Source organism: Pinus tabuliformis, chromosome 8, assembly GCF_031772625.1.
Source record: "Pinus tabuliformis cultivar Carrire ecotype Pingquan chromosome 8, CPIR1, whole genome shotgun sequence".
Taxonomy (NCBI): Eukaryota; Viridiplantae; Streptophyta; class Pinopsida; order Pinales; family Pinaceae; genus Pinus; species Pinus tabuliformis.
In genome coordinates, this window is record NC_142294.1 from 1649144126 (window position 1) to 1649216214 (window position 72089).

Consider the following 72089-nt stretch of genomic DNA (forward strand, 5'->3'; position numbering starts at 1 on the left):
TTGAGCCGGTAACTGAGGATCGTATCCTTTGTGGTCGAAGGATACAAGATTGGAATCCTTTGGGTCAATCCCATCAATCGCCGATAACAAAGCCTGCCTTTGGGATGGGCAATTTTGTAGTACTTCAAGAGTCGACATAGCGGATGGCGATTGGGCCAAATATTCCACTATGTTATAATGCTGTGCCGCTCTAGCGCAGGGATTAAATGTCGACTTGTGTACTACTCCCTTCGGTGGTTTTATTGTCAGTTCAGGAATGGTGGGTGGTACAACTTCTGTCGAAGTTGTTGTCGAACTACTTGGTTGATCTTTATCCTTGTTGTTCGACAGCTGCGGATTCCCGTAATCTTTGTTCCTTGTCGAAATCAAAGCATCATTCTGCTGTTTCGAAATCGACAACATTAGCACTTGAGACGGGGAAGCATTTCCACTTTCAACCAGATTTGCTCCTAGATTTGGGAACGGATCAGTTAGCACTGCTGAGGTTTTCAAACTTTTAAAGAATTTCTTAAGCTCAGCTCTGTGTGGACAATCTGCGGTCCAATGATCCTCATCGCATATATAGCATGGATTTTTTGGTTTCCTACTTCCAGGAGGGTTTGAAGAAGATTTTTCAGGTGATGCTTCATCCTGTTTCTTCTTCTTCCCTTTGCCTTTCTTCTTGCTTCCTGGTTGTTTGGTTTCATTGCCCTTATCTGTCGATACGACATTTACTTCCGAAGCAAGAAGTTCGTCTTTTGCATTTTGATCTGAAATCTTACAGGCCTTCTTGGATGTAGCCTTTGTCGATTTCGTGTCTGTTGTGCCAATCACGCCATCGGCGGCGTGAGAGTCATTGTTCAATTTAGGAGGAGGAGGAATTGAGAATTCCGGTCTAGGGGCGTCAGGTATTTTGTCGTAGAGCGTGCCGGACTGAGTATAGATCAAGTCTAGATATTGCGCACGAGCGATAACTTGCTTTTCAGTTACGACTCCCCCCTTTGCCACATCTTCTATAATGGAAGGTAGTAATGACTTGATAAACCATTCAGCTAATAGCTGATCGGGAACGTACGTTTTCACCATCCTACGACGACGTCGCCACTCATGTATATGATTAGATATGTGAGTGGCTGTTGTCTGTTTGAAGTTGGTAAGGAGTTCTGTTCCCGTTTCATACCTTATCGGTAATTGAAAATGGGTTAAAAAGGTTGTGGCTAAGGTACTGAAGTTGTCGAACGAAGCTCTAGGCAATTCAATATACCATTTTGCCGCTGGACCCGTTAATGTCCTCTGAAAGAGGCGAAGCCTTATCGAATCATCATTTAGGGTGTTTGATGAACACCATAGATGAAATGTCATCACGTGATTCGATGGGTCTTCACCCGGATTTCCATTAAATTTAGGAATATCTGATGGAAGTTTATGCGGAATTGCTGGCCACCAAGGGGCGTAAGCAATTGGATCGTTTGTTAAACGGTTTAAATCAGGTAACTCTAAAGTTGCCACGAATGGTAACTGTTGATTCAGATTAGGTGAAGCATACCCAGGGTAAGATGGGATTGCCTGAGCAGTTGGTCTTTGCATGCCAACATAATGCATTTGATGCTGGTATGACTGATACGGTTGGTGGACATGACCATTGTAAAATGGTTGATTTTGACCGTTTTGAATGTACGGCTGTCCACTGTTCGCAAAGATTTGCTGCTCAGAACCTTGGTATACTTGTTGGAATTGTGGTTGTTGGTATTGCACCAGCCATGGTTGAGAGGCCATGTGTTGTTGCGCTATACTAACCGTTGGACCAAGGTGTGGGGTAATTGTACCCGTCTGGACCTGTGTCGCCCCACCAGTTGGCGATTGCGGTTGAGTCACAGGGTCAAGGGGATGTTGCATTACAACCTGAGAAATCTGAGGTTGACATACAACAGGCAGCATTTGAACTTGTGACACTGTCACAATAGCTGGTTTAGTCGGGATATTCGACATAGGTACACATTGTTGCATTGAATACACAACCCTTGGTCGTTGAGGTAGTATAGGTACCCAACCACTTGAGGTGATTCCAGTATAACCTGAATATTGCTGTGAACTCCCATATGGATATCCTCTCGGAGGGGATAATGATAGGGCATACTGCCCCCCATATGGTGGTAATCCAGAACTCAAGGGGATTGTTTGCCCTTGGGGACCAGACTGCCCAAATTGACCTCCAAATGGATCAATTTGTTGAGACTCAACACAAGAGTTTCCGGATATTATTCCGGATGAACAAACAAGAATGGACCAGACTGTCGAAATAGCCCCTGAGTGGGCTCCTTCTAGCGGTTGAGAGCTAGTTGGGGCAGATGGTATGCCGGCGAACATTGTCGGAGTGACGGCAGGGAGTTCTGCTGTCGCTGTGTCAGACAACACAGTCCTAGATGTTGACGGTTGTTCAGACATTTGGAGTCTATCCAAAAGATTACCTAGCGATTCTACAGGAACTTCCATTGGCGGTAGACCAACTTCTGATGAAGAAGGAAATAGAGTGACCCCGACTCCAAAGTGCGTTGGAGTACTTGTTTGAGGATCTTCTACAATTTCTTCAATCGCAATCAAACCAGGTGGAAGGGGAAGACCGTCAGGTCCATAAAATATTTCTGGTGCCGAAGAAGGGGTGGAATCGACAGCGACACATGTTTGAAGAGCAAGACTCTCCGAACCGGTTATAGATGGAACTGGTTCGGTAACACAAGTGTTTACTCTCAGACTAGGATCAGTATCACTGTCCCTCTGTGGCTGTTGAACTTCTTCTGTAGAGGCGGGGATCCCATAAATGTTTGGAGTAACCGGAATCTCTGATGTCGTTGGAACACTTGTTCTAACTTTAATAGGAGATTTGGAACCGGTTAAACGAGTTCGCTTTGTCCTTACTAGTTTCGATTCCGGAGACAAAGACGGTTGACTCGTAAGTCTCCGCGAACGACGGGGTTTCAATTGGCTTTCTTCCACGATAGCGGATTACTCGATCAACTAAAATACAAAAGGGGAAGTATGTTTCCGAATTAAATGAATTTTAGACGCTTTAGACACAACTTGTTTTTTCAGTTTTTAAGAGTCGAGAAAAAAAAAGATGACTGTAGTCTCCTTCGATTTTTAATGAGCCTGAAGTGACAAGTGCTCAGATGGACCTTTTCCGTTAAGGAGTCTGAAAAGGAATGAAAGGGACTGATCTAGAGATCTAGGTAGAGGGAGTACCAAACCAATCACAAAACTGCAGAATATGTTTTACGGTATGACAGTCAATCTTCCCGAATGCTGTGTTCGGTGCATTGCGATCAGTAGGGCGGCCGACATGGCTTCCTATGGATAAAAGGTTTTAAGCCTATAGGGGTCTCCCAATATATACTCGACGGTACATGGGAGCACAAGCCCGTACTGGCACTTATCGTCTCACAGTGGAGGAATCACCCAACCATCAGTGAGGACAACAGTTACCAGGTTTTACGACGCCGGAACACGTCTCTAGCCTAGACCTCTATGTTGTGCGTTAAGTTCCAAAGCGTTGTTAGATTCATTCAATTTATTTTAAGTTGATCTTTCTTAGAAGTTTGCCTTTTGGGATCACCACGAGATGTAGATGTAATTCCTAAAATTCAATCTAAAGATGATAAGCAAGCTTTTATCTCTTTTCAGCAATGAAAATCCTAGCTACAAGGGGAAAAGAAGACACAATCTTTTCTCAAAGAGCAAAGAGCACACTGTAAATGCACTTTTCCTAAATCAAGCCAAACAAGCTATCAATATGCAAATGCACATATGCATGTATTTGTTTTCACTTTCTTAATATTGATGCCTAAAAAGAAAGTTGATGTACAAATCTGAATTTGCTTTCAAGTGAAAAACACAAACAAGCTTCTTTTCGAAATCAAAAGGTAGATAAGATTACGACACTTTATGATTTTGAAATAAACACTCGTTTCGACACTAGAAAGTCACAAATTCAAACCAAAGGTAAAAGTAAAAGCATAATCGACTGTCAACAGCAAATAAACTTTCTCCTAAGATCAAAATCGACAGTTACGACAGATCTAAATCAGAGGACGACAGTATGACTATTTCACTTTTGCAATGGAAAACTGTAAATGATGCCACAAACACACAAAAACACCTACAGTCTTTTTGTACAAAGGAGGCGGAATTAAGGCAAAGAAAAGGAGTTTTCAGACAGGTACACACACTGATCACAGGCTGCAAAAATCAGAGACAAAACTGGACAAAATGAAGCAAAGAACCTCAGCTGCACAGGGCAAGGCTGATCAGCGCACCTGTTGCACAGAGAAACTGAATTGCAGCGCAGGTAGCCCTCTCGGGAACTGCGTTGAAATGCAGAGTCTCTTCACAGTGCTTGCGCTGGGGCAGAAACGAGACTTCTATCTGGGTTCTGGGTCATGGTTTGCAGTTTAATATATGGATTTTGGCCAAGTAAAAGCAATCAGTAATGCACAATCAGAGGGTGGATTTAAAGGAGGTCTAAGAGCTATCACAAAGGGTAATCAGATCATTTGTGAATCAGCTGTTCAAATCATAAACAAATCTATTGAGTGGATTGAAGTAGCAGGTGTCTACTTTGCATTTGATAATGGCAAATGCAGTTCGATTGCTACTTTTGTGTTTATGAAACAAACAACAAGAGAAACACAAACAAACTAACTAGACACGCTCCCCAGCGGAGTCACCATTTTGTTGTTTGGAAAAGTGTCTACTTAGAACGCCCCTATCCCACTAAGGTGTGACAGTGCCTTAGCAACAAACAAGGAAAACTACTTTCGTATTCTTCTTTATGAACAGTAAACGAAGAGGAATAGGATGAACCAACCTGTGTCTTTCGCTAGTCCTTTGATCCAATCTCTCTCCTCTTTGACAGCTTCTAGCTACCTGCTCCCTTACTTGTCCAGCTTCACCAAGTTCCTGCAAGATCACAGAAGAGGAAAACTACACAAAGACATAGATTTACATTCATAAATAGCTTAGGATCAGATTTAAGCTAAACATGCAAATATAACAAAACATCATTGATACACAAGCATGTAGGAGAAACTCAAATAGTTTTATTGATATAACAAGAAGGTCCAGGAGGAGTTACAACCGATGATTCCTAATCTAGCACCAACTCCCCAGCAAAGGAATCCCCTCTTCACCTCCAACAAAGCATAAATCACCCAATGCACTGATCTCTATCTCAAAACCAACAACAATTCTCTGCAAAGTACAAAATTCCAGCCTCTGGATCTCTGGGATGAGGGATCCATATATAGATGTATGCAAAGAGGATGAGTCAGCTTATGATTTGACTTGTGGCCTCTCTCTGTCAGTTCTTGCTTCCACTTGGAGATTGAGAGCCTCTTACTCATCCTTGGTCAAACTCAGTGAGGCAAGTGTCATTGGGGAAGATTCTGGAAGCTTCCATTGTCTGTCCACCTCGCGGAATGACACTGCCATTTGTCATTTCCCGCTCAGCGCACCCTGGTAGTGCATTTAGGTGCGTTGCAACGCACCTAGCTAGTGTACTGGGGTGTTATGCAACGCAGCTAGCTAGTGGAGCAGCTGAAATGATCCTGATTTGACTGGTTCTGAGCAGTTTCTGGTGGAGAACTTCTGGGAGAAGCTGTAATTTGTTGACCTTGTTCCTCTAGGGGTCAGAACAACACTTTTAGGGACTTAGGATCCCTTGGTTTATGGACATTTCATGCTTAGAGCTGTAAGGCACAAAAATCTCTATAACAACATCCGGGCATAGGTCTTTGTCGAACATTTCATAGAACAACTTTGTAGCCTCCTCCAACTTTCTTCCCTTACGGAAACCATCAATAAGTATGTAACGACATTTGGGCATATGTTTCTATTGGGAATTTAATAGAAGAGCTTCGTAGCCTCCTCCAACTTTCCTTTCTTACAAAAATTGTTAGGGTCCCACCCTAACCCCCTTATTTATGTAGTGGGATCGAGTCATAATAAAGAGTCAATAAAGCCCATATTAATAATTGTAAGTGGTTAACCCGCAATTAATGACGGGACCACAGTTAGTTGCAAATGGGCCATGGTATTAGATAGATGGTATTAATAAAACCCATGGTATTGATCCATGGTATTGCATGTATCAGTCATATATAAAGGATAGAGACTCCCTACGAGGAGCATCGTGTCTTATTTCTGTATTGAGCTCTGCTCTATTGGAGGTTTCCCCCTCGAAGAGGCTAGTGAACATTGCTTTCTGAATAATAAAATATTTGCTGTTGTCTCTCACTATTCTATGTTCTAGGAATATTTTTTCACATATTCTATATTTTGGTCTCTTTTGCAGGTTAAGAACATAACAAGTGGTATCAGAGCACTTTCCAGGGCCAGTGGGATCTCCATTTCTTAGCAATTTTTTTTTTGGCTAGAGACGTGTTCTGGCATCTTTAAACCACGGGATCTATCGTTGAGCGCATAAAACTGCGGATTTGGGGAGGCATGCATGCAAGAAATACAAGAGGTGGTCACGCTTGTTGGACTCCCTTGTAACCCCTGTGGGTACCCCTTCGAGTAGTAGCGCATTAGATAGAACTGCGTACGGATTGTCTTCCAAGTACCTTCTGGTATATCGGAAGCCCCTTAGCTCCTCTACAACCTCGCCATAGATAAACCGTTGGCCGTCTTGCTGCTACAGTACACCGATAACAACACTCAGAGAGATTACTCGCCCGTACGATATGGTAGTCGGGTTGTACAGCTAAGGGTACGGTTGATCCTCCTTAGTTAGAGCCTTGAAACATTGGGCCAAGTACTACTGTCAGACCCTTATGTATATTGTGATCTGTAGCACCTGACACTCCTCGAGACCATAGTTCCCTTTTCTATCTGAGGATCACGCATCATCTCTGCCAGATCCACTCGTGCAAAGGGGTGCAGTAGGAGCAGACATCAATCCTGCAGTTCCGAGTTAGCAGACTAGCCATTCCGATCTATTAGATCCATCAGATCCACAGCATCAATCTGTTCCACCGCTCAGATCTATCCGATCCGCCATTCAGATCTCTCAGATCCACCTGATCTGAGTAGTTGTGTGGGGTTCCTATACCGGGGCATGATTTTTGCAGGACTTTTGGTAGCATTGACATTTTGAGGATTCGGCTACTGCAGTATTCACGGTGATCTATCCCATCAGAATCAGGACGACAAGCTGAGCACGGTGGTACCATTCAATTCTTAGTGAATTTTTTTTATTTTTTTTTTGGCAGTCCCAATTTTCAAGAACATCAGGTCGGTGCATGGTAGAAACTAGAGCTCAAGCTATGGCCAATGAGAGGATGGACAAACTTGAAGAATCCTTGCACTCCCTTCAAATTCAACTTGACCGACTAACTAGCATGATCCCGAGCATAATCCCAACGGGCAAGGAGGAAGCCCATGAGGAGGCGTATATTGGCAATGGACACAATGAGGGTGAGTCTAGTAACTCTCTTCACCTCGGGGGCCCCCACCAACAATCCCGTCCGCGACCTCCCAAGTTGGATATGCATAAATTTGATGGTTCTCACCCGTTGTTTCTCTACACCAAGAGAACTTCTCAGAGCTCACAGATCTTGTCAATGCATCTACAGTATTCTTCAAAGTGTCCAAATTTACCAGTAACACCTTTTTGTCTTCACCATATCCCTCACAAAGTGATACTGAACATAAATGTGCTTTGTCTTTGAATGATATGCAGGGTTCTTTACCAAGAAAATTGCACTTTGGCTGTCACAGTCTATCCTTATAGCTCCCTGTACTAACCCTATACTTGAACACAATCTCTGCAACCAAACTGCGTCCTTGCTTGCATGAGTGGCTGCCATGTATTCTGCCTCTGTAGTTGATAGTGCCACTTCATATTATTTCTTACTCATCCAACTAACTACACCTCCAAATAGGTTAAACACATACCCACTTGTAGATCTTCTCTGATCCAGATCTCCAGCCTAGTCTGCATCAACGAAGCCACGGATATCCAACACTCTGTCCAATCCTAGTTTTCCTTGGTAGCACAAACCATAATCACTAGTGCCACACAAATACCTGAAAACCCGCTTCACTACTATCTAGTGATCCTTCCCTAGTTTTGACATAAACTTGCTCAATACTCCCACTGCATGTGCAATGTCTGGTCTAGTACAGACCATCGAATACATCAGGCTACTGAATACACTTGCATATGGAACACAGGACATGTCCTCTTCCTCTTCTTGTATCTTGGGACACTGTTCGACTGATAACTTTACACCTACAAGAATAAGAACCTTCATCGGTTTACTATCCTGTATATTAAACCTTTGCAATATTGTCTCGACATACTTCCTTTGGTTTAACCAGAGCTTCCTCTTTGTCTGATCTCTTTTAATTTCCATGCCCAAAATATAGTTTGCAGCACCAATATCTTTCATGTCGAATTTGGAGGAAAAATGGGTCTTCAAATCCTGGATAATTTCTTTTTCATTTCCAACCAGCAACATATCATCCACATACAAGACTAGATAAATAACACGATCACCAATTAATTTAAAATACACACAATGATCTGCTTTGCTTTTGGTGAAGCCAAGTCCCCGTATAAATGTATCAAATTTTTGATACCACATCCTTGGTGACTATTTTAAGCCATATAGAGACTTCTTTAACTTGAATACTAGTTCTTTCTTACCCTTCACTGCAAAGCCTTCAGGTTGCTTCATGTAGATCTCCTCTTCCAGATTCCTGTGAAGAAATGTTGTCTTCACATCCATCTGTTCTACCTCAAAATCAAAAGCAACAACAACAGTTAAAAGTAATCTAATAGAAGTTACCTTGGAAATAGGAGAAAAAATATCACCAAAATCAATTCCCAACACCTGGGAATAACCTTTTGCTACCAACCGAGCTTTGTATTTCTCCACCTTTCCTTCTGCATTTGTCTTCTTCTTGAACACCCATTTGCTTCTAATGGGTTTCCTTCCAGTCGACAACTCCACCAGATCCCAAGCCTCATTTTTGTGCAAAGATGTCATTTCATCAACCATGGCCTCTTTCTAGAGTTTTCCATCCTCTGAATCTACCACTTCCTTCACAGTTTTGGGATCATCATCAGTAATAGATAAAGAAAAATTTTAACAGAAATCAGATGGACTATACCTTTCTGGCTGCCTTCTTTCTCGAACTGATCTTCTCACACCCGGAGTTTGTGGCTCTTCATCTTCTGATTCCTCCTCTAGTGTAGAGTCTGATTCTTCCTCCTTTAGCTCAAACTCTATCTTCTCAGATTCCTTTGATTGGAATTCATGTTTAATAACATCTTTCACCTCTTTGAACACCACATCTCGGTTGTACGCAACCTTCCTTGTTACTAGGTTCCAAAGCTTATAACCCTTTAAACCATCCTTATACCCATTAAAGATGCACTTTTCAGATTTACTATCCAACTTGGTTCGTTTCTCCTTTGGAACATGTACATATGCATTGTTAGAGCCTAGATTTGTCTCAGGCTGAAAAGACAAGGTTATAGGTCCACATCAAACCACGCTCAGCCTCTTAGCTAGCCCTACGAGGACAGGAGAGGGCTCTCTCTAGGTCAATCTCAGTGAAAGATACTCAATGGGGCTGGAGATGACTGATTTAGCAACTAATTTTAGGCTAGGTATTAAGTGCAAAGGATTTGATTTGAGTTTTTTAGGGTTTAGTTGAAAAGATGGGAAAGGCAAATTTGGGCTCGGGGATGAGGCACAATTTCTGCAGAGGTTTGATTGGGGCAAGGAAGGCGATCATTTTGATGCTTTAAAGTGAGTGAGATGGATAGATCAGACTGGTGATTAGATAAGGAGAGCAAGAGAGTCTCAATAATTCTCCTTAAACTGATGAAAACATGAAAATTTAAACAAATTCAAAGGCAGAGCATAACAGTTATGGATTCTACCTTAATCACTCATTTGTTCAAATTCAGAAGAAGAAGCATGAAAATGATACACATAACACTAGATAAACTTACAATTACTCATGGAAGCACACCATCAAAACATAAAGCCACATGGATCCAAAACAGTGCTGCAAAACCCTGGTCTTTCCTTAGCCAAAAATGCTGAAAGTGAATGTACAATAGAGTGCCAAACTTTTCCCAAGAGTCCAACCATGAAAATGACTTAGAAATTACATAATATATACAGGCCAAACCTATTCCCTTGCCTCTAGGGGTCGAGATCATCATTCTAGGAGTATTTTGAACCAATTCTAAACAAGGAACTGAAAACTAGGTAGTCAAACAACTTACCCCTATATGTTAGGAAACTGATTCATTCACTCACATTTCAGCTTTTGGTGAATGAATCTTCTAGAACAAGTGAAAATGTGCCAATATTACATCATGGTTTTCAAATTAAATCATGAAAAGTCAATAATAACTTCAAGAAGCAAAACTGGTCAAAACTGGGCGAATTGCTGAGCTGAACAGTGAAAAACAAGCCAAAATCCTCTGTGCGTTGCGCCAATTTCTGTGTGCATCGCGCCACTTTGAGGCTGAGTTTGAGGCACTTCCTGAAGTCCAAATTGAGCCCAAGTGTGCTTGTTAGAAAGCCCTACCTATCTAATTTCCAACCCAAGTGGAATTTTTGAATTTGGATGTCATTTTCCCCTCCAAAACTTTAATCTCCCAAGACTTCTTTCTGTGTGTGAAATTAGGGGCAGAGAGGTCATTTTTAGGGTGTTTTTGACCTCCCGAGGACTCAAAACTTGCCCAAAACTCTTGGCCATGCACCAGAAGTCATGATTTTTCATGAAAAATCCAAAAATATGATTTTTTTTCAGTTGGAGCTTCCAATCATAAGCATGTGCCACGTGGCGCGACGCACAGGGAGAAAACCCTGTTTTTTAGTGCAAAAATTCCAAAATGTCAAAAATTGCTCCAAATTTCTTGAAATTTGGACTGAAGGTTATTCATAAAGGGCAATGGTGGGCCAAGAATTCCTCAGCCAATATCTGGAGTCCTTCATCCACTTTTTTCCTCCTTGATGCTCTCTTTACCTTTGCTTTCAAACTCCCGATTCTCGCTTTGTACACCAAGTTCCGGGACAAGTAATGATATGTCTGCCACCTCTATGAAGCCTCATGGGTGAATGTCCTTCCAAGGGTGAGTCACTTTGGGTTTCCACTTCATAATCGGATGAATGACCGGATGACATAACTGTTGTTGCACCACTGCCTTGGAGAAATAGATGGTGAAAGAACTGTGTTGACCTGCTCTTTTGTAGTGTGATTGAATTCTGCCACCAAAGGGACAAATGCAACAAGGGACTGTTAGGAAGAGGGGAATTAGTAGGGGTTTAGGGACTATTGGGACAAATTTGTTTAGGAGGGTTTGGGAATTTTGTATAGGGTAGGGTTTGGGGTTTTACATTTGGAAATGTATGGAAGGGAATTGGGGATAGGGATTTAGTGAATTTTTGGAGATGGGGAAGAATTAAATTAGGAAGAAATGGAATAAGGGAGAAGGGAATGATGGAAAGAAAGGAGAAATGGGATGGAAGAGTGACTTTGGTAGCAAAACACTGATTTTGGAACCCACAGAAATTTTTCCTTTGAGGTACTTTAGAAGTAGGGTTTAAGATTTTTGTTCAATTGTTATCATCCACCAACCACCATAACATATCACAAAATTGGATGAAAAGCCGAGATAACAACCCTACCTGGAAAATCCACGCAAGCTATGGGAAATTTAAAGAAATTTCAAGAAAATTCAGGCTTTCAGGTGTATGCGCCGCGCCGCATACCTAGTATGCCGCACGCTCCCAGTGCGCTGTGCCCGTTCAGAATAACACTGGGCAAAAACTCCCAGTGCACTGTGCGCTTCCAGTGCGCCGCACCACCTGCTCTGTGCATTGCACTTTTTCCGGAAGACTTTTGGAGGCTTTCCCGATGTCCAAATTGGGTGCGAGATAGCTCGTTGGAAATGTCTTTGAGTTTACCTTCCAACCCAACTGGAATGTTTTAATTTGGAATTCATTTTATCTGTGAAAAATCAAATCTCCCAAGACTAGTCAAAATGTGCCAAATGAGGCTGCCTAAAGGTAGAGCGCTGTTACAGTCAACTTTTGAATGCCTTCCTCAACTCAAAATTGAGCTCATGATAGCTCATTAGAAATATCATTGTGTCTAGTTATCATTTGAGTCATCAAGTAAGTAATTTGGCCAACAAAGCAAGGAAAAAACTTGATTTTCCCAAGGTCACTTCAGAGGTGCATCAATTCTCCCGAGGCGATTGTATTTTTGACATTTCTCTAAAACCATGACACCTGTGTAAAAAATGAAGAAGGTTTTTCTTCATTGGCCTATTTTGGATAGAAACCTCTCTCAGTTTTCCCAAATTCATCTTTTATTGCTCAGAAACATCATTTTAGTAAAACCTACCCCGATGTGTGGAACAAGGGATTTGTCGAAATGAAGCGAAACAAAGGGGATAAGGGGCTTCTAAATTCTTGAGAAAATTTTGGGAAGTAGGGAGGGATGTTAAGAAGTAGGGGAAAGTGGAGTCTCAGAAATTGAGTGAGGGGAAGGGGTCCAAAAGGGCGAAACACAGGTCTAGCCTAGAAAATTGCCAAGTTGTAGCAAGAAACTAGGATTTGTGCGAAAATGAGGAATTTGGGGGATCTCAGTGATGAGAAGTGTTTAATAAGGTACATTAAGGATAGGGGAAGGTGTATGAACATCAGGATACAAGTTTTGCCAATTATTTGACCATCCAAGAGAAATTACCTCCAAAACCCTAGGAGAGGGAAATGAACCTTACCTAGGTGCAACTGAAGCATGAGAAAGGTGTAAAATGACCCATTGGACCCTGACATGATGATGACAAACCTCTGAATGATGGTAGAATCAGCTGAATAGTGACATAGACCGACATTTGGACAACTTTGACAGGAGTAAAAACAAACCCTAGACCTAATGCCTAGTGACCAAATTTTGCTTGAAGACTCACTAAAATGATAAAATTTGACCTTGAAACCTTAAAATCACTTTGTAAGAGCAAGTTTGATCACGGGAGGAAGGTTGTAAAGACTGACACTAACATGCATCACATCCAAATACCCTCAGATGTGAAAGAGAGGGTTTCTTACCAGTCCATACCTCTTGTGGAGTTTTATCCTCCAACGCTGATGAAGGTGATCTGTTGATCAAGTAACATGTTATCTCCACTGCCTCTGCCCAGAATTCCTGTCCTAACCCGACACCACTGAGCATGCTTCTTGCCCTTTCCATCAACGTCTTGTTCATTCTTTCTGCAGCTCCATTTTGCTGAGGTGTATATGGAGTAGTCTTCTACCTTGTTATACCACACTTCTTATAGAATTCTTCAAACTCCTTACTACAAAACTCTCCATCGTTATCTATCCTCAACACCTTTATCTTCTTCTCTGTCTGGTTTTCCACCAGAGCCTTAAATTCTTTAAACCTGTCAAAGACTTCAGATTTCTTCTTAAGGAAATATATAGTGCACAGACTTACCCAGTGATGGAACCTTCACAGGTCCAAACACATCACTGTGCACAAGCTCTACTATATGTTTCGCCCTCCTACCACCAAAGGGGAAACTCACCTGATTTTGCTTCCCGTATACACAATTTTCATAGAAATCAAAATCCATAGAGCTATTACTCATACCTTCTACCATACCTTTACCATGAAGTATCCGAAAGCCCTTCTCTCCAATATGTCCAAGACTTTGATGCCACAACATGGTCTTCTCTCTAGAGACCACTAGATTTTCTTCTCCACTTTCAGGAACCACGGAACTATTGCACCCATCAACAACAGTGCTACTTTGCATATTGTACAGAGTTCCAATTCGAACTCCCCGCATCAATACCAGTGCCCCCCGAACCATCTTGCAGGTATCCTTCTCGAACACTGTTTTTACACCTGCATCATCCAACTTGCTTACAGAAATCAGATTTTTGGCCAATGCAGGAATATGTAGAACACCCGGAAGTTTTCTAACCCTTCCACCTTGCAACTTCAACTTTACTTTTCCGCGACCAACGATTCTAGCCTTCCTATCATCCCCTAAGAAGGCATCACCACCATCGTATTTGTCATACTTGTAGAACCACTCTTTATGGGGAGTGAAGTGAAAGGATGCACCTGAGTCAATCAACCATGCCTCATGATCTACATGTGTACTTGAAGAAGCCAAGTACACATCCCCACCTTCATCTAAGGTGGTTTTCACCTCTGCAGAAGGAGCATCATCAAATCCCTTTCCTTTATCAGGAGCTTTAGATTTATAGTCCCTTTCGTAGTGCCCTCCTTTTCGCATTTCCAACACACCACCTTTACAGGTTTTCTTGTAGATTTAGATCTCCCTCTAGATTTAATCTCCCACTCGATGACTTATTGTTGTTTCTATTCTAGGACCATCCTTGTACAGACAAGGAATCACCATTCTGGCTCTCCATATTTTTCCATTTCATCTCCTATGTCAGCAAGGATGAGACTATTTCATCAAACTGCAAGGCAGTTGCATTGCTACCTATTGCAATAACCAGACTATCCCACGAATCTGGTAGAGAACACAACAAACTGATGCACTTATCTTCATTTTGAAATTTTAATATCAATCGAAGCTAACTGACTTACCATAGTATTAAATGCGTTCAGATGCTCTGTCACCGAGTCTCCATCTTTCATCCTCAGGTTATACATCTTTTTCTGTAGGAACAGTTTATTCACCAGTGACTTAGATCAGTACAAAGTCCCTAAATTGTCTCACAAAGCCTTTGTTGTAGCTTCCCCTGATACATTCAACAATACTAAATCTGAGATACACAATCGTATTGTGCTCTTTGCCTTCCGATCCAAATTCTTCCATTATTCATCGGACACTCCCGTTGGTTTAGTACCCGGATCTACCGCAATCCAATGATCTTTATCCACCAACAGATCCTCCATATTGAGTTTCCACAACTCAAAACTCTGACCATTAAATTTCTCGATATCTATCTTTCCACTGCTCGCCATCCTCTTTCACCACTAGAATCGATCCCACATATCTCCCACTGAACAGGGTCTACGACAGGCCTGAGCGAAACCCCTCAGCAACAAAGGCGTCCCCTTGAAGCCAAAACAATTATGATACCAAATGTAGGTTTTAACCCCATATAGAAATTACCTACCTACAAATTCTAAAACACAGAAAATAAACAATGCGAGAGAATAACACATAAAACACATATACACAAAGATTTTCCCCTGGAATCGAAAACTGGGGCTACCAGCTTGATTTTTCATTATGTTCCTTTCAATGTTATAATACATATTTATACATGCTGAAGCATCCAATACCATGGACCGAAAAACATTGCATCCAAAACCATGGACCAAAAACCATTGCTTCCAAAAACATGTATGAAAATCATGCACAAAACAATAGGTGGGTCCGCCCAACCTAACATAGGTTCCAAATCCAAAATTTTCTGGGGCGTTGCCCCAAACCCCATAGAGTGGGGTTACCTACACCCATAAAACCACCTGTGACCCCTTCGCTATGCAATTGACGCAACGAACGGGGGGCTCTGCCCCACTTCTAACCCCCCGGTTAACTACATGGGCTAGTCGTGGAAATAATATAACACAACCCAACAGAAAAAACCGCTCTAGTAATTCTTGACAGAGCTCAACATTTAGGAGGCATTGCATGTGAAAAATTCAAATGGGATTAGTAATGATACTAATCCATAGAAAATACATTAAGGGAAATCTATTCAATTAGTTAGGGTTCAAAGTATATTTGTGAAGGGTGAAGGAGGGACGCCACATTCTTGTAGATAAACTAAGAAAAGATAGTTTTACTCAAAGCCATATTAGGAATGAAAGAAAAAAACTAAGGAACGCAAATGTAAAATGTAGAATCATATAATAACATTGTACCTCAAATGGTCTACCATAGTAGCCCTCTTTATGAATTGGGGTGAAATCCAAGCTATGGAATAATCAATACCATGATAGAGGAAAAAACTTATATCAAAATTTGTAATCCTTGTCAAGAAAAACAAACAGATAATGATAAAAGAGTCTCCTTAGGATAATACATGAATACTGGAAATAAATAAAGTAAAAAATCAATGGAGAGAATGAGATTTCTCCATGAAAATTACCTAGTGAGCAACTAGAGACATACCACCATAGTGTGAAATTACCTAAGCAAACCCACTATCAAACTTGCAAGAATTCTCCCAAGTAAACTGAAATAATACATATTGAAAATGCAACAAGAAAATCCTAATTTAATTTTGTCCTTGAATTAAATTGGGAATAAAATTGTGATTCCACATCACATAACAACTTGCATTAGTTAACTAAGTTAATTTGACTTAGTTGGCTTAGCTAATTCAAGTTGAGGGTCTAAATTGAGTAATGTAGAGTTTCTCCTACTTTATAGGAGTCTTGGTTGAGTTTATTTTGAGTTGTAATTAATTAATTCAGCTTAACTGAGTTAAATTTAGTTAAACTAGTTCCAATTGTTAGAGGTCTAGTAGTGTGGTTGTTGGGTGTGTGTTATATTCTTTCCACAACTAGTCGCACACGTGGGGGGCGATAGGTTCCCATGTTTGTTGTGTCAGGAACAATTGGGGGGTCACAAGGGGAGTGGAAGCCCCCACTATTGAGGGATTTACAAGGGGGTGGTAGCCCCTCTGCACGGGGTCTGGGGCAATGCCCTGGATTTTTTTATAGGACCTTATAATAGGCGGGCCGACCTACCTATGGTTTTGTGCATGGGTTTTGCACATATTTTTGGGCATGATGGTTTCATTCACATTGTATTTTCTAGATATGGTTAAGGGAACTACGATTGTGTTCTAATCCAGGGCTAATGGATTGGGGTTTATGAATGCTTTGACATGTATATATATGTATTGTAACATTGAAAGGAATATAATGAAAAATCAATCTGGTAGTCTGAGTTTTGGGATCGAGGGGAATATATCTGTGTATTTGTTTTATGTTCTCTCCATTGTATATTTTTCTATTTTAAGAATTCGTTTGCACGTAATTGTTGTATAGGGTTAAATATTACAGTGGTGTTGCCTGTAGTGAACAACCAGTTAACTGATGATTCACTCATACTAATAACTCATGCATGTGAGATATGAGAGTTACCTAGTTGAGATTGGAGTTCAGGGACAATGTACTATCAATGGTATAATCATCCGAATTGTATAGGTGGTGCATTGTGATGTAGGTAAATTCTAAGTGCGGACATGAACAATTCCTCTAGCTCGAGAGAGTGGGTCTAGTTACAAACAGACAATCTATGGAAGATTTCCTTAGGCCAGAATCAATTAAGAGAGCCTCCCTCTTACAACGATATTCCGCTTGGTGATTATCCCACTTCTTTGCTACAACTATCTTTCGTTTCCTTCCTTCGCACACCTGAAACAAGCAAACAACAACAAACAACAAATGTAATAGCATACAATATTGTATCCAACCTACTTAACAGGTAAAGGAACATTAAGCCATAAATATGTAAAATGACACTTCATGTAGGAAAGTAATCAATAGTTGCATTTATATAAATCAAAAAGAGATTACAATCGGTGCCTTGACATTGCTAGTATCCTTTGACATATCTAGGTTCCAAAACTTCTGCTAGAACTTCATGGAAAACCCCAAAAATAGAGGTTTTAAGGCCTCTTTCTCTCTAGTTTCAAATCACACACAAGCACACTATTCTCGCTCAAACATACACTAGAAAAATTCAGACTATAGATGTCTTGCTGATTATTCTAACTCCCAACTAAAAACTAGCTTTTGCTTGGGAAAAGAGAGAGGTTTTTATAGCTTCGATGGATGGGAGATGGTTCCTCTTCTCATGGGATAAGGACTTATATCTTGGATTAGTTCCATCCTAATAGGGGAAAGGAGCCCAAACTAACCTCCTTGACTCCATCCGGCCTAACCATTTACCAGGCTTCCATTATGAAGATTCTAGAGCTAGAAGCTTCGGCTCCATATTTAAAAAACTTTCCAAAAGAGGATCAACGCAACTGAGAAAGGGCTCAGTCGATATTCAAGGGATATTTATGACTCCCATGGTGATTTGATTGATATTCAAGGGATTTTTCTAGGTCAAATAACTAATAACATCATTGAGTATAGCACAATTATCAATTTGTTGTCAGAAGCTATCACTCTTGGCATCCAGGATTTGGTTGTCAACCTTGATTCACAGCTTGTCGTTCTTCAACTCAATGGGCAATATTTCGTCATAAACCCTCATATATTGAGAATTTATCTACATATTCACCTATTGGAGAGAAATTTTGATTACATTACATATCATCATATTCATAGACATATGAATACATTGATAGATGCATTAGCTAATTATGTGTTGCATAGACATTTGTGAAACATGTAAAAATAAAAAACAAATCATTTATATCATATTAAGCAGGAAAATATAGCATATATATGTGTGTGTGTGTGTGTGTGTGTGTGAATAATGTTTGGCATACATCAAAGCCTCAAAAAATAATATGTGTGTTCGAAATACATCAGTGGCTCGCAGGCCTAAAAAAATATGGAATGTTATACCTATGCACTAAACAACATGATGTTTATGATAGCATGTAACTGCTCGGACTACGCGAGTCAACAGTCAGCGAATCTGATCTGACACCCCCACTGTATGCCTCTAGTATTGGTGTGGGACATCACCCATCCGAGCATACTCTGGGATCCCATGGGTCAAACCCTCAAGATTTCATGCAATCTCCTCCTCGTTGTCACTCCCCTCCTGATAAGGAGTGACATCAAATTGTCAAGCGATGCGCCTGGAAATTAGGGACATCCCATCAAGGCGTTCTGGTCCAACATTTGCATTCATGAAATCAAAGTGTCATGAACACATATATTTCAAAAACAGTAAGAACATCAAAAAAATAAAAAAATTGTTTGTTTTTACCTCCATCATCAAAATCCTCCCCTTCTAGGAGCGACATATCTGAATCTCTGCGGAAGTCGGTACCACTGTAAGGCCAATCCTCCACTATGATCAGTTGTCATCGTAGCCATGAGAAGAAGGCAGGCTTGTAGGACATCTGTTGGCCCCCCGTAACCCTGGGCATCAACTCGCTCCAACAGACCATCCGTGGGTCTCGTGGCATTGACAAATCCACCTCAGTCAGCTAGTATTGGAACAGTGGAACCCGCTCCAGGAAGAAGGTCACTAGCACAGACCCAAAGAAAAACTACTTCAGGTTTCCCGCCTTAGCTTTTGATAGTTGGCACTTCATGTTGATTTTCATAGATTCCGCCCAGTTAAAAATAGTGGGCATTGTGCACTCGATAACATACAGGAACTTTGACTTGTTAGTCTCATGCGGTGCTTGGGACCCAACCACTCTGTTGATGGTCAACAATAACACTCTCAACACAAGATCTCGAACATTCGTGATCTCAATCTTTCCACTTTTGGATTTGAGAGCTTCTAGGCAATGTTTGGCAAGTAACATGGACACGCTTGCCGCAATCAACCTCGACCCATATAGGTTGACTCGTTCCACTCTCTGGGACAGTCCTGTGATGAAATAAATATCTGAAGTCTCCAACTCCAGCTCTTGGTCACTGATGATAAAAATTCCACGTTTTATGTCCCAAATACTAATCAGGTACCTAGCAGCTTAGGTTGAGCCCGCATCCCTAGTGAGAGAAAGAACTTGAGGAGCCCACAGTTCCTCATAGCCTCCAAACAATTTGGATCAACTATTTCTTGAGTATCGATATCCTCATGCTCTCGTTCTTTCCAATCCACCATTTTCAATGATTTTCTTCCTACAAAAACAATTAATCAAATCAATGATCATATTTTGACAGAGAAATTTGGATTTAAGTGGTCAAATTGAGCAAAAAACATGTTTTTTTTCTCACGGCGCTGACGCGACTGTTTTAAAAATTGTGGCGTCGACAACACAATTGGTGGTTTTCTTAACCCACGGTCGATGCGGATCCGTGCCTAGAAGTCGCGCCGACCAAGGGCGAATTTTTTCTCCAAATCCTTCCCATGAAATCAAAAAAATGGATAAAAATAGGTAAAAATAGTATGAAAATGGAGCTTAAGGTCTTGGCTCTTACCTGCAGCCAATGGCTCGACAGATGACCTCCCAGATCCCCCGCAATTTGCTCCAGAAAAATTAGGACACAAAAGGGTAAAAAGCTCTTCACACAAAGGTAAAATGGTAAATGGTAAAAAATTATTACTTTTTCCCCTTTTTATTCATTTTTATGAAAATATTAGGGTTTTTAAAGTGTTTTTTTATCTATTTTTCCTCAGAACTACATAATGAATTTACCTTTCATGTGTAGTGATAGGTGACAGATTGTTGACAATGATACTCGAGTCCCATTTAAGCTCTTTTCTTGGTTCTTAAAACTCAAATAAAAGATTGCTGAGTATTTTTCCCTTTTGACTCATTAAAGAAAATAAAATCGGAAGGTCTTCTTTTAGCTCTTTTTTGAGCTTTTAAACACAAAACGATTGCTGAGCTCTTGTCATTTTGAACTTGTTAAAGGATGCGAAACATTATTTTCCCAGTATACGTTTACCCCTTTTTCAGGCTGGGATAAACTATTTATGAAAAGGTACTCCTTGACTGAAATGGTCAAGCAGTTCTCTCGAGTACCATTTTCTACCTTTTCGGGCTCAAGAGACACAAATGTATGAAAAGGGACCATGTGGAGTTTTCTTTTCCGTGTCTTTCTCAAACTCTCTAAACATGAAAAAGCTAATGATTTATACCTTTGTCGAACTCGTTAAAACATTAAACGACATCGGATTCATCACCATGACGAACATGAGCTTCTCCTTCCTAGGGCTCATTAAACTTACTAGGTCAGATTCGTCCAAAGGATGAATTTACAGTGCAAGCATATGCTATCCCTTTCAAGCTTGCAATAAAAAATAATTGGGGTATCTACCAACAATGGTATTTGGAAATACGATCAGTTGTGTCGACATCTCACTCTTGAACATGACACTATCTGTTTCGTGTCGGGTTGGGGTATCATCCTTTCATCATTGACCTTCCTGGGTTGGTCCATTCATTTTTTCTTTCCATTTGATCTCTGCCACTTCATCGTGACCATCGATACCATGGATCCAAAAGCTACCAAACTCTGGAATTGTGTCACCGATATGTTCAAGAGTTAGTCCCTCTGCAGTTACACTTACTCCTGACTCTCTAGACCATCTAAAATTATTTGCATCCCTTTTTCTCGTGTCGATGATTTGGGATACATCATGGCCCTCCTTTGACACAATCACTTCCTATCAACTTCAGCTCAATATCCAGGAAGCTGGCTGAGAGACTCCCTTCCAGTACCTTAGAGCTTGCATGCCCTAATGGAAAGTTCTTCGCACTCAACGACAAGTTCAAGTCATTGGATTTCGATTGGGTGATTTCACGAGTGTTCAACATCAGTTCCTTTATTCACATTCCATGAACTGTGTTGCCAGTACTTTGAAATCCATTGTCATTATTGGTCGTTTCTCTCACGCTTGTTAACGGTTCATGTCATTGACCGATAATCAGGTTACTTCTTAGCATGTTTGACTTTAACACATTCATTCATATGTTAGGATTTGTACTTTGATCGGGTCGTTTGGAGCACAAGACCATGGGCTAAGATTACATAAGTCCAGGTTACAAGGCAATGTGACATGATCATGTTAATATACATGTCTCTTTCAGATGGATGGCTTCAACCATACCATGAGTTTTTATATGTGATCCTTCTCATTATTGGATGGCTGTGACCATACCTTGGTTTCATTATGATCCTTTCTGCTGGATGGCTGCACCCACGCCTTGGATCCATTTACATGATCATTCTTTGGATGGTTGCATCCATACCATGATTCATGTATTATTGTTCAGAGTTTTCAGTGATGTAGATGTATCTATGCTTGCTTGTAGGTTCTCTGACGACAGACTTCGGTTCCCTGCACACACTTGTAATGCATTTCGTTCGTCACTATCATTTGGCCTTCATGCTTTAGGGGGCATCTATTACACAACATTTTGTCACTGTTCCTGTACTCCCTGTTCCATGATCCTGGAGGACCTCTACAATGAACTCTACATGCTTTCCCATCATGAAGAAACTCCCATTGTGTCCCTCTTCATGAGCAGAATCGGGGCTAATGACCTATGTAAATTCAAAATATTCTTCGTAGAGACTTCCAGACAAATGTGCTTCTAAGATTTTTATTTTTATTCATGATTCGATAAACCAAATTATTGAGTTGTAATCTTTTTTCAATTAAATTTTATTACTTAAATTTTTATTTTCTAAACATTACATGTATATAGTGGTAAAAAAATCCTTGATTGAAAGCCTACTCACCTCATTTCCGGAACACCTTATATCTCTGTAGATACAAAGATATTATTATATACTTAAAAATAAAACAACTAAGAACTACGATAATGATATAATCCTCGTGCTGATATGCAAGGATTACAACTGTCCCTAGCGCCAATCAGATCGACTAAGCCCTTTCTCAGTCACGTCGATCCTCTTTTGGAAAGTTTTTTAAATATGGAGCCGAAGCTTCCAGCTCTAGAAGCTTCGTAACGGAAGTCTGGTAAATGGTTAGGCCAGATGGAGTCAAGGAGGTCAGTTTGGGCTCCTTTCCCCTATTAGGATGGAACTAATCCAAGAGATAAGGCCTTCTCCCATGAGAAGAGGAACCATCTCCCATCCATCCAAGCTATAAAAACCTCTCTTTTTCCCAAGCAAAAGCTAGTTTTTAGTTGGGAGTTAGAATAATCAGCAAGACATCTATAGTCTGAAGTTTTCTAGTGTATGTTTGAGGGAGAATAGTGTACTTGGGTGTGATTTGAGACTAGAGGGAAGGCCTTAAAACCTCTATTTTTGGGGTTGTCCATGAAGTGCTAGCAGAAGTGTGGGAACTTGGATACATCAGAGGAAACCAGAAACGTCAAAGCACTAGTCATAATCTCCTTTTGATTTATATAAATGCAATTATCGATTGATTTCCTACATGAAGTGTGATTTTACATCTTTATGGCTTAATGTTCCTTAACCTGTTAAGTAGGCTGAATACAATATTGTATGCTATTACGTTTGTTGTTTATTGTTGTTTGCTTGTTTGAGGTGTGTGAAGGAAGGAAACGAAATATAGGTGGAGTGAAGAAGCATGATCATAACCAAGCGGAATAAAATTCTAAGAGGTAGGCCCTCTCAATTGATTCTAGCCTAAGGAAATCTTCCATAGATTGTCTGTTTGTGACTAGACCCACTCTCTCGGGTTAGAGGAATTGTTTGATGTCACTCCTTATCAGGATGGGAGCAACAACAAGGATGAGATTGCATGGAATCTCGATGGTTTGACCCATGGGATCCTAGAGTACACTCGGATTGGTGATGTCCCACGCCACTACTAGAGGCATATGGTGGGGGTGTTAGATTGGATCTGCGGACTATTGACTCACATAGTCCAAGAACTTACATGCTATCATGAGCATCATGCTTTTTAGTGCATAGGTCTAGCATTCCATTTTTTTTAGGCTTGTGAGCCACAAATGTATAAGGCCTATGAGCCACAGATGTATAAGGCCTATGAGCCACCAATGTATTTCGAACACACATATTATTTTTTGAGTCTTTGACATATGAAAAACATTATTGACACACACACATATATATATGCTATATTTTCCTTCTTACTATGATACAAATGATTTGTTTTTTCTTTTTACATGTTTCCCAAATGTCTATCCAACACATAATTAGCTAGTGCATTTGTTAATGTATTCATATGTCTAGGAATATGATGATATGTAATGTAATCAAAATTTCTCTCAAATAGATGAATACATAGATACGTTCTCACTATTTGAGGGTTTCTGATAGAATATTGCCCATTGAGTTGAAGAACGACAAGCTGTAAATCAAGGTTGACAACCAAATCCCGGATGCCAAGAGCGATAGCTTCTGTCAACGATTAGATAATTGTGCTATACTCAGTGATGTTATTAGTTGTTTGACCTAGACAAATCCCTTGAAGATCAATCAACTCACCATGGGGGTCATAAATGGCCCATGCTATGGATGATAGGTTCCGAGTACTTCAGAAAGCACCATCAAGGAAACCGATGTGAGGAGACACTGACATCTACAAAGTAGGCAAAAACATAATAAGCAAGATAGCTTCTTGCAAAACAACACACCAAACCACACTGCACAAAATTGAATGACACACTTATTGTACAAAAGTTACCATGCAAGATGACCTAAGAATAGTAATTTTTGAGATAAATCCCATTACGGGGTTTGTCTAAGGGATTTCCCTCATAGTCAATAAGCTCATAGGATTCTTTGTGTAACACATGTTTAACAATGTAGGGCACAAGCCACATGGGTTCGAACTTGCCTACCCCCAGCTTATCATTAGCCTGATCGTACAAAAGGACCAAATTGCCTTCGGAAAAAGCTCGAGGAGAAATAGACTGATCAAAATGTTATTTGACTTGTTTTTTCTATGCTTCGATAACCAAAGTAGCAAGATGGAGGGTCTTGTCCAGTCTTTCTAAATACAAGAGATGCTCTTCCTGAGGTGAGGTCTCGGGGAGAAGTTTGACAACTAGCTTGAGGGATGGAATTTTGCATTCAATCGATAAAGTTGTTTTCAGACTGTAGACTAGCTGGAATGGTGTAAATCTAGTTGCATCCTTGGTAGAGGTTTGGTAAGCCCACAAATCTAAAAAGATCATGAGATGCCAATTTTACTTGTGCATCCCAATGGTGTGCTGAAGCATTGTAACCAAGACTTTGTTCACATCTTCAACTTGGCCATTGGCCTGAGGGTAATACGGGGTTGATCCATCGTGGCATAAACCCAACGTAGAAGTCAGCTCAGCCATCATGTAATCTCGGAAGTAGGAGCCATGGTCAGTGACAATGGCCTGAGGCACTCCAAACCTAGAAATATCATTATTGAATATAAATTGAGCCACCGTTTTACCGTTTGTAGAGTATGTAGGCATCGCTTTGGCCCATTTGGTGAAATAATCCACAACAACGATAATATAGCCATGCCCCTCGCCCAAAAAAGGGTTACATGTCATATAGTTAATTCCCCATTTGGCAAAAGGACCAACGGTAATAATGGGGTGTAGGTGAGCGGGCAAGGCTCGCATTTTTTGCTGGTAAATTTGGAACTCATGGCATTTGCGCACAAGAAGGATGCAATCCTTGAAGATGGAGGGCATTGTTTGGGTAATGTTACCCATGTTCCCTTTCGACCAAACTTCATGAGTCGTGATCGGTGTTTGAAGTGGTAGGGAAGGGAACCAAGAAGAGAACTCCTCGAGACAAGTAGATAGGACCGCCGGGCTAGGCAAGAACGAGGAACGATGATGAGTATCATTCCAAGGTACTTCTTCTAGAGACATTACTTCCATGATACTCTCGTTAGAAATAAATGTCTCAGCTAAGGGATTGAAAGACTCCGAAGCACCAAGCCACAGGGATTGAGAATATGCATCAAGAGAGGTTTTCGAAACAAGATAATCAGAGGACATTAGAGGTAAATATGAAATAATTTCCACATAATTAATTTCGACGAGACTTAACAACATTACCTCGCCCCATGTGTCAACAAGATCTGGAGAGGGAATGACCCAAGGATCAGACTTGACCAAAATCATGTTAACAAAGGCAACATGAGGAGGTGGGAGTGGAAAGATACCCATCAGAGCAGGATCTTTAAAGAGTCCTGCCCCCACACTCTCATAAGGAGCACCAATGTGCTTGACATATGGAACATTGCCATCCGAGGAGGAAGAGGCAAAGAAGGACATTTGGTCAACTGTGACTATTTTCCCTTGATGGGAAAAGCAAATCACACGTAACAAGGAGGAGGCTACAGCATGCACAACATGGGTCCAACTTCGTCCGAGTAGAATATTATAATTGAGATTAGCGTCAATGATCTATACCTCGACATGCACTGTATTTCCCCCCAAAGTAATGGCAAGGATGGGTAAGACATCGAATGGTCACGAATTGCGTACGTTAAAAGCTTCCAAAGTGTTAGGGGACTGGTTCAGAGTAGGAGAACCAATTGCCTTCCAATAAGAAATAGACATGATGCAGGTGGAAGCACCTTCATCAATGACGGTTTTGTGAATGGTTTTCTCATTGATGATGACCTGAATGAGAAAGGCAATCTAATGAGGAAGATGAAAAATATGGTTTTCTAGATCAAAACATATAAGACTCGAATCAACAAGATCAATCCCCCCAATAGTCGACAATAATGATTTTCGTTGAGATGGACAACTTTGAAGTACCTCGGGGGCAGACATAGATGATGGAGCTTGAGCCTATCCTCAACAATATTACAGTGCTGAGCGGCACAAGTGTTGGGAGTGTACGAGGACTTTCGTAGCACACCTCGAGAAGTTGGTCGAATAGCAGAATCAGTGTTAGGTCGCTCTATATGAAGAGGACTAGAACTTGATGAGGCAGAAGAAGAAGGGGCAACTTCTTTTTCTTTCCCTGCTATTTGGGTAGGAGTTTGATAATCTTTTGATCTAGTAGCCACATTAATGGGCGTACTCATCATGAACACTTGTGAACCTGAGGAAGCAGACGATTGAGGCTGGTCTACCATTTGGGTTTGCTGGGACAGAAATGGATCTTTTAGGACAGTTGGGGTCCCTTTGAGAAAACAACTAACTTCGGATCGTCTGGGACAATCCTTAGTATAGTGGTCCTCTTCACAAATGAGGCACAAACACTTAGGCTTTTGTTGGGAAGCATCACCAGCAAACAAATTAGGAGGACCTTGTTTTGGGGCATTAACTTTACCTTTGTTGTTGCCTTTCTTCTTGCCTTTCGAGGATTTGTACACTGTGGTAGACTAAATAGTGTGGACCTTTGAGGTTTTACCAGAGTCAGGTGGATTCTGAGGGGGACTATTGGAAGTAGTGTTTGAGGCCGACTTCTGTTTGGAAGAAGATTTGGCAGGGGCCTGGGACATTGAACCAATTACTCCATCAATAGGAGGCATAGCGTGTGACTTCGATGTCGTTGGATCAGATGATGGCCTTAGAGCATCGAGTAATAACTCATATAAAGTGTCAGGCTGAGAGTAAATGAGATCTAAGTATTGTGCATGATCAATGGCTTGCTCCTCCATGACGCACCCACCCATAGCAATATCACGAGAAATTGGAGTGACGAATGAGGAAGAGGAAGAGGACATGTCATCTTCCTATTCCTGTAGGTGTAAAGTTATCTGCTGAACAATGTCCCAAGACACAAGAAGAGGAAGAGGACATGTCCGTTGTTCCATATGCAAGTGCAGTCGGTAGCCTGATGTATGTGATGGTTTGTACTAGACCAGACATTACACATGAGCAGATTTATGTCAAAACCAGGGGAGGAGAATTGGACAACAGTGAAGCAAGTTTCCAGGTATTTGCATGGCACTAATGATTATGGTTTGTGCTACCAAGTAAGACCAGGATTGGACAGAGTTTTGGATATTTGTGGCTTTGTTGATGTAGAATGGGCTAGAAATCTGGATCAGAGAAGATCTACAAGTGGGTATGTGTTTAATGTATTTAGAGGTGCAATCAGTTGGATGAGTAAGAAACAATATATAGTGGCATTATCAAATACAGAGTCAAAATACATGGCAACCACTCATGCAAGCAAGGAAGCAGTTTAGCTACAGAGATTATGTTCAAGTATGGGGTTAGTACAGGGAGTTATAAGGATAGACTGTGACAACAAAAGTGCAATTTTCTTGGCAAAGAACCCTTCTTATCATTCAAATACAAAGCACATTGATGTCCAGTATCACTTTGTGAGGGATGTGATAGAAGACAAAAAGGTGTTGCTAGTAAAGGTGGACACTTTGAAGAATACTGCAGATGCATTGACAAAATATGTGAGCTCTGAGAAGTTCTCTTGGTGTAGAGAAACAACGGGTGTTGCAGGGCTAGATAAATGACTAAGCTCTCTTGTGGCCCCCTATGGAAAGAAAACAAAAAGTGGGAGAATGTTGGGTTGTGTCATATTCTTTCCACTACTAGCTCCCCTAGTTAACTAGGGGGTTAGGGGGGGGGGGGGGGGCAGAGCCCCCCCTTCATTGTGTCGATTGCACAGCGGGGGGGTCATAGGGGGCGTGGCAGCCCCCCTATCCAAGGGGTTTGAGGGCGGTGGGTAGCCCCCCTCTACGGGGTCTGGGGCAGTAGCATGAGGAAATTAATTTCAGACCCTATATTAGGTTGGGTGGACCTACCTATGGTTTTGTGCATGGTTTTCACACTTGGTTTTGGATGCGATGGTTTTTTGGTCCATGGTATTGGATGCTTCGACATGTATATATATGTATTGTAACATTGAAAGGAACATAATGAAACATCAATCTGGTAGTCCTAGTTTTGGGATCTAGGGGAAAATCTCTGTGTATATGTGTTTTATGTGTTATGCTCTCAAATTGTTTATTTTTTGTGTTTTAGAATTCGTATGCAGCTAATTTCTGTATGGGGTTAAAACTTACATTTGCTATCAGAGTTGTTTTGGCTTCAAGGGTACGCCTTCGTTGCTGAGGGGTTTCGCTCGGGCCTGTGGTAGAACCTGTTCAGTGGGAGATCCACGAGATTGATTCTGGTGGTGAAAGAAGATGGCTAGTAGTTGAAAGATAGAGATTGAGAAATTTAATGGTTAGAGTTTTGAGTTGTGGAAACTCAACATGGAGGATTTGTTGGTGGATAAAGATCAGCGGATCATGGTAGATCCGGCTACTAAACCAACGGGAGTGTCTGATGAAGAATGGAAGAAGTTGGATCAGAAGGCAAAGGGAACAATACAATTGTATGTCTCAGATTCAGTATTGCTAAATGTATCAGGGGAATCTATGATGAAGGATTTGTGGGACAAGTTAGGGACTTTGTATCGATCTAAGTCTCTGGCGAATAAACTGTTCCTACGGAAAAAGCTGTATAACCCAAGGATGAAAGAATGCATTTAATACTGTGGTAAGTCAGTTATTATTTGTTGATATTAAAATTTTAGATGAAGATAAGTGCATCAGTTTTTTGTGTTCTCTACCAGATTCATGGGATAGTCTGGTTATTGCAATAGTAGCAATGCAACTGCCTTACAGTTTGATGAAATAGTCTCATCCTTGCTGATGGAGGATATGAGACGGAAAAATATGGAGAGCCAGAATGGTGATGCTTTGTCTGTACGAGGATGGTCCCAGAACAGAAACAAAAATAAGTTATCGAGTGGGAAATCTAAATCTAGAGGGATATCTAAATCTCCAGGAAAAACTGTAAAGGTGGTGTGTTGGAAATGAGGAAAGGAAGTGCACTACAAAAGGGACTATAAATCTAAAGCTCCTTAGAAAGGAAAGGGATCTGATGATGCTCCTTCTGCAGAGGCTAAAACCACCTCAGATGAAGGTGGGGATGTGTACTTGGCTTCTTCAAGTACACATGTAGATCATGAGGCATGGTTGATTGACTCAGGTGCATCCTTTCACTTCACTCCCCATAGAGAGTGGTTCTACGAGTATGAGAAATACGATGGTGGTGATGTATTTTTAGGGGATGATAGGAAGGCTAAAATCATTGGTCACGGAAAAGTAAAGTTGAAGTTGCAAGGTGGAATGGTTAGAACACTTCTAGGTGTTCTGCATATTCCAACATTGGCTCAAAATCTGATTTCTGTAAGTAAGATGGATGATGCTGGTGTAAAAATAGTGTTCGAGAAAGATACTTGCAAGTTGGTGCGGGGAGTACTGGTATTGATGTGGGGAGTTCGGATTGGAACTCTATACAAGCTGCAAGGTAGCACTGATACTGATGGGTGTAACAGTTCTGTGGTTCCTGAAAGTGGAGCAAAAAATATATTGGTCTCTGGAGAAAAGACCATTCTATGGCATCAAATGCTTGGACATATTGCAGAGAAGGGCCTTCGAATACTTCATGGTAAAGGTATGACTAATAACTCTCTAGATTTTCATTTCTGTGAAAATTGTGTATATGGGAAGCAAAATCGGGTGAGTTTTCCCTCTGGTGGTAAGAGGGCGAAACAAATATTAGAGTTTGTGCACAGTGATGTGTTTGGACCTATGAAGGTTCCATCACTGGGTAAGTCTGTGTACTATGTATCATTTATAGATGACTTATCAAGGAATACATCGATATATTTCCTCAAGAAGAAATCTGAAGTCTTTGACAGGTTTAAAGAAACTAAGGCTATGGTGGAAAACCAGACAGAGAAGAAGATAAAGGTGCTGAGGACAGATAATGGTGGAGAGTTTTACAACAAAGAATTTGAAGAATTATGAAATAAGTGTGGTATAGCATGACACAAGTCTACTCCATACACACTTGAGCAAAATGGAGTTGCAGAAAGAATGAACAACACGTTGATGGAAAGGGAAAGAAGCATGCTCAATGGTGCCGAGTTAGGACATGAATTATGGGCAGAGTCGGTGGAGACAACATGTTACCTGGTCAACATATCACCTTTATCAACGTTGGAGGATAAGAATCCACAAGAGGTATGGACTAGAAAAAACCCTCTCTTTCACATATGAGGGTATTTAGATGTGATGCATATGTACATGTTCCAAAGGAGAAAAGAACAAAGTTGGATAGTAAATCTGAAAGGTGAATCTTTATTGGGTATAAGTAATGAGCCTCATAAATGGGTAATTATATGGGCTCATTTTACCTCCTAGCCTAGTCAAATCAACCATTCTCTTAGCTTATTGTATGATTTTCTGATTATATTTATGCTTATAGATTGAGTTGAATAGTTATTGTGCCATGTGGTCTAACATGTATTTAATGTAGATTATTGATGGATTTCGAGGTCAAAGTCAAGGATCTAGTGGACAAATGGAAGCAATAACTCGAAGTGGATAGAGGAGAGGACTTATGGGAGGGAATCCCCCTCATTTATTACTCCTTACTTCGAATTCCCCTTCATTTAGCTCGGAGTACAAGCAGCCGAATCCTGCACTAGAAGGCAACCAAGCAAGTGGAGGATGACTGATGATTATCTCGAGTTTTGGGAGCCAAGCCTCCCTGATTTTAAGGAAGTTGTTGGTAGATTCATTTGTATAAGTAGAGGGGCCTAGGGCCTCACTAGGGTCGTATTTTTTCTTATGTAAACTCTGCTCAAATTTCGAGCTTATTAATTTTGTGACAGTTTCGTGTAATTGTGCTATTGTTTTGAAAATAAAGATGGAATCCTTTTTGAGCTAGCGCTGAGTTACCTCAGAGGGCTGAAAATCTTGGGGTAGGGCCCAATCCAAGCAGCCAAGCTTCTATTTACTTGTATTTGTATGTTTACTTCAGTTTGTGAATTAATTTTGTTGTTAGATGTATTTCTTTCACGGTTAAGAATAGGTTGCTTTTGATGATTTAGTAGTTTGCTTTCGTTTGTGCTTTCTATAGTAGGTTAATCAGTTATCAGAAAAGATCCAAAAGGATAGAAACAGTGCCTTGGCCTCTCTTCCTCCCTCTGGGACCATGATTTGAGGCAAGGACTCTTTTGCTGCCCCAAAAACACATATTTTCCTCATTCATAGGACTTCTAGTGTTTGCAGCTTTTTAGTAGGTTAATAGTCCAGCTTTGCTTTGCTCTAGGTCTTCTTCATCAAGCTCACTTCCTGATTTGTAATATAATTCTTTCATGCTTTACTTTCCTACAACATTTCTCAGCATTTCCTTCCATAGATCATAGTTTAGACTATTTTGATGCAAAAATCTGTTTTTCTAGATGCACTCATTTCATTGTTTGCTTGATCTTTTTGGTTGACTGTCAGTTCCTTTGTAGAAGATCTCTTCCAGCAATAGGCGAGCTTATTAGCAATCACACACTCCATCTGATCCATGCCCTATAGGTCTCCCAAATCTCACCTTAATTCTGCCCTAGTTTTCTGCATTTTTCCATGGAACTTCTTCCTCTCTCCTTGAGCAAACCCAATCATCTTTCTCTCTCCTGATGATCCATGGTAGACCTTAGCCACCCTAACACCTCATTCTAGCCTTCATCCACCATTTTCACCCACTCTCACACCCTCAAAACAATGACAAATGCTCTCGGCCTCCTCCTGTAGGCCTCCTGTAGTTTCCCTGTTTTCCTCTTGTAGATTTCCTGTCTCCTCCTATAGATTTTCCTGTAGGCTTTCTTTTGAAGGCTGAGTGTGCAAAAAGCCTCTAGAAGGCCACCTGAGACCTCCTAGGACCCATCCACACCATCCTACATCCTATCAAGTCCCAAAACCACCCTTCAACGCCACCTATTCACTGCCACATTCACACACAATAAATTACATGCATGTCAAATTCACATAAAAATACACAAAAGACTAAAAATATGTTTTTTGCTTATGTACTTCTAGAAATAGCTTAGTTAGATGTTGTTTACTTCCATGAATAGGTAATGTCATTCCTTTCATGGTTTTCATAGTGCTTTCTGCAAAAGTAGAATTAGTTGGTTAATTAGGGTTCACTAGGTTTGTTTTACATTTCATCTTTCTCCTTTCTATTGTTAGATTAACATCTGTAGAGTAATATTTCTCTCCTTTCATGACATATAGAGCTTCTTTCGGAATCCATATAAGTTGGCTTGAGCTCCTAGTGATCTTGCATCGACTGACCAAGTGACAACTTGCAGTGAGAACTAGTACTTGTGCATATGGCATCGACGCTTCCAAGTTTGTTACGAACTACTGGGTTGATAAGAGTAAAGTAGGTAGCGCAGGAGTTGTAGCATTATTGCTGCAATACTAGTGCTCACCACTTTTTGGCGTTGTTGCCGGGGAAGTGTTAGAGTATTCTGTGATTACTTCTTTCTTCTATTTTTTTCCTGCAACATTCTGCGAATAGTTTATTTCCACCAAAGTAGAACTAGTCATTTCCTTTCTTTCAAGTTCTGCATTTCCTTTCTTTCCTTGTCAATTCTAAAAATTTCATTTCAGCAAGTTCATTTCAACTAGTTGCAATTTGTTTTGTCAAATCACAATTTCAGTTTTTGTAGATACTATCACTGTGGGGAAAAGAAAAAACCAGCCAAAAAGATTTCCTTTCATGCCTCGTAGGAATAGAGATAACTCAAGAAAACTTTTTCCCAACACCCCCACTACTTCACATAACCAACCTTCCCTCTTCTTCGGTGGCTGCGATCAAGAAGAGCCCATAGGTGAATAGCCAGACATATTTGAAGAACCTATAGGGGAAGAAGAAGAAGAAAACATTCCTTTGGAGCCAATGGTTGAAAACAGAAACGCTAGGGGGAATGGAGAGAGAATAGAGGGTACCTTTCCCATTTGAGAGACCAATGCGGACACAAAAATGAAGAATATAAGCCCTTCCGCCCTACCTCATTTCCATGGTCTAACTAAAAAAGATCCTAATACCTTATTGTTCGAGTTTGTTGTCATCTATCGAACTTATGACTATGCAGAAGATGAGAAAAAGTTGAAACTGCTCCCTTCTACTCTCAAGGATGCAGCACTGTGCTGGTTCATGGGATTACCTGGCAATAGCGTCACAACTTGGGCTCAAATGCAGTAAGCCTTTAAAAACAAGTATCGAGACTATTGTAGGTCAAAAGATACTAAAGAAGAAATCTTCCGAATGATCATAGGAAGTGATGAGTCCCTGGAAGACTATGAAGAGAGGTTCCAACTCAGTTACAAAAGGGCTGGGTGTACACTTGACCCTGAGTCTCTGAAGTTGGTCATGCTTAGGGGAATTCGGGAAGATATTTTAGACACCCTCCATCTACTAGCTGGTGGAGACATCTACCAACTATCTTATGAGGACATAAAGACTGTTTTTAGAAACCATTCTAGAGCAGCCATAAAGAAATGTAGGGGGAGTCAACCCATATCCAGTACCTCTTCCTCCAACTCATCCATTAAAGGATAAATTGGAAACATTCTTGAAGACTTCAAGAGTGAGATGCTGCAGACTCTTGCCATGCAAATGGATACCTTACTTATCAAAAGAAAACAAGAGGAACTAGAGAGGGCTTTGGCCATTTTTTTCCCTAGATGCACCAGGAGGCATCTTAGGAATGAATGCCCATTGAACTCTATAGATATTTTTTCAGTCTGTGAAGAAAATCATTCTACAGATAAGTGCCCTTCCTTGCCCAGACTAAAAGTTGTATATCAAGGGGCTGAGGGAGTCACTAAACAACTCTGTTACATAAAGCAAAGGAGGCTACATGGACCTAGACCATACTAGCAGGGGATGCAAGGGACATCTCAGGCATACTACAACCTCAACCAAGTCACCTCCATACCTTCTTGGGGCCCTCCTACTCATCCTTCCTGGTCCACGCCTCCTCCTTGTTCCTTCACATCTCAATATCATGCCCAACTAGCCACCCATTCATTTCAACCCTATGCTCAGCCACAACCTCAGTGGAATGCATCTCATCAGGGGTGGAGGCCCCAATATAACCCTCTTCTTGCTCTTTTGCCTCCACTACCTGCCCAACCACAATTGTTACCATCTAGTCCACCAAAGAAACCCCAAATGCCTGTCTAGCCAAATCCGAACCTGAACAACAGACAGGGTCAGCAAGTGGGGGAACCATCATGCCCAACTTATGCGGTGGACATTCAAGAAATCAACTTGTGATCTGGGAAAGTTCTCCCAGATAGCTAGCCACCACCCAGGGAGGTTGAGGAAGATAAAGAGGAAAGTGAACCTAAAGAAAATTCACCCTTTCCTGAGAGACTATCCATGACAATCCAGCCTACCCCAGAAGAGACTGAGAATTGAAACATTTATGTGTAAAGATACCACTTCTCAAAGCCATAAAAGATGTGCCTATCTACAATAGGTTGGTCAAAGAGAAGTGCGTTAGGCATCCAGGAAGGCGCAAGAGAGATGCCCCAACCATCAATGTCATAGGACAACTGTCTGACCTGATGTTGGGGTAGGTAATCTGTCCAAAATATATAGACCCTGGAAGCCCAGTAGTTGATGTCCACATCAATGGCACAATGATCCCACATACCTTGATTGATCTGGGAGCTACCATTAATGTGATGACAAATGACATAATTCTCAAACTTAACCTCCAGGGCTCCTTGAGGAAGACCATGACAGTGCTACTGCTAGTAGATCGCTCCACAGTGACCCTTGAGGGGATTGTGGAAGATGTGATGGTCTCCATTGATTCTTGGGAGCACCCTGCTGATTTCTTAGTTCTCCAGCCAAAGGAAAATCTCACTGGGTATCTTCTCATTCTGGGAAGACCCTGGTTGGCTACAGCCAATGCCTACATCAGCGGTCGAGCTGGGAACATGACCATAAAGAATGGGCACATGTCCAAGAAGTTAACCTTACATCCTCCTGCCCAACCCTTGCTATAACATGATCTACCTCTATGGTTGGAGGAGGAGGATGAGGATGGATTTTATTTTGCACCGCTTTGTGCATTAGAAATCGCCATGGGAGGAAAACAACAAGTTGAGGATGATATGATTGCAAATTTGATTCAGAATCCACCTCCCAGTGTATCACCATTAGAGGACATAGTAAGAGAAACCCAAAACAACCCCTCAACTAATATCTGTGTGGCTGACTCCACTTCTCTTCGTGTTAAGAATATAGAGTTTGGCCCAGAAAGAACATTGAGAATCAATCCATCCTTATCCACTTCCTAGGTGAAGGAACTGTGCAGCCTCCTGAGAAAACATCTAGATTCCTTTGCCTAGAGTTATAAAGAGATGAAGTGAGTGCACCCTTCAGTATGTACTCATCATATATACATCAAGGAAGGTTGCAAACCAGTTAGGCAGCCTCAAAGGAGGATGAATCCAACACTTAAAGATATTGTTAAGGAAGAATTGTAGAAATTGCTTGATGCAGGATTCATCTATCCCATCTCTGACAATGAATGGGTCTCTCCTTTGGTGCTAGTGCCAAAGAAAAATGGTAAGTGGAGAATCTGTGTCGACTATCAGGAATTGAACAAAGCCACTAAAAAGGACCATTTTCCTTTACCTTTCATAGATCAAGTGTTAGATGGTCTGGCAGGGAAAAAAAATTTCTCCTTCCTAGATGGGTTTAGCGGGTACAATCAGATTCAAAGCAGTTCGGAAGACCAAGAAAAGACCACTTTCACTTGTTCTTGGGGTACCTTTACATAACGGGTCCTTCCTTTTGGTTTGTGCAACGCTCTAGCCACTTTCCAAAGAGCAGTATTAACTATATTTTCTAAACTGGTTCATGATGCAGTAGAAATATACATGGATGATTTTACTCATTATGGCTTTGACTTTCAGGAAGCTTTATCTAACCTAGGAAAAGTTTTGGATAAGTGTATTAAGATGAACCTGTCCCTCAGTCCGAAAAAATGTGAATTCTTGATGACTGAAGGGACTATGCTAGGTCATGCAATATTTCAGCAAGGACTGCAGGTGGACCCCAACAAAATTGCCATCATCCAAAGGTTCCCACCTCCTCAAAAGGTGAGGGATGTCAGAAGTTTCCTAGGCTTAGCCGGATATTACAGGAGATTCATTAAAGACTTCAACAAGATAGCCTCTCCTTTGTTTAGCCTCCTAGGGAAAGATGTTGAGTTCATATGGTCGGGAAACTGTCAAGAAGCCCTAGATACCTTGAAGAGCAAGCTCGTGACTGCTCCAATTCTAAGAGGCCCAAACTGGGCCCTACCATTTCACATTCAGACAAATGCTTCGAACAAAGCAATAGGAGCAGCCTTAGAACAAGTTGATGAAAAGTTATCTTATGCCATGTACTTTATAAGCAAAAATTTGTCAAAGGCAAAGTTAAACTATACAGTGACTGAGAAGACTCCTAGCTGTCATTCATTCCTTAAACAAATTCAGTCATTATATCACAGGTTATCAAACCTCTGTGCACACTGAACATACTGCAATTAGATATTTAATGAACAAACCAGATGTAAATGCTCGCATTATTAGATGGTTGCTTTTACTGCAGCAGTTTGACTTGACAATTATTGATAACCCTGGTAAAGAGAATGTTGTTGCCGACTTCTTGTCTAGAGTGAATTTTCCTGTAGGTGAAGAAGGAATGGTGGGTGACCAAATGCTAGATGAACATCTGTTTGCTATATCAGTTCTCTCCATGGTTTGCTGATATAGCAAACTACTTGGTTTCAGCACATTTCCCACCACACCTATCCTCAAAAGAGAAGAGCAAGATAGTAAGGAAAAGTGCCCCTTTCACCTGGATTGGGGGAAATCTCTTCAAACTTGGCCCAGATCAGATCTTGAGAAGATGTGTCAGGGAGGAGGAAGTCTTTGACATCCTCTTGACCTATCGTGACGAGCCTTGTGGAGGCCATTTTGCAGCAAAAAGAACTGCCTTCAAGATATTGCAAGCAAGCTACTACTGGCCCACTCTTCATCAGGATGTGAGGAGATATACAAGCCAGTGTGATCGGTGTCAGAGGATGGGGAACCTACTCCAAAGGATGAGATGCCCATGCAACCTCAAGTGACCTTTGAGCCATTTGAGAAGTGGGGCATGGACTTTGTGGGGCCTATTAGCCCTCCTTCAAAGCAGAAACAATAAATCATTATGTGCACCAACTACCTGACAAAGTGGGCAGAGACAAAAGAAATCAAAGTAGCGATAGAAGAAAAAGTAGCTGAGTTTTTGAGAGAAAACATATTCTACAAATTCGGGTATCCGAGAGAGTTGGTCATAGACCAAGGTAGTCAGTTCACTTCCAACCTAATTGAAGACCTGCTCACACATCATAAGATCAAGCACAAGACTTCCACCCCTTACAATCAACAAGCCAATGGGTAAGTGGAGGTCACTAACAGAGCATTGGAAGGGATCTTAACCAAGGTAGTGAGCAGCAGCAGAAAAGACTGGGCGAACAGATTAGTTGAGGCCACTTGAGCCTACAACACCACATGGAAGACCACCACCAGGTTCACACCCTATGAACTGGTCTATGGGAAGAAGGCTTTACTATCAATAGAATTTGAGTTCAATACACTAAGGATGGAAGCTCAGCTAGACCTAAACCTCAGCCATGCACAGAAGGAGAGATTACTTCAACTCAATGGATTGGATGAGTATAGATTGCAAGCCCTTCTCCATACAGAGGTAGTTTAGCTTCAGAGAAAGATATGGCATGAAAAAAATATCAAGAAGAAGCAATTCCAAGAGGGAGATTAGGCACTACTCTATGATTCAAGATACAAATATTTCTAAGGCAAGCTGAGGATAAGATGGCTAGGACCCCTACACTGTGGAGAAATGCAATGACAATGGTTCAATTCTAATCAGAACCATTGATGATGAAGCCATCCCCATGCTTGTCAATGGACAACAGTTGAAAGTCTACAAGAAATCCCTCTCTAAGTGAGAGTTTATTGAAGATTTGAATAAAATAGTGATGGTAGTGGAGCATGTCTTAGCCTCCACTTCACCCACTCACTGAAGGAAAAGAAAAAATAAAAAATAATAAGGACTCAAGTGAAAACCTCCATGAGGCACTTGAGTCCCATCATTGGGTTGAAAACCTCTTTTGAGGTGGCCTAGTGATGTCGAAAAAAAAGGGAAAAAGAATAATATCCATAGGTGAAACCTCCTTTGGAGGTGCCTAGGGCAGGCAATTAGGGTGAAAACCTCTCTGAGGCACCCTAGTTGTTTTCAAAAAAAAAAAAGAGAAAAAGAAAATGAATTTTTGTTGTATTGCAGGTTTGCAGGAGGACTATAGGGAGCAGAAGAAGGTACCAAGGGGACCCTGACATTCGTACCATCACCCATCTCATCTTCTCCACACCTTCCTCCATAATTTTTGGCATTTCTTTCACCCCACTGTACCTCTTTTTCAAAAACTGTGTTTTCTACAGGAAGCTCCTGTAGGAATTGCAGAGAGCCAAAAATGTCTGCAGAAGGCAATTTGAGGGACCAGGAGAGCTTCATGAGGAACTTATCATCCCTCTTACCACCTTCAAGCCTCCTTTCTATTGTTTCCAAGCTTGCATCACGCCCCCAAGCATCATTTCTTTTCCTCTCCAAGAAAAACACAGAAAAAACAGTTTTCCAATATGAAAAAAAAGAAATAAAAAAAAAGGGGAAAAGGGCACCAATAACCATACCTAAAGCTTACCTACTACCTCTCCATCTTTATCTACACCTCTGGCATCATCCTCGAGCTCCAAGCACAGGAAGAAGCTGAAGTTTCCAGGGGAGAAGCAACTACAAGAGCTCCTGTAAGAATTCTTATAGCAACTGATCCGTAGAAATCCAACACCAACAGCAAGAGAGTGAAAACATGAAGGTTGAAGAGGCACCTAAAGCTTAGATCCAGCCAAAGAATAACCTGTACAAGCATACAACCACACATCAGCAAGCAATGACAACATGCAAGAAGGGAAATAAAGTCATGTAGGAGAGAAAGCCACAACACCTCACAGCGAATACACTCAGATCATAGGTAAGTAATTAAGTCACTCCTCTGTTTTCATTTGTGTAATTAGAAGTCATGCAAGAGCAATGAGATGGTTGAGGTTGAACGAGGGCAAGGTGGCCAGTTAACTTGGCCACCTTCATCTAGTTGATTCCACTCATCTGAGATGTCACCCACATGTGCACACAGTCAACTCCAACACAAGATGCTAAGGATAGGTAGTGGAGGAAGTGTGAACTCCGATGCAATAATGAGGGATGATTACGAGGAGGGGCCATGATGACCAAGCAGGTGGGGACCAACGGTTTGAATATGGTCAACGTATACCTTGCCAGCTCAGCACTCCTCACTGAAAATATCTATAAAGGGTAATAAGCACTCCTCCTCGAGCATTCTCACCACATTTTCCTTCATTCTCTCCTCGTAACTTATCTACAACAGTATCCTTGTGCCCCCACAGCCTCGCAACCACCGTCGTTCATCAATTTCTCCCATATTCTTTCTTTCGGCATTTTTTTACAGGAGCACCTACAGGAAATCTACAGGAGGGACAGCAGGCTTCTACAGGAGGGGCAGTGAATTGTTTTGAAGGGAGAAAACACGATTTTTAGCACAATTTTCGGTCTGATGAGGTAGGGCTCATGCATACCCCCTATTGAATATCAATATATAAAAGAAGTGGTTTCAATTTGAGGAGGAAATAAGTCTTTAGGAGAGGAGAAAATACACTAAACAAAAAAAAATCTGCTTATTTAAAAAAACAGTCTCCTCTTTTTCTTTGTTTTTCTCAAAATTATTTGTTTCCACCTCCATATTTGGTTTTCCAAAAGCGTATATACAATATGATAGGAGCGTTTATGAGAAAGGAGCCCACTGACTCCACTAGGCTCCATGCACATCCCCAAGTAGTGGACATATTCACAAGAGCAAATTGGATGAACTTTTTTGAGAAATTCCAAGGGTTTGATGAGGAGATTGCCCAAGAATTTTCCTTCTCTTTGATCCCTCACACAAGAACACATGCCACTATCACCATTAGAGGTCTTTCCATGGAGATAACCCTTGAATTTATCTTTAGGGTCACTACCCTTCCTCTTGGGCTGCCTTGGAGTAAAGATGAGAAACCAATTGGTTAGGCTGCCAAGAAGAACTTTTTCCAAATTCATGAAACCCCTATTGAAGATAAAAATGGCATTAGAAGGGCTAGCATACCATATCCCTGGGATGAGGTTAGCTATCAAATAATCAAATACATTTCCTGTGAGGGGAGGTACAACATTGTTTATGGTTATCACTTTAGAATCCTCCAAGAATTAAGTTATGGCATGGAAACTCATCAACACACACAACCTGCTTGTCAATGACCTTAGATTGCCCCTAGATATCTCACCAATCAGGCACAAGCCATTGCACACTTTGAGGATATGCAAAGGTTACTTGGGGATGATTGTGTGCATGTATGCATGAGGAGATGGAACACCTTACCACATAGTTTGCAGATAAGGGAATATCATTCCCCCATGAGGCTAAAGGAGGCATTGAGAAGAGTGCCAATGTACAAGCACTCCATGCAGAGGATGAAGGTCAACTGGATTGGCCTCAAACAGAGTCCCCCACTGCTGTTAGGCACGCTGGAAGGTAGAAGAGAAGAAGAAGAGGAGGATCAGTGGAAGGACATAGATAGGAAGGCAGGATTCTATGGCGCAGAAGAACATACCACATCAGAAGCCTGGGATGCTAGGGAGGTCACCAGGGCCATAAAAGATGAGGGGATTGACTAGGTTGCTTAGAGGATGAGAAACACTTTCAATAGGGGGTGATGATGAGCCTCATAAATGGGTAACTATATGGACTCATTTTACCTCCTAACCTAGTCAAATCAACCATTCTCTTAGCTTATTGTATGATTTTTTGATTATATTTATGCTTATAGAGTCAGTTGAATTAGTTATTGTGCCATGTGGTCTAACATGTATTTAATGAATATTATTGATGGATTTTGAGGTCAAAGTCAAGGATCCAGTGGACAAATGGCAGTAATAACTCGAAGTTGACAGAGGAGAGGAATTATAGGAGGGAACCCCCTTTATTTATTACTCCTCACTTCAAATTCCCCGTCATTTAGCTCGGAGTACAAGCAACCGAATCATGCACTAGAAGGCAGCCGAGCAAGGAGGATGACTGATGATTATCTCTAGTTTTGGGAGCCAAGCCTCCCTGATTTTAAGGAAGTTGTTGGTAGCTTCATTTGCATAAGTATAGGGTCATAGGACCTCACTAGGGTTGGATTTTTGATTATGTAAACTCTACTCAAATTTCGAGCTTATTATTTTTGTGACAGTTTCATGTAATTGTGCTATTGTTTTGAAAATAAAGATGAAATCCTTTTTGAGCTAGCACTGAGTTACCTCAGAAGGCTGAAGCTCTTGGGGTAGGGCCCAATCCAAGCAGCCAAGCTTCTCTTTATTTTTATTTGTACGTTTACTTCAATTTGTGAATTAATTTGTTTTTAGATGTATTTCTTTCATGGTTAAGAATAGGTTGTTTTTGATGATTTAGTAGTTTGCTTTCATTTGTGCTTTCTGTAGTAGGTTAATCAATGATTAGAAAAGATCCAAAAGGCTAGCAACAATGCCCTGGCCTCTCTTCCTCACTTTGGGACCATGATTTGAGGCAAAGACTCTCTTGTTGCCCCAAAAACACAGATTTTCCTCATTCATAGGACTTCTAGTGTTTATAGTTTTTTAGAAGGTTAATAGTCCAACTTTTCTTTACTCTAGGTATTCTTCATCATGCTCACTTCCTGTTTTGCAATAGTCTTCTTTCATGCTTTCCTTTCCTGCAACATTTCTCAGCGTTTCCTTCCATAGATCATAGTTTAGACTATTTTGATGCAAAAATCTATTTTTCTAGATGCACTCATTTCATTTTTTGCTTGATCTTTTTGGTTGACTGTCAATTCCTTTGTAACATATCTCTTCCAGTAGTAGGCTAGCTTATAAGGAATCACACCCTCCATTTGATCCATTCCCTATAGGTCTCCCAAATCTCACCTCAATTTTGCCCTAGTTTCCTGCATTTTTCCATAGAACTTCTTACTCTCTCCTTGAGCAAACCCAATCATATTTCTCTCTCCTGGTGATCCATGGTAGACCTTAGGTGCCCTAACACCTAATTTCAACCTTCATCCACCATTTTCACCCACTCTTACACCCTCAAAATAGTGAAAACTGCTCTCTGCCTCCTCTTGTAGGCCTCCTATAGTTTCTATGTTTTCCTCCTGTAGATTTCCTGTCCTCCTGTAGATTTTCCTGTAGGCTTTCTTTTGAAAGACGAGTGTGGAAAAAGCCTCCAGAAGGCCACCTGAGACCTCCTAGGACCCATCCACACCATCCTAAATCCTCTCAAGTCCCAAAACCACCCTTCAACGCCACCTATTCGCTGCCACATTCACACACAATAAATTACATGCATGTCAAATTCACATAAAAATCCAAAAATATGTTTTTTTCTTATTTACTTCCAAAAATAGCTTAGTTAGATGTTGTTTACTTCCTTGAGTAGGTAATGGCATTCCTTTCATGGTTTTTATAGTGCTTTCTGCAAAAGTAGAATTATTTGGTTAATTGGGGTTCACTCGGTTTGCTTTACATTTCAGTCTTTCTCCTTTCTGTCGTTAGATTAGCATCTGTAGAGTAATCTTTCTCTCCTTTCATCACATATAGAGCTTCTTCTGGAATCCATAGAATTTGGCATGAGCTCCTAGTGATCTTGCGCTGGTTGACCAAGTGACAACCTGTTGTGAGAACTAGTACTTGTGCATACAACACCGATGCTTCCAAGTTTGTTACGAACTACCAAGTTGATAAGAGTAAAGTAGGCAGCCCAGGAGTTGTAGCATTATTGCTGCAATACTGGTGCTCACCAATAAGGATGGTTTAAAGGGTTATAAGCTTTGTAACCCAATAACAAGGAAGGTTGTGTACAACTGAGATGTGGTGTTCAGAGAGGTGAAAAATGTTATTAAACATGAAGTCCCATCAAAGGAAATTGAGAAGATAGTGTTTGAGCTAAAGGAGGAAGAATCAGACACTACAACAGAAGAGGAACTAGAAGATGAAAATCCCCAAAATCTGGTTGTGAGAAGATCGGTTCGAGAAAGAAGGTAGCCAGAAAGGTATAGTCCATGTGCTTTCTATTCAAATTTTGCTTTATCTATTATTGATGATGATCCCAGAACTGTGAAGGAAGTAGTGGATTTAAAGGATGGAAAACTCTGGAAAGAGGCCATGGTTGATGAAATGGCATCTTTGCACAAAAATGAGGCTTTGGATCTAGTGGAGTTTCCGGCTGGAAGGAAACCCATTGGCAACAAATGGGTGTTCCAGAAGTAGACAAATGCAGAAGGAAAGGTAGAGAAATACAAAGATCGGTTGGTAGAAAAAGGTTATTCTAAGGTGCCAGGAATTGATTTTGGTGATATTTTTTCTCCTGTTGCCAAGGTATCTTCTATTAGATTAATTTTATCTGTTGCTGCTGCTTTTGATTTTGAGGTAGAACAGATGGATTTGAAGACAACATTTCTTCATGGGGATCTAGAAGAAGAGATCTACATGAAGCAACCTGAAGGCTTTGTGATGAAGAGTAAGAAAGAACTGTTATGAAAGTTAAAGAAGTCTCTGTACGTGTTAAAATAGTCACCAATGATGTGGTATCATAAATTTTATACATTTATACAGGGACTTGGCTTCACCAAAAGCAAAGCATATCACAATGTGTATTTTAAATTAATTGGTGACCGTGTTATTTATCTGGTCTTGTAAGTGGATGACATGTTGCTGGTTGGAAATGAAAAAGAAATTATCAAGGATTTGAAGACCCAATTGTCCTCCAAATTCAACATGAAAGATCTTGGTGTTGCAAACTATATTTTGGGCATGAAAATTAAAAGAGATTGGGCAAAGAGGAAGCTCTGGTTAAACCAGAGGAAGTATGTCGAGACAATACTGCAAAGGTTTAATATGTAGGATAGTAAACCGATGAAGGTTCCTATTCCTGTAGGTGTAAATTTATTTGCTGAACAGTGTCCCAAGACACAAGAAGAGGAAGAGGACATGTCCCGTGTTCCATATGCAAGTGCAGTCGGTAGCCTGATGTATGCGATGGTTTGTACTAGACCATACATTGCACGTGCAGTGGGAGTATTCAACAGATTTATGTCAAAACTAGGGAAGGATCATTGGACAACAGTGAATCGAGTTTTCAGGTATTTGTGTGGAACTAATGATTATGTTTTGTGCTACCAAGGAAGACCAAGATTGGACAAAGTTTTGAATATCCATGGCTTTGTTGATGCAAACTAGGCTGGAGATCTGGATCAGAGAAGATCTAAAAGTGGGTATGTGTTTAACCTATTTGGAGGTGCAGTCAGTTGGATAAGTAAGAAACAATCTGTAGTGCATTATCAACTACAGAGGTAGAATACATGGCCGCCACTCATGCAAGCAAGGAAGCATGGTTGCAGAGATTGTGTTCAAGTATGGGGTTAGTACAGGGAGCTATAAGGATAGACTATGACAACCAAAGTGAAATTTTCTTGGCAAATAACCCTGCTTATCATTTAAAGACAAAGCACATTGATGTTCAGTGTCACTTTGTGAGGGATATGATAGAAGACAAAAAGGTGTTACTAGTAAAGGTGGATAGTTAGAAGAATACTATAAATGCATTGACAAAATCTGTGAGCTCTGAGAAGTTCTCTTGGTGTAGAGAAATAATGGGCGTTGCAAGGCTGGATAAATGACTAAGCTCTCCTGTGGCCCCCTATGGAAAGAAAACAACAAGTGGGAGAATGTTGGGTTGTGTTATATTCTTTCCACGACTAGCTCCCCTAGTTAACTGGGGGGTTAGAGGGGGCCTAGATCCCCCTCTTTGTTGCGCCGATTGTGCAACAGGGAGTTCATAAGGGGGGCGGAAGCCCCCCTGTCCATGGGGTTGAGGGGGGGTGAGTAGCCCCCCTCTATGGGGTCTGGTGTAGCGACCAGGGGAAATGTTTTTTGGACCCTAAATTAGGTTGGGCGGACCTACATATGGTTTTGTGCATGGTTTTCGCACATAGTTTTGGACACCAGGGTTTTTCGGTCCATGGTATTGGTATGCTTCGACATGTATATATATGTATTGTAACATTGAAAGGAACATAATGAAAAATCAATCTAGTAGTCCCGGTTTTGGGATTTAGGGGAAAATATTTGTTTATATGTGTTTTATGTGTTATGCTCTCACATTGTTTATTTTTTGTGTTTTAGAATTCGTATGTAGGTAATTTCTGTATGGTGTTAAAACCTACATATTCTATCAGAGTTTTTTTGGCTTCAAGGGGACGCCTTTCTTGATGAGGGGTTTTGGTCGAGCCTATGGTAGACCCTGTTTAGTGGGAGATCTGTGGGATCGATTCTGGTGGTGAAAGAAGATGGCGAGTAGTGGAAAGATAGAGATCGAGAAATTTAATGGTCATATTTTTGAGTTGTGGAAACTAAAGATGGAGGATTTGTTGGTGGATAAAGATCAGTGGATCATGGTAGATCCAGATACTAAACCAACGGGAGTGTCCAAAGAAGAATGGAAGAAGTTGGATCGGAAGGTAAAGAACACAATACGATTGTGTCTCTCAGATTCAGTATTGCTGACTGTGTCAGGGGAAGCTACGTTGAAGGATTTGTTGGACAAGTTAGGGACTTTGTACCAATCTAAGTCTGGTGAATAAACTGTTCCTATTGAAAAAGTTGTATAACCCAAGGATGAAAGATGGAGACTCGGTGAGAGAGCATCTAAACGCATTTAATATTGTGGTAAGTCAGTTATTATCTGTTGATATTAAAATTTCAAATGAAGATAAGTGCATCAATTTTTGTGTTCTCTACCAGATTTGTGGGATAGTCTGGTTATTGCAACAGGTAGCAATGCAACTACCTTGCAGTTTGATGAAATAGTCTCATCCTTGTTGATGGAGGAGATGAGACAAAAAAATATGGAGAGCCAGAATGGTGATGCCTTGTATGTACGAGGACAGTCCCATAACAAAAACAAAAATAAGTCATTGAGTGGGACATCTAAATCTAGAGGGAGATCTAAATCTCTAGGAAAACCTGTAAAGGTGGTGTGCTGGAAATGTAGAAAGGAAGGGCACTACAAAAGGGACTGTAAAAATAAAGCTCCCGAGAAAGGAAAGTGATCTGATGATGCTCCTTTTGTAGAGGCAAAAACCACCTCAGATGAAGGTGGTGATGTGTACTTGGCTTCTTCAAGTACACATGTAGATCATGAGGCATGGTTGATTGGCTCAGGTGCATCCTTTCACTTCACTCCCCATAAAGAGTGGTTTTGCGAGTATGAGAAATACGATGGTGGTGATGTATTCTTAGGGGATGATAGGAAGGCTAAAATCATTGATCACAGAAAAGTAAAGTTGAAGTTGCAAGGTGGAAGGGTTAGAACACTTTCGGGTGTTGGCTAGAAATCTGATTTTTGTAAGCAAGTTGGATGATGCAGGTGTAAAAACAATGTTTGAGAAAGATACTTGCAAGATGGTTCAGGGAGAACTGGTATTGATTTGGGGAGTTTGGATTGGAACTCTATACAAGCTGCAAGGTAGCACTGTTATTGATGGGTGTAATAGAGCTGTGATTCCTGAAAGTGGAGTAGAAAATTTAGTGGTCTCTAGAGAAAAGACCATATTATGGCATCAAAGGTTTGGACATATTAAAGAGAAGGGCCTTCAAATACTTCATGGTAAAGGTATGGTAGAAGGTATGACTAATAGCTCTCTGGAATTTGATTTTGTGAAAATTGTGTATATGGGAAGTAGAATCGGGTGAGTTTCCCCTCTGGTGGTAAGAGGGCGAAACAAATATTAGAGCTTGTGCACAGTGATGTGTTTGGACTTGTGAAGGTTCCATCACTAGGTAAGTTTGTGTACTATGTATAATTTATAGATGACTTCTCAAGGAATACATGGATATATTTCCTCAAGAAGAAATCTGAAGTCTTTGATAGGTTTAAAGAATTTAAGGCTTTGGTGGAAAACCAGACAGAGAAGAAGATAAAGGTGCTGAGGGCAGATAATGGTGGAGGGTTTTGGAGAAAGGAATTTGAAGAATTCTGTGAGAAGTGTGTATAAATACAAAACTCCATTGGTAGAAAAAGGTTATTCCCAGGTGCCAGGAATTGATTTTGGTGATATTTTTTCTCCAATTTCCAAGGTAGCTTCTATTAGATTACTTTTATCTGTTGCTGCTGCTTTTGATTTTGAGGTAGAACAGATGGATGTGAAGACAACATTTCTTCATGGGGATTTGGAAGAAGAGATCTACATGAAGCAACCTAAAGGCTTTGCGGTGAAGAGTAAGAAAGAACTGGTATGCGAGTTAAAAAAGTCTTTGTATGGGTTAAAACAATCACCAAGGATGTGGTATCAGAAATTTGATACATTTATACGGGGACTTGGCTTCACAAGAAGCAAAGGAGATCACTGTGTGTATTTTAAATTAATTCGTGATCATGTTATTTATCTGGTCTTGTATGTGGATGACATGTTGTTGGTTTGAAATGACAAATAAATTATCTAGTATTTGAAGACCCAATTTTCCTCCAAATATGACATGAAAGATTTTGGTGCTACAAACTATATTTTGGGCATGGAAATTAAAAGAGATTAGGCAAAGAGGATGCTCTGGTTAAACCAGAGGAAGTATGTCGAGACAATACTGCAAAGGTTTAATATGCAGGATAGTAAACCAGTGAGGGTTCCTATTCTCGTAGGTGTAAAGTTATCTAATGAACAATGTCCTAAGGCACAAGAAGAGGAAGAGGACATGTCCTGTGTTCCATATGCAAGTGCAGTCGGTAGCCTGATTTATGTGATGGTTTGTACTAGACCAGACATTGCACATGTCTTGCATGATAGATTGACTTGTGTTGGTTGATTGCTTTGTTAACAAGTATGTTGTCAACTTGAGAATGTTGATCATTTTCACATGCATGAGTGTCGGCTTGTGTGGTCGATTGATTGTTACATGTATGTTATATCAACTTGGAAGAGTTGATTTTGTTCTCCAAAGATGAAAGGGAGATGTGATGAATTGTTTCACGAGAATGTGGAATTCTTGTTGTAAATCGTGAAGTTGTTGTACATGCTTTTGCTTGACTTGAAAGTCAGTTGCTTTAAAGAAGCATTTTTTTTTCGACTTGTGTTTAGTCGATGGTTTATTCATCAGGTGCTCAAAATTACGCTAAAAAATCAAAGTGTCGGAATCTTGTCAAACTCAGCTTTAGATTGAAGAGCTCATCATTCTGAATCGAACGGTGTGAACGACACTCAAAATCATGTTCGTATACTAAAGTTAGACCAAGTCAAAGTTCAAGTTTGACTTGCCTACATGGAAATATTAAGATGATGTGGCAAGTTTTCAGCGAATAAGGAGGCACCAAGTGGTAGCCGGCCATTGGCCCTCGCAAATCGTATATCCCAGTGGTAAGTGTTTCGGTGTTAAAAATAAGCCCCCGGCAGGTTCAGGGTTGTGATACGATGAGATCACATATCAAAATTGCATGAAAGAAGCGGCAACAGGAATCGGCCCCGACACAGTTGAGTTCCGAATGTAATATACCCAGACGCAATAATTTTTGTGTTGTAGTTTAATACAGTGGCAGGTCAGTGAAATCCCAATCGCGGTGTTCTACCGGGTAAACAAGACCTTACGCCCATCCAAACTCACCGATTGAAATGAGCGAGAGGATTTCGGATGCGAGAGTTTTATAAGTTCCGATTTAATATCCCGTCGGGTCCGTAACCCCGCATCACAATATTTTAAAGTTTTAAGAGTCCGTAGCTAGCTAATTGCAATTGCTATATGCTCGATAAGATATGGCCCATGGTGCGATGAAATTTTCACTTCCTTAGAGAATTTTGGAGCGGAAAAGCAGTTTTGGTCTGTTTTGGAGCATTTTGTGGAACAATTAGTGGAGAAAATGGGAGAAGTCATAAATTTTTCAGTTCTTATCCCAATGGGATGCAAAAAGAGGTTGGATGGCCATTTTTTGAGTATTATGAACTCATTGAGACAAGTTTCAGAGGTATCTAAGCATTGTAAACACACTTTTGATTTAATTTGAGCATAATAGAGAGACCCAAGCCATTGGAAGATGGACCAAGGAGACGTAGCCCAGGAGGGGTGAACTCCTTTATCATGCGATTTTCGTGTGTTGTATATTGATGTTCATTGTTGTTATATTTTTGTTGTTCAACATATGTTTTTATGTTAAATTTTTTATAACATTTACATAAGAATCTCTCATGGAAATACGTTAATTGTAAATTTTTTTGAATCCTTAAGAACTTGAAATGAAAATGATAAGCATCTTGGGTTTATTTCTGAATGGGGAATTATTACAACATTACTAATCTGCTCCAATTCAAATCAAGTTAGTATGAGACCACTGGTTTTGCTTACTAGATTTTCTTTGTGAAAGAAGGATTTAATTGTTTACAAGTTTATGTCATGCTCACAAGGTTAAAGCTTAAAAGAGGTGAAGGAAAGCTAGTCGAAAGCCCTGAAATTGGGTCAAAGACAAGAAGAGCAAGGTTTCCAAAGTCTTCTACACCAGTTCATCCTCAACATGCAGAAGTTGCAATCGAGATTCCAACACCAGTACAACCTCAAGTTGTAGTTGAGTCTTTAGAGACCATGTCTCATGAAGGAGAACCTATCATGACAGAAGATGAAAAGACATTTAGAAAGGCTTTCTTTGATATGACAAAGATGGTTAAGGTCCTCTATGAAGAGAGGAACAATAGATTGCAAGGAGAAATTTCCAAGCCTCACAATGGAGAAGGCTCTTCAGGAGGAGGTAATGGAAAAGAAGATAAAGGAAAAGGAAATAATGGGAATGGAGACAAGCCTCCACCATCTCCACAATCTTCTTCATCTTCTTCTTCGAAAGCATCTTCACACTCTTTCACAAATACTACTATTACTCATACTCATCATCATTCTTCAAAAGGGGTTGGTAAATCACCTTTTCTTAAGCTTGATCTTAAATTCGAGTTGCCTATGTACAATGGAGAAGTTAATGCAGAGAAGCTAGGTAACCGGATTTGTTAGTTGGAGGTGTATTGTAGAATTCAAAACCTTCAAGAGGATGATATAAAGATTCAGTTGGCTTCATTGAAAATGGAGGGTGAAATACTTGTATGGTGGCAAGCAAGGACTTAAGACGAGATCAAGAAACATGGTAAGATCTCTCTTAATTGGTCTGATTTCATTGCTGCTATAAAAACATAGTTCTACCCTTTAGCTCATATGAAAAAATTCATTATGAATTGGCAAAATTTCATACAGTTGAAAGGTTAAAATGTGAAGAGTATACACAAGAGTTTAGGAAAAGAGCTCTTATGCTAGGAGTAGACTTACTATCACAAGATACCTTGCTGAAATACATAGGAGGGTTGCATAGCTATCTTTGACATACCATTATTATGTTCAGCCCCATGAATCTTAATGAGGTCTGTGTTCAAGCTACAAACCTCAAAGAAACAGGGAAAAATGTACAGGAAGAAGGTAAGAAGAAGCCATTTCAGATTGTTGAAAAGGGAAGAAGTTTAAAGGAAAGCATAAGAAAAATGCTTATGTTAAGAAATAAGGGGAGAGACCCATGTGCAAGAATTGTTCCAAGGAACGACATGATAAAGCACATTGCGGGAAGCTTCATCCAGAATTATGATCAAAGAAATTCAACAACAAAGGGAAACAGAAGGCCAATGCTGCTGCACAACAAGACTTGGGTTCAGACTCAGGGGATGAAACAAAAATCGCATCCACAGTCAACAAAGGAAAATTCGTGGCAAAAGAAAGCAAAGAGGTCAACAAAGAGGCAACCATAGCAAGTACAAGTGTAGCAAATAACTCTCACAGCATTTCAAATGAGGAAAACTAAATTGATTTGTTCCATATCCGAGCTATTTCCAAGCATACAAAAATTGATATGTTGTTTGACAGTGGATCTTAGGCCAACTTGGTTTCTACAGATTTAGTCAAGAAATTGAATTTGGGAACCGTACCTCATCATAAACCATATCCATTGGGTTGGATAACCAATGATGCTAATTTTGTAGGTCACACAGAAATGCGTTTTCAGAATTGCAATCACCACCAATTTCATTGATGAGGTTGAATTAAACGTTGTGCCATTAGATATCTCAGGAATTGTGTTCAAAAGTCCCTATTTATATGGCACGAAGGTTGTTTTCCACAGATTTGACAAAAAAATCTCATTTGTTCAAAGATGGAGTGGAGTACATTGTGAGAGCTCATCGCAAAAAGCTTAGACCGTCTTTGACAAGCGCAAATGAAATGAAATGACTGGCTAATTCCAACAAGAGTCTCGTGCTCCTCATGATCAAGCAAAAGAATGACATGGAGCAGGAATCCTTTGTAGGTTGTGATGTGAAGTTGAAAACTGAATTGGCTGATGTGGTCAATCAATATGGGGACATGTTTCAAGAACCAAAGGGTCTGGCACCAAAAAGAGGAATTAAGCATGAAATTTAGCTACAGCAGGACTGTCCACTCTCAAACATTGGTATGTATCAAATGTCAATTCTGGAAGGTTTATAAATTAAAAAACAAGTCCAGGAATTGTTAGATAAAGGAGTAATTCGTCCTTCTACTTCGCCATGTGGTTCACCAATTTTATTGGTACCCAAGAAAGATGGAACTGGGCACATGTGTGTAGATTATCAAGCTTTAAATCAGATCACAATAAAGAATTGATACCCACTGCCCATAATAGATGATTTGGTAGATCAATTGAAAAATGCAAAGTATTTTACTAAATTAGACTTGAGAAGTGGATATCTTCAAGTTAGAATCATTGAGGAGGACATATGGAAGACCACTTTTAAAACCAAACACAGATTGTTTGAGTGGCTAGTTATGCCTTTCAGTCTTTGTAATACTCCAACTACATTCATGAGAGTTATGAATGATGTTTTAAGATCATTTATTGATGAGTCTGTAATTTTCTATTTAGATGATATTTTGATATTCAAAAAATCATGAGAAGAGCATGTCAATCATGTTAGGAAAGTTTTGGATATCATGAGAAAAGAACAGTTATTTCTAAAGATGTCTAAATGTGAATTTGGGAAAACTTAGTTTATTTGGCCCACATAGTTGGAGGAGGTGAGCTAAAGATTGATCCCTCTAAAGTTTTGGTCATTGTGAATTGGCCAATACCCAAATTAGTTACAGAAGTAAGGAGTTTTCTAGGAGCAGCGCAGTATTGGAGGAAGTTCATTTCCAATTTCTCCTCCATAGCAGCTCCACTACATGTGTTGACCAGCGTGAAGGTTGTCTTCTAGTGGGGAGGAAAACAACAAAAAGCATTTGATGCTTTGAAACAAAAGATCAGTTCAGCCCCAGTTTTGGCATTGTTGGATTTGAAACAACCCTTTGAAATACAGACAGATGCAAGTGACTACGCCATGGGTGCAGTTATTTTACAACATGGTAAGCCCATTTCATTTCATTATGAGATTTTTAATGGTGTTGTTATAAACTATCCTACATATGATAAAGAGCTTTACGCATTGGTACAAAGTGTGAAGAAATGGAAGCATTATTTGATGGGAAAAGAAACCATTATTCACACCGATCATCAGCCTCTGCAATATCTACAATCTCAAACCAAATTGTAGCAGTCAAGGCACTTTCATTGGATGGGATTTTTACAGAAATTCCACTTGGTAATCAGGTACAAGAAAGGTATATATAACAGAGTTGCTGATATGCTTTCTATACCAGTTATCAATGTAGCAATTTTACTCAAGAGTAATTCTGCTTTTCCTGAAAGTTATGTTGAACAATATGCACATGATGCTGACTTTCAAGAGGTATACTTAAACTTGAGTCAAGGCCACCAAGTTGAGGAATTAGACTACCATGTACATGATAATTTGTTGTATCATTTGGGAAAGCTTTGTGGGTCCACAAGGAGAGAGAGTAAATGTCACAAGGGAATCACATGATTCTCTTATTGCTAGACATTTCGGTGTAAGTAAAACAATGGCAAATCTTCAGAAGTATTTTTATTGGCCTCGTATGCTTGAAAGTGTGTCACATTTTATCAGAGGTTGTTAATTGTGTGTAGTCAATAAGATTATTAATAGGAAACTAGGATTGTACATGCCACTTTCAGTGCCTTCAAGACCATGGGAAAGTGTTTCTATGGATTTTGTAAGAGGTCTTCCTTTGTTGAGGAAAGGTCATGATTATTTGAATGTAGTTGTGGACAGGTTCAACAAGATGTGCATATTAATGCCTTGTAAAAAGAAAATTACAGCTAAACAAACAACTCAACTTCTATTTAAAAATGAATGGGTTCAATTTGGATTTCCTACTTCTATTGTAAGTGATTGTGATTCTCGATTTGTTGGGAATTTTTGATCAAGTTTATGGAACTTGATGGACACCAAGTTGAAAAAAAGTACAACCTTCCATCCGCAAATAGATGGTCAAACTAAAGTGGTAAACAAGACAATGATTCATTTGCTAAGAGGATATTGCAACAAACATCCTAAGTTATGGGATGAGCAGTTGCATTATATTCAACATGCTTACAACCGAGCAAAACACTCTTCTACTCTAACTTCACCTTTTGAGGCATGTCTTGGGTATTTACCTAAATCACCTATTTCATCTTTGAGAAAGATGCAGCTGTAGATGGACATAGTGACATAGACATGGCAAAGAAATTCATTGCGCAAATTCAGTTGATTCACCAAACAGTTCAAGAACAACTAGAAAAGAGTCAAGGAAAGTATAAGGCAAGGCATAATAAGCATCGTGTGGATCATCAGTTTCATGTAGGTGATGATGTTTGGCTATACATTAGCAAGGAAAGGCTTCAAGGTGAAGGTAAAAATTTGAAACCAATTCGTTATGGTCCATTTAAAATTATGGAAAATATTGGTAATAATGCTTTCAGGCTTGATTTGTCTTCATATATGCAAATCTATTCCATTGTTAATGTTGAAAATTTGAGATTGTATGAACCTCCTTTGATTGAATATCAAGGATAGAATGTTAAAATTCCATCTATTGAAGTCTTTTCTCCAGAATACCTTGATATGCTTCAACAAGACAGTATACATGACAGAAAGATAAGAACAACTAAAAGAGGAAATATTGATTATCTTTGGGTGGGTCTCAAAGGTACACATCCATCAAAGGAAAAATGGATTGAAGTGGGGAAGGTGAGGGAACAGTACCCTCATTTGTTCAATAACTGAAAGTGATCCTTTTGGGGTCCAAAATGCTTCTAGTGGGGAGGAGTGATTAGGTGCTCAGAATTATGCTCAAAAATCAAAGTGTCAAAATCTTGTCAAACTTAGCTTCAGATTGAAGAGCTTATCATTTTGAATCCAACGGTGTGAACGACACTCAAAACTGAGTTCATATGCAGAAGTTAGACCAAGTCAAAGTTCAGGTTTGACTTCCTACATGGAAAGATTAAGATGATGTGGCAAGTCTTCAGTGAATAAGGAAACACCAAGTGACAGCCTGCCATTTACCCTCACAAATCACATATCGTAACGGTAAGTGTTTCGGTGTTACAAATAGGCCCCCAATAGGTTCAAGGTTGCGATGCAATAAGTTCACATATCGTAATCACGAGAAAGAAGCAACAATAGGAATCGGCCCCGATGTGGTTGAGTTCCAAATGTGATAGAACCAGACACAATAATTTTTATGTTGCAGTTTAATACACCGTCAGGTCAGCGAAATCTGAATTGCAGTGTTTTGTCGGGTAAACAAGACCTTGCGCCCGCCCAAACTCGCCGTTTGCGATAAGTGGGAGGATTCAGGATGCGGGAGTTTTATAAGTTTTGATTTAATATCCCGTTAGGTCCCTAACCCCGCAACATTTTGCAGTTCTAAGAGACTATGGCTTAGCTAATTGCGATTGCGATATGGTCGACAAGATATGGCCCACGGTGCGGCGAAATTTTTGCTTCCTTAGCGAATTTTGGAGCAAAAAAGGGGGTTTGGTCGGTTTTGGAGCATTTTGTGGAACAATTAGTGGAGAAATTTGGAGAATTCATAACTTATTCAGTTCTTATCCATATGTGATGCAAAAAGAGGCTGGATGGCCATTTTTTGAATATTTTGAACTCATTGAAACATGTTTCAGAGGCATCTGAGCATTGTAAACACACTTTTGATGTAATTTCAGCATAATAGAGAGGCCCAAGCTATTGGAAGCTGGACCAAGGAGACATAGCCCAGGAGGGGTGAACTCCTTTATCATGTGATTTTTTTGTGCTATATATAGATGTTCATTGTTGTTATATTGTTCTTGTTCAACATATGTTTTTATGTTAAATTGTTTATAACATTTACATAAGAATCTCTCATGGGAATTTGTTAATGCAATTTTTTTTGAATCCTTAAGTACTTGAAATGAAAATGACAAGAATCTTGGGTTTATTCCTGAATGGGGAATTAGTATTCTCTTAGTAGGTAAAGAGAGCAGGGTTACAAATTCTCTTAGAGGGTGGATATAGATAAATCACATAACAACTATGAGTTCTTATGGGATAGATTTACAAGATCAGATCTTGCAGGAAGGACAACACAATGACATGTATATGGAGCTTATGCACAGGTTACAATAGGGTACAAGTGATTAGGATGTGGACTACTGTCTCACAACATATGGCTTGATCAAATTTAGGGACATGATATGTGTGTCATATGAAAGTGAACTCAAGAAGCTTATCTTGAGGGAATTTCATGCTAATCCATATTCGGGTTACCCATGATATCAGAAGACATTGAAAGCGATGAATACATTCTATTATTAGCTGAAATTGAAGAAAGAAGTGGCAGAGTTTGTGACTAGGTGCTTGGATTGTCAATAGGTAAAAGCAGAGTGTAAGCATCCACGGGGTCTACTACAACCAATTCTAATTCTAGAGTGGAAATGGGAGGTCATTTCCATGGACTTAATTAAAGGTTTGTTGATGACAACTATACAACATGATTCCATCTTGCTTGTGGTCGACAAGTTGACAAAGGTAGCGCACTTCATTCCAGTGAAGTCTACGTATTCAACTAATGATGTAGCACAAGTCTTCATCAAAGATGTAGTGAGGTTGCATGGTGTACCAAACAAAATTGTGTCAGATAGGGATGCCAAGTGTTAGCGTTTGAGATTTCACCTCAGGCTGAAAAGGTAAACCTTCAAGGCTACATCAAACCATTTCACCTCGTAGCTAGCCCTACGAGGTATGAGAAGGCTCTCTCGGGTCAGATTCGATAGATCTTTCAATATTATTAGGCTGACCAATTAAGAATAAGGATTTTAGGCTAGTAAATTGATAGGGGGTTTGATTTGATGATTTTTGGGGTTTTTTTAATGGAATGACGGGGCTTTTCTGGGCTATATGGGCAAAATCACAGCTTCAAACAGAAAAATATAATGACTACACAGGTTATCAACTGAGGCAAGGTAGGCATGCAATTTAACACCAAATCTGGTTTCAAATGGGATGGCAAGACTGGTGAGGAGCTAAGGAGGGCAGACAATAACTCTGAATCCTCCTTAAACAGTAGAAAACATCGAATGCGAACAAACTTATAGGAGGAGCATATAATACTATGAATTCCTACCTAATCACTTCATTTGTTCAGCTTGAAAGGGTCATGAAATGAAATGGAATATAACTGATTACATCTGAGACAAAGGGAAAAACTTATGCTAAATCAACATACCACATGAATCTCAGCAAACAGAGCTTTGAAATTCCATTAAATTCTCTGCTTGAAAACTGTACAATAAAAAGCTCTCTGCTTCTCCGGCAGCTCCCAGCGCTCAGAAAAAACTCCCCTCCTCTTACTCACTCTCTCTATTACAAATGAATTTGTTTTATAATAAATACAATGCTGCCCAAAACAGGGGCGCTGTTTTAACTAACATCACAAAATATGGAACAAAAACCAGTTGGGGGAAAACCAATCGACCCCAAGATGAGGGATTTGTTTTATGATTATTTAATAAATAAAACTTAAAAAAAAACCAAAAACAATAACCACTAAGCGCTGCTGAAGATGGAAACAAGTGCGTTCACAGGTGTCGATCCCAACTAGGCAATCGCTCCTCGTTCTCTGCCACTTTGCATATGCTGGAAATTACAATTGCTCCCGAATTTCTGGAAATACACTGGCGATTTTAATAAAACAAACTTTTAAATTAACATTCTGTTTGATGATTTGGCTAATTTCGAGGCAAATCTGGTGCTAAAAATCTCATGAAATCATGACTTGGCAAATCCGTTTCTTTTGAACTCCTCTGATGGCCGACACATGGAACGCAGATCCAGTTGAAACATTCATTAAAGTCTGGGAAATAGGAATCGAATCCTATTATGCTGTTCTGGCGCCGTTTGAATAGCACCGAAACTACACCTGTCAACCCCTCTAAGAAAACATTTAGTACTCCTTGGTTGTAAGAGCCTTGCCCTTGTTGTCGCCTTTCAATTTCTGCAACAAATTCTTCATCAAAAAACAAAAACGACAACTCTGAGCTGCCTTGCTGAATTGGGCTGCAGCATTGCTTACTGCGAACACTGTGTTATTGAGAAAATTCCTTGTGTCTTGTGACCATGTCATTCCCTATGGCTGAACATCAAAAGCTGGCTTAACGAACTTGGCATACTCTCTCATCATCATTTCCCGGACACGAGGATCATGACATACTAAAATTCCCTCTAAAATAATGACATCTGATGGATTCACCCTGCGGAAGGCATCTGCGTGATCAAAACTGTATTTTTGCACATACTCCAACTCCTCTGAGGTTAAACCACGATAGAACGAGTCTTAATGAACAAGAATGACACGATGATCATGAAGCTGTTGAATGATCATATTACAAACTGTAGTTTTTCCAGAAGCCGTTGGTGATTTATGAGTCACAATGATTCAAATAATGAAGCTGCATTGTTGATATGTTTTTCACTTTATTTAATCCACAGATTAGATTATTTGCATGATATGTGACCGCAGGTATTTCAGGATTTCACCACAGGAATAAGTAGCGTTTTGGCATTGCCATCAAATGCATCACTCATAAGCATCGTGAATTTATGATTTCTGCATGCCGCCCTCAGAAACCAGTACACTAATATCCTCCCCAGGGCTGAAAGAGACGGATTGAGTCACTTTCCTTATCGAACCTCTGAGAATTCATCTTCAACTCCATGAAGAAATGCTCCAACAGCGCTAAGGGTGAAAAGATCTAATCCTCTGCCATGGCATGCTAGGTCTTTATCGCCCTCAGGAGTTCCATTAGAAAAGTTATTTGATACCCTCCTTGCTGATTGGCACAAGATTATTTATCAAAGAACAAATTATATTAATAATATCGACCCTCAACGTCTTTTCTATGCATCCATAAATTCGAGTCATTTCAACAACTGGGGAACCATCAAGCTCAAGTAGCTTCAACGTCAATGCTTTGTTGAATGACAACATCCGACTCAGCAACTCTAGGCTTCCTACCAATTCCTCATATTGCTGATCACTGGATAATTCTTGCATCAATCTTATGAGCACGATCAAAATACCAGAATGCATGCTACGCATTCAGAAGGCCAGGTTCCTTCACACAGTGAAGACAACAACCGAATCATAGGCAAAATCTCATATGGAAAGTGGTCCCTTAATGTGAAAAGCAAATTTCGAATTGGCCCATCAAGTATACTCTCACAATCCCAGAACTCTGAACAAAGACCCTCCTGGCCAGAAAATATCTCACAAATAATATCCAAAAAATCTTCACAGTGCTTTCTTCGATCTGGCTAGCAAAATCATATGCGGCAAGAAATCCAGCCATTAATGTTTTCACCACACTCTTGTATCCAGCAACTTGACCCTGTGCATCGAAGTCTTGAAAAGCCTCACTTTGAAGCATTTCTAGAATAATATTAGGCGTTCCACTATCATAAGCTTGGCGAATGTAAACTAAATGACAAATCTCCAATATAGTAGTTTGATTTTCTAGTGTTGGGAGCATGGTGACAAGACAAATAGCCCATTTAAATATTAGAAGACCAGACTCAGGATCCTCCAATGAATTAAGACCTGATATTGAATTGTCAATTTCTTGCAAGTCCTCTAATGAAAATGCATGAGTGCCCTGACTGAAAGGAACATTATTGTAGACCATATAAAGAAGGTGTTCAAGATCCAAGACTTCAATAAGAACTAGGATAGCCTTGATATCTGACATGCTGTGCATATTTCTGCGCTTCTTGTGTCACAGCAAGTTTTTCAATGTTGCTACAACCCGATATTATGTCCTTGAAGACACCAAGTAAACTTTTCCATCTATCAACTGTGCAAATATGGGCTGGTTCATAGTAGAGAAGAAATAGAATGTCCATAATTAAGCTCTCTTCAATCAAAGTCTCCTCATCCCAAAGGTCTGCATATCGAAGATCCAGTTTTGAAGGTCGCTTAGCTAAAAGCAAGTCTTCGAAAACCACTAATGCCTGGTCCTCCAAGCCCTCGTCCAATAGTTCATTTGCTTCTTATCTTATTGCAATATACTCTGAAAAAGCATTTACACCTGTACAATTGTACATGAGGATTTGCCGTGCACATTTTAACAAACATTGACGCTCCAAGAAATATCGCATTGCAATTGTTTCCTAAAAATGATTCAATTCCATCTGTTGTAACAAGGGTCTCCTGTTTAAAAGACCTGCTCACCAGGATATATATCTGGACCTCATCCAATGCCAGAAAAGAACTAAGCTGGAGAGCCATGTCCCTCAAATCGGATTTGATCTCTATACTATGCTTCCCAATGATTATTCGGGGACAGTTCACGGCCGATCTTGAATTTGAATCTGGAAGTTTGAAAAATGCTAATAAATTCAACAACCAACCATGATGTTCTCTCAAAGTCTGCATCAATGGCAGCCCATGCTTACGAACTTGAGCCATCCACTGTTGACCAGCATCATGCTTACCAAATAACTGTAGCTCTGTCCCAATTCTCTTCAACTGATACCAGACCGGTGATACATGTGTAAGTTTGGCACGAAATTTTATGGCCATGTTATAACCTTTACTATTCCAGGGCATAACATATGCAAGAACCATAGAATTAAAATGCCTGTGAGTAGTGTTCATTCAGGGCTTCTCTCAATATATTTGTGAAAATTAAATCTGTTTCCCGGAGCTAAGTGTGCAGAGATGAAGCCATAGCGCAATGTGAAGTAATTGACTTTAGTCACTGAACATAAAAAGATGAAGATTAGTATCCTTTTTCAAAAATGCAGATGGCGCCCTCCAAATAGCTTTTTGCCTTTGATTGCTGATGATATTTCAAATTGTGCTTGTGCAGGGATAGGAGCGTTGAAGTTGCTGCTGATTTTTGAAAAGCTGGAACATAAATTACATAATCTAAACAGCACATTAATGATTTCTTCTTCAAAACCCTGTTTTGAAGAAGAATCAATCTCATGTTGAGACGGAGTCTAACATTGGCTCCACTTGGGATGGCAGCTGCAGCTTCCTGGAGGTGCCAAGAACCGCAGAACTTTGGGAGAGCAGACCGTGCCTCCACCATTGGGCAATGAAGTCATCATCAACAAATCAACACAGCTGAAGACTTATTTTCACACTGAAACTTAACTCAAACAAACTAAAAGCCAACTGAAACAAGATGCTGCCCTTATGGCTACTTATTTATGTACATAACCTATTCTAATATGCTGTACAAACAATAGATCAGGTAATGCTAAAATGCCAAATTAACCACTCGAGTAAACCTGGAAATGAAGCCGCTTGAGAATGCTGCCACGAAGTCACAGATGCAATTGCTGGCAGTCCTTCATGCTCATACTGATCCTGGTCACCGAGAAGACAGCCCGATCGGTCAATCAAGCTGAAAAATGTGTCCATGTAGGCTGCAATAGGATCACGGACACCGGCCTCTGTAGGCTGCCCCAATTCCTCAATACATATGTCCAGCTGCACATTGTCAATGTACACATCTAGAGGCAAGTCTGTTATTGCTTGTTTCGATGGAGGAAGGATTTCCAAAAACTTTTTAGGGTCTTGGAAATCATAAGACTGAATTTGCTCATCGATATACTGAATTTCATTTTCAACTCTTTCAACAACTAACTCATAAAATCTAGTTTTGCCTTCAAGATGAAGCTTCAGAGATTTCACACATTGAAGGAAAATACTGAAAAATTCTTCATTAATTTCAATACCTGCTAACATCTCTCTAACTCCATCTAGAACTTCACAAAGTGCAGGGTCTGCCACATACCCTACCATTGCATGAACATATCAACAGGCACTGGAATGTCTGGATCGAGTTGGAGTCGCCAGGTGAATGATTCAGCCTTTCAAGTGTCTGATCGTTGTCCACTATCAACAATCAGATCTGAACTTGATATATGTACTGGGGTAAAGTGTCAATGAAGCGCTATGTTCACAAATCCCACGGAGATAGACTGAAGCAGCGTTTATCTACTTGCGCTGATGTAAAACAAGAGCGTTTTCGAAGGCTTCTGGCGTAACTTCAGGCTCCGTCTAAGACTTATGAAACAAACACATCAATCAACAGACAAGTTTGTTCTCCCCAGTATGGTCGCCAATATGTTAGCGCTTGAGATTTCACCTCAGGCTGAAAAGGTAAACCTTCAAGGCTACATCAAACCATTTCACCTCGTAGCTAGCCCTACGAGGTATGAGAAGGCTCTCTCGGGTCAGATTCGATAGATCTTTCAATATGATTAGGCTGACCAATTAAGAATAAGGATTTTAGGCTAGTAAATTGATAGGGGGTTTGATTTGATGATTTTTGGGGTTTTTTTAATGGAATGACGAGGCTTTTCTGGGCTATATGGGCAAAATCACAGCTTCAAACAGAAAAATATAATGACTACACAGGTTATCATCTGAGGCAAGGTAGGCATGCAATTTAACACCAAATCTGGTTTCAAATGGGATGGCAAGACTGGTGAGGAGCTAAGGAGGGCAGACAATAACTCTGAATCCTCCTTAAACAGTAGAAAACATCGAATGCGAACAAACTTATAGGAGGAGCATATAATACTATGAATTCCTACCTAATCACTTCATTTGTTCAGCTTGAAAGGGTCATGAAATGAAATGGAATATAACTGATTACATCTGAGACAAAGGGAAAAACTTATGCTAAATCAACATACCACATGAATCTCAGCAAACAGAGCTTTGAAATTCCATTAAATTCTCTGCTTGAAAACTGTACAATAAAAAGCTCTCTGCTTCTCCAGCAGCTCCCAACGCTCAGAAAAAACTCCCCTCCTCTTACTCACTCTCTCTATTACAAATGAATTTGTTTTATAATAAATACAATGCTGCCCAAAACAGGGGCGCTGTTTTAACTAACATCACAAAATATGGAACAAAAACCAGTTGGGGGAAAACCAATCGACCCCAAGATGAGGGATTTGTTTTATGATTATTTAATAAATAAAACTTAAAAAAAAACCAAAAACAATAACCACTAAGCGCTGCTGAAGATGGAAACAAGTGCGTTCACAGGTGTCGATCCCAACTAGGCAATCGCTCCTCGTTCTCTGCCACTTTGCATATGCTGGAAATTACAATTGCTCCCGAATTTCTGGAAATACACTGGCGATTTTAATAAAACAAACTTTTAAATTAACATTCTGTTTGATGATTTGGCTAATTTCGAGGCAAATCTGGTGCTAAAAATCTCATGAAATCATGACTTGGCAAATCCGTTTCTTTTGAACTCCTCTGATGGCCGACACATGGAACGCAGATCCAGTTGAAACATTCATTAAAGTCTGGGAAATAGGAATCGAATCCTATTATGTTGTTCTGGTGCCGTTTGAATAGCACCGAAACTACACCTGTCAACCCCTCTAAGAAAACATTTAGTACTCCTTGGTTGTGAGAGCCTTGCCCTTGTTGTCGCCTTTCAATTTCTGCAACAAATTCTTCATCAAAAAACAAAAACGACAACTCTGAGCTGCCTTGCTGAATTGGGCTGCAGCATTGCTTACTGCGAACACTGTGTTATTGAGAAAATTCCTTGTGTCTTGTGACCATGTCATTCCCTATGGCTGAACATCAAAAGCTGGCTTAACGAACTTGGCATACTCTCTCATCATCATTTCCCGGACACGAGGATCATGACATACTAAAATTCCCTCTAAAATAATGACATCTGATGGATTCACCCTGCGGAAGGCATCTGTGTGATCAAAACTGTATTTTTGCACATATTCCAACTCCTCTGAGGTTAAACCACGATAGAACGAGTCTTAATGAACAAGAATGACACGATGATCATGAAGCTGTTGAATGATCATATTACAAACTGTAGTTTTTCCAGAAGCCGTTGGTGATTTATGAGTCACAATGATTCAAATAATGAAGCTGCATTGTTGATATGTTTTTCACTTTATTTAATCCACAGATTAGATTATTTGCATGATATGTGACCGCAGGTATTTCAGGATTTCACCACAGGAATAAGTAGCGTTTTGGCATTGCCATCAAATGCATCACTCATAAGCATCGTGAATTTATGATTTCTGCATGCCGCCCTCAGAAACCAGTACACTAATATCCTCCCCAGGGCTGAAAGAGACGGATTGAGTCACTTTCCTTATCGAACCTCTGAGAATTCATCTTCAACTCCATGAAGAAATGCTCCAACAGCGCTAAGGGTGAAAAGATCTAATCCTCTGCCATGGCATGCTAGGTCTTTATCACCCTCAGGAGTTCCATTAGAAAAGTTATTTGATACCCTCCTTGCTGATTGGCACAATATTATTTATCAAAGAACAAATTATATTAATAATATCGACCCTCAACGTCTTTTCTATGCATCCATAAATTCGAGTCATTTCAACAACTGGGGAACCATCAAGCTCAAGTAGCTTCAACGTCAATGCTTTGTTGAATGACAACATCCGACTCAACAACTCTAGGCTTCCTACCAATTCCTCATATTGCTGATCACTGGATAATTCTTGCATCAATCTTATGAGCACGATCAAAATACCAGAATGCATGCTACGCATTCAGAAGGCCAGGTTCCTTCACACAGTGAAGACAGAAACCGAATCATAGGCAAAATCTCATATGGAAAGTGGTCCCTTAATGTGAAAAGCAAATTTCGAATTGGCCCATCAAGTATACTCTCACGATCCCAGAACTCTGAACAAAGACCCTCCTGGCCAGAAAATATCTCACAAATAATATCCAAAAAATCTTCACAGTGCTTTCTTCGATCTGGCTAGCAAAATCATATGCGGCAAGAAATCCAGCCATTAATGTTTTCACCACACTCTTGTATCCAGCAACTTGACCCTGTGCATCGAAGTCTTGAAAAGCCTCACTTTGAAGCATTTCTAGAATAATATTAGGCGTTCCACTATCATAAGCTTGGCGAATGTAAACTAAATGACAAATCTCCAATATAGTAGTTTGATTTTCTAGTGTTGGGAGCATGGTGACAAGACAAATAGCCCATTTAAATATTAGAAGACCAGACTCAGGATCCTCCAATGAATTAAGACCTGATATTGAATTGTCAATTTCTTGCAAGTCCTCTAATGAAAATGCATGAGTGCCCTGACTGAAAGGAACATTATTGTAGACCATATAAAGAAGGTGTTCAAGATCCAAGACTTCAATAAGAACTAGGATAGCCTTGATATCTGACATGCTGTGCATATTTCTGCGCTTCTTGTGTCACAGCAAGTTTTTCAATGTTGCTACAACCCGATATTATGTCCTTGAAGACACCAAGTAAACTTTTCCATCTATCAACTATGAAAATATGGGCTGGTTCATAGTAGAGAAGAAATAGAATGTCCATAATTAAGCTCTCTTCAATCAAAGTCTCCTCAGCCCAAAGGTCTGCATATCGAAGATCCAGTTTTGAAGGTCGCTTAGCTAAAAGCAAGTCTTCGAAAACCACTAATGCCTGGTCCTCCAAGCCCTCGTCCAATAGTTCATTTGCTTCTTATCTTATTGCAATATACTCTGAAAAAGCATTTACACCTGTACAATTGTACATGAGGATTTGCCGTGCACATTTTAACAAACATTGACGCTCCAAGAAATATCGCATTGCAATTGTTTCCTAAAAATGATTCAATTCCATCTGTTGTAACAAGGGTCTCCTGTTTAAAAGACCTGCTCACCAGGATATATATCTGGACCTCATCCAATGCCAGAAAAGAACTAAGCTGGAGAGCCATGTCCCTCAAATCGGATTTGATCTCTATACTATGCTTCCCAATGATTATTCGGGGACAGTTCACGGCCGATCTTGAATTTGAATCTGGAAGTTTGAAAAATGCTAATAAATTCAACAACCAACCATGATGTTCTCTCAAAGTCTGCATCAATGGCAGCCCACGCTTACGAACTTGAGCCATCCACTGTTGACCAGCATCATGCTTACCAAATAACTGTAGCTTTGTCCCAATTCTCTTCAACTGATACCAGACCGGTGATACATGTGTAAGTTTGGCACGAAATTTTATGGCCATGTTATAACCTTTACTATTCCAGGGCATAACATATGCAAGAACCATAGAATTAAAATGCCTGTGAGTAGTGTTCATTCAGGGCTTCTCTCAATATATTTGTGAAAATTAAATCTGTTTCCCGGAGCTAAGTGTGCAGAGATGAAGCCATAGCGCAATGTGAAGTAATTGACTTTAGTCACTGAACATAAAAAGATGAAGATTAGTATCCTTTTTCAAAAATGCAGATGGCGCCCTCCAAATAGCTTTTTGCCTTTGATTGCTGATGATATTTCAAATTGTGCTTGTGCAGGGATAGGAGCGTTGAAGTTGCTGCTGATTTTTGAAAAGCTGGAACATAAATTACATAATCTAAACAGCACATTAATGATTTCTTCTTCAAAACCCTGTTTTGAAGAAGAATCAATCTCATGTTGAGACGGAGTCTAACACCAAGTACACTTCTAGATTCTAGAAAGAGTTATTTGTAGGTTTGGGTACAAAGTTGGCCTTCAACACAACTTATTATCTGTAGATAGATGGAAAGATAGAGAGGGTCATGTTGTCGTTGGTACAACACCCTCCAAAATTTTGGCTTTCACCAAATTTTAGAGCTTTTCTTGGTCCTGTATTTTGCAATTACAAACATTCAAGTAGATTCCATGTGTTTTCTTTAAGTGTTTTGGTCCCTTTTGCAAGAAAGAAAAAAATGTCGGATTTTCACATGTTAGTTGTCACATAAGGTGTAGAAGCTTGTTTTGATGGTTTCAAAGGGTTATGTTTGTGTGAATGAGTTTATCTAAGCATGTAAACATCTGTCACACTCATTACCAAAGTTTTAAGCACTGTCGCACAAGTGTCGTCACGATCGTTGCAAAGTGTACCTTTGGAGTTGCAGTCATCGTAAGCCATCACATAGTTGTCGCATTGAGGGAAATGTGTGGTTTATGTGTCACAGGTGATCTATGTTGTTGTGTTGTCAAGTGTTTAAGTGTGGTCACATTCAATTCATGTCATTGATCACATTAGTTCATTAATCCCACACTTAGCCAATTTTTAGAAATTTCCTAGTAACTTAGCCTCATTTGGCCTTCCCTAATTGCGCATTATGGAGTTCCAACCCTGAAGCTACAACCTTGTCCCTTTCCACTATGCAATACCAAATTCCTACCTCCCATGACTGTGCACTAGGTAGTTACAGTGCTCAAGCCCAAACCTTGGCCCCCATAATTGCGCAATCAAGCTCTCCATCCTGGCCTCAACTGCACATTATGTAGTCTTTGAGCTCAAGATTAGACCTTGAGCTCTTGAGATGCAAAATTGTGCATTCAACCAACCTCCTTTGCCTCCCAGAACTACAAAATAGGCTGAACCAGTGTCCATCCCCTCAGCCTGTCATATTGATCTCCTAGACTGGGCAATTTCATTCCTCAATATAACCTAGATTGCACAATGCGCAGTCTCAAGGCTTAAGATTCACCCTTGAGCTCCTGAACTGCGTAATTGAGCAGTCACTGAGCCCCTCTCCCAACCTATAATTCAGTTTTGCCTCAATCATTAGATCAACATGTGCCATCTTAGACTAAGGGTTTTATCAAAATGATGTCATCTCGTCATGAGTGAATTGCAGATGTAGGTACTCTATCATACCATGAAAAGATGATGAAGAAGGAGATGGAGGAGGGAAAAATGCGGAAAGACACCTATGTAGGTGATTATGCAAGCCAATCAATTAAGAGAAGGCAAAAGGGACACCAGTTTGTAACCACAACTCAAGACTTGATATTATTAAATAATCCTTACCTCCAAGCCATAAGGAGGTGCATATAAGAGTACCCTCAAAGAAGACATGTAGGAAGCAACAACAGAAGTGGCTTGACATTGCCATATCATCAAGAATTCCAATCCCATAGTGTCATGTCATGTCATGAGTTGTCATATGCCACATCATCATTGTGAGTTATGTAATTATCTATTCAAAATGTATTATAAACTGGAAGTCCAAAGAACACGATCAGAATATGAAGAGTCATGTAAAGTAAAAAAATCATAGGAATTCAAAGAGTCATGAGGGTAGTCAAAGAGCGATATGAAGTGGAGCAGATTAGTAATGCTGTAATAATTCCCCATTCAAAAATAAGCCCAAGATGCTTATCATTTCATTTCAAGTGCTTAAGGATTCAATTTTTTTTTGCAATTAACATATTCCCATGAGAGATTCTTATGTAAATGTTATAAACAATTTAATATAAAAACATATGCTGAACAACAGAAATATAACAACAATGAACATCAATATGCAACACACAAAAAGCACATGATAAAAGAGTTCACCCCTCCTGGGATACGTCTTCTTGGTCCAGCTTCTAGTGGCTTGGGCCTCTCTATTATGCTGAAATTACATCAAAAGTGTGTTTACAATGCTCAGATGCCTTTGAAACCTGTCTCAATGAGTTTAGAATACTCAAAAAATGGCCATCCAACCTATTTTTGCATCCCATTTGGATAATAATTGAAGAAATTATGACTTATCCCATTTTCTCCACTAATTGTTCCACAAAATGCTCCAAAACTGACCAAAACCCCTTTTCTGCTCCAAAATTCGCTAAGGAAGCGAAAATTTCGCCGCACCATGGGCCATATCTTGTCGGCCATATCGTAATCGCAATCGGCTAAGCTACGGGCTCTTAACCTTGCAAAATAATGTGATCCGGGGTTACGGACCTGATGAGATATTAAATCAAAACTTATAAAACTCATGCATCCAGAATCCTCCCGCTCATCGCAATCGATGAGTTTGGGTAGGCACAAGGTCTTGTTTACCCGATAAAACACCGTGATTATGATTTCACTAACCCACCAGTGTATTAAACTACAACATAAAAATTATCGCATCTAGGTCTATCGCATTCGGAACTCAACCGCGTCGGGGTTGATTCCTATTGCCGCTTCTTTCATGCGATTGTGATATGTGATCTCATCGCATCGCAACCCTGAACCTGCCGGGGGTCGATTTGTAACACCAAAACACTTACCACTGCGATATGCGATTTGTGAGGGCCAATGGCAGGCTGCCACTTGGTGCCTCCTTATTCGCTGAAGACTTGCCACATCATCTTAATCTTGCCATGTAGGCAAGTCAAACCTGAACTTTGACTTGGTCTAACTTTTGCATACGAACTCGGTTTTGAGTGACGTTCACACTGTTGGATTCAGAATGAAGATCTCCTCAGTCTGAAGCTAAGTTCGAAAAGATTCTAACACTTTGATTTTTGAGCATAATTCTGAGCACCTGATCACTCCTCCCCACTAGAAGCCTTTTGGACCCCAAAAATATCACTTTCAGTTATTGAACAAATGAGGTTATTTTTCCCTCACCTTCCCCACTTCAATCCATTTAGCCTTTGATGGATTTGTACCTTTGAGACCCACCCGAAGATAATCGGTGTTTCCTCTTTTAGTTGTCCTTGTCCTTCTTTCAAGTATAGTGTCTTGCTGAAGCATATCAAGGTATTCTAGAGAAAAGTCTTCAATAGATGGAATTTGGACATTCTCACCTTGATCTTCAATCAAAGGAGGTTCATACAATCTCAAATTTTCAACATTAACAACAGAATAGATTTTCATATATGAAGACAAATCAAGCTTGAAAGCATTATTACCAATCTTTTCCAAAATTTTAAATGGACCATAACGAATTGGTTTCAGTTTTTTACCTTCACCTTGAAGCCTTTCCTTGCTAATGTATAGCCAAACTTCATCACCTACTTGAAATTGATGATCCACACAATGCTTATCATGCCTTGCCTTGTACTTTCCTTGACTTTTTTCTAGTTGTTTTGAACTGTTTGGTGAATCAGCTGAATTTGCGCAATGAATTTCTTTGCCCTGTCTATGTCATTGTGTCCATCTACAACTACATATTTCTTAAAGATGAAATCCGAAGGTGATTTAGGCAAATACCCAAGGCATGCCTCAGAAGGTGAAGTTATAGTAGAAGAGTGTTTTTCTCGGTTGTAAGCATGTTGAATATAATGCAACTGTTCATCCCATAACTTACGATGTTTGTTTCAATATCCTCTTAGCAAATGAATCGTTGTCCAATTTACCACTTCAGTTTGACGATCTATTTGTGGATGGAAGGTTGTGCTTTTTTTCAACTTGGTGTCCATCAAGTTCCATAAACTTGACCAAAAATTCTTAACAAATCAAGAATCGTGATCACTTACAATAGAAGTAGGAAATCCAAATTGAACCCATACATTTTGAAAGAAAAGTTGAGTTGTTTGTTCAGCTGTAGTTTTCTTTTTACAAGGCATTAATATGCACATCTTGTTGAACCTGTCCACAAATACATTCAAATAATCATGACCTTTCCTCGACAAAGGAAGAACTCCTACAAAATCCATAGAAACACTTTCCCATGGTCTTGAAGGCACTGGAAGTGGTGTGTACAATCCTAGTTTCCTATTAATAAGCTTACTGACTACACACAATTAACAAACTCTGATAAAATGTGACATAATTTCAGGCATACAAGGCCAATAAAAATACCTCTGAATATTTTCCTTTGTTTTACTTACACCAAAATGTCCAACAATAAGAGAAGTGTGTGCTTCCCTTGTGACATTTACTCTCTCTCCCTGTGGATCACAAAGCTTTTCCAAATGATACAACAGATTATCATGTACATGGTAGTCTAATTCCTCAACTTGGTGTCCTTGACTCAAGTTTAAGTATACCTATTGAAAGTTAGCATCCTGTGCATATTGTTCAACATAACTTTCAGGCAAAACAAATTTATTCTTGAGTAAAATGGATACATTTATAACTAGTCTAGAAATCATATCAACAACCTTGTTATATATACCTTTCTTGTACCTGATTACCAAGTGGAATTGCTATAAAAATGCCATCCAACTAAAGTGCCTTAAGCAATTTGTTTTGAGATTGTAGATATTGTAGAGGCTGATGATCGGTGTGAATAATGGTTTATTTTCCCATGAAATAATGCTTCCATTTCTTCACACTTTGTACCAATGCGTAAAGCTCTTTATCATACGTAGGATAGTTTATAACAACACCATTAAAAATCTCAAAATGAAATGAAATGGGCTTCCCATGTTGTAAAAGAACTGCACCCATGGCGTAGTCACTTGCACCTGTCTGTATTTGAAAGGGTTGTTTCAAATCCAACAATTCCAAAACTGGGGCTGAACTGATCTTTTGTTTCAAAGCATCAAATGCTTTTTGTTGTTTGCCTTCCTATTGGAAGACAACCTTCACGCTGGTCAACACATGTAGTGGAGCTACTATGGAGGAGAAATTGGAAATGAACTTCCTCAAATACTGTGCTGCTCCTAGAAAACTCCTTACTTTTGTAACTTATTTGGGTATTGGCCAATTCACAATGACCAAAACTTTAGAGGGATCAATCTTTAGCTCACCCCCTCCAACTATGTGGCCCAAATCAACCAAGGAAGTTTTCCTGAATTCACATTTAGACATCTTTAGAAATAACTGTTCTTTTCTCATGATATCCAAAAATTTCTTAACATGCTTGACATGCTCTTCTCGTGATTTGCTGAATAGCAAAATATCATATAAATAGACAATTACAAACTCATCAAGAAATGATCTTAAAACATCATTCATAACTCTCATGAATGTAGCTGGAGCATTACATAGAACGAAAGGCATAGCCATCCACTCAACCAATCCCTGTATGGTTTTAAAAGCAGTCCTCCATATGTCCTCCTCAGCGATTCCAACTTGATGATATCCACTTCTCAAGTCTAATTTAGTAAAATACTTTTCATTTTTCAACTGATCTAGAAAATCATCTATTCTGGGCAGTGGGTATCGATTCTTTATTGTGATCTTATTTAAAGCTCGATAATCTACACACATGCGCCAAGTTCCATCTTTCTTGGGT